Source organism: Helianthus annuus, chromosome 4 (assembly GCF_002127325.2).
Source record: "Helianthus annuus cultivar XRQ/B chromosome 4, HanXRQr2.0-SUNRISE, whole genome shotgun sequence".
NCBI classification, from domain to species: domain Eukaryota; kingdom Viridiplantae; phylum Streptophyta; class Magnoliopsida; order Asterales; family Asteraceae; genus Helianthus; species Helianthus annuus.
Window position 1 is genome coordinate 207,899,592 of NC_035436.2, and position 72,089 is coordinate 207,971,680.

At 39.0% G+C, this 72,089-nt stretch overlaps 2 long non-coding RNA genes across 3 annotated transcripts; both read left to right on the forward strand.

The window, feature by feature from the left end:
• The first annotated feature begins 31,360 nt into the window (after positions 1-31,360).
• Positions 31,361-32,613, forward strand: LOC110886775. Its single transcript, XR_002562999.2, has 2 exons — positions 31,361-32,070; positions 32,160-32,613. It is a non-coding gene; the product is annotated as an uncharacterized LOC110886775 (long non-coding RNA).
• A 3,879-nt stretch (positions 32,614-36,492) lies between these two features.
• Positions 36,493-41,589, forward strand: LOC110886776. 2 transcript variants are annotated; one of them, XR_002563000.2, is made up of 4 exons: positions 36,499-37,205; positions 37,295-37,599; positions 39,249-39,525; positions 41,146-41,589. It is a non-coding gene; the product is annotated as an uncharacterized LOC110886776 (long non-coding RNA). The 2 variants fall into 2 exon arrangements; XR_004890978.1 differs by having other exon boundaries at positions 36,493-37,599; positions 38,397-39,525.
• The last annotated feature ends 30,500 nt before the right edge of the window (positions 41,590-72,089 follow it).

Here is a 72,089-nt window from a genome sequence, read left to right on the forward strand (position 1 = left end):
GTGGGTGGCTATTTGGGAATAATTCGTCTAAGAAACTAATACATTATGCATATCACATACCATACCCTTTGTACGTGAGATTTTGGGCCGCTTTTACACATCATAGATAAATATATTTCTTTGTTTGAGTGGGCCATTAGTCGCGTATTGTAGAACTTGCAACTTTTGATGCATTTGAGACCATAGACCAAATACGAGCACAAAAATGATTAAGGAATTAGGTAAACGTTTTTCTTTTTACGCCATTTATCTTATCCTTACCCATATCAATCCCTTAGTCGCCAACTTTGAGCCTAAACCTTTCGTTTGACCAACCCATTTAGCCTATGACTGTTAAACCTTTTGTGTGATGAAATTTCGATTTTAGGATTAGTTTGTTTGTAAAGTTGTGGTTTATATTTTAAAAAAATCGAAAATTCTGAAAACATCATGAAAAAGAGAAGAAAATCGTTGAGAAAAAGCACAAAAATATGTGTTGATAGTTGTTGAATAAAAGGCGAAGAAATTTTGCCTTCTAGTTTGAGGTTTGTAGTTAGTCGTGTTTAGAGTAGTTGTTTTGTGATAAAATTCGAGTTTTCATCACCTTAGCCACTTCCAAAATATCCTATTCCATACCCTTAGCCTAGCCCCGTTACAACCCTTTAAAGACCTTTTGACTTGTGCTTAGTATTTGTGATCGGTGGTGGAGAATGATTGAGTTGCAAGCCTATGTGGGTACGTGTTCTAATCGGTTTGAGTGATTACTTAAAAAGTGCTAATATATCATCTATTAGCCAATTTTTAAACCGAGTGGAGCAAACATTGTGAGGGATGTGTATGATTTGTTAGTTTCAAGGGCGGGATAATCTTGTGTAGCCATTTTTACGTGATTATTCACCTTACCGCTAAATATTTTGAAAATTGTAAGAATCACAAACCGGGTATGACATTAGACCTTGGCTTATGTCTTGAGAACGGGAAGTGTGTTTTTCGGTCGACCCACGTGAAAGTGAAAAATAGATTTGTTTGAGGGCAAGCAAAAGACAAATGTGGGGATGTGATGCATGGTCGAATACCGGTGTTTTAATATGTTTAAGTTTATGTTTTTACGTAGCTTTTAGTTTCGAATAGCCTACTTTTGGTTGGAATTGTGTTTTGCAGGTCTGACGGAGTTTAAGGAGTTATTCAGAAGCTATACGGAGCACCGGGAGCGAACGGGATCAACTGGAAATGCGAGATATGAGAAAACTGGAAAACGCACCCTACAGGGGGCGTCGGCGACGCCCTATGGCCGTCGGCGACGCATTGCGTCGATCAGGATTTGCGTAGGCACTGAAACAAGGCGTTAGCAAAAAAACTGAAATTTCCACACCGCGTCGGCGATGCCTGCCCCTGGTGCCTGACGGGAATTTTTGGCTCTTTCACTTGTTTGACGAGTTATAACCTAAATTTTGACCATATTTTGGGGAGTTACAAAGTTTTTGAGTTTGAAACACCATCTTGAGCCAAGAACACCATCCCTTTCATTTCCAATCATTCCCATTCACCCATAATCATCTGAATCAATCATCTATCATCTTAACCCTAATCATCCTCAACATCAATCCCTCCATCCATTGTTTATCATCATCCATCCTAAACCCTAACCATCATCTCCATCACATTCGAAGCTTCAAGATGTTCAAAGTCAAGAATTCATCAATCATTGATCACGTTCCGTTCACCATGAGCGGTTAATTCTAGCGGGTTTCACCCTGGTGTAGACTTTTGTAAGGTTTAGGGTTTGCTTCATGTTTCTTGGTTGATTTGTGATAAATTGCTTTGTATTTTGAATTGATTGATAATTGTCTTACATTTGAACTAAATTTTTGAACTGTCGACTGATTATAAAATTTGACTTTGTGAAATAAGTTTGTGTATTTATGCTTTATCTTTCAAGAGGTTTTACTTGTTCGAGGTAACGAAGTGCATTGCGGTCCGTTATACGTGCTGATAGCAATTGGCACCTAAGCTTCGTGATACAAAATCGTTAATGACAAATTCAATTGTTGAACCGGGTGTGAACCTTGATTCTCACTTATTGTTTACATCATCAATCTAGTTTTCGTGCAATCATTAAAGTTTTTGAGTAGTAATCATTTTAGCATCAAACTCGTTGGTTTAATCCGACACCCTTTCAACCAAACAGACATTCAAATTAAATCATAGCAAGCTTCATAAGTGTAAAATCCTTTAAAATCAATCTCGTCCATACACAAACCACAAACTCTTCATGGTTCGACCCCATACTACTACTAACTCATAGTTAAGGGTAAATTGGGTATATAAATATTATCTTTGACCGAGGCGCGACACTCCGATCACTAACCTGTAGGTCATGTACTTGGAAGACACAACATTAGATATTCTTGGTCAGATGGTGACAACAACACTAAGTGACCCGTATGGTTTACACCACTAGGTTCGTCTCAATACTTCAACCTTTTTTACCAATTATAATCTACTCGTAATTCTTTATTTCGACCCATTTCATGGTCTATACCATGGGGTCTGAATTAGTACATCATTACTACTATTCTAAGTTGTTTATTTACCAATCTTCATTTTGACCCATATCATGGTTTATACCATGGGGTCCAATTTAGCACATCCTTACAACTATCCCAAGTTACCTATTTACAATTCCTTAATTTGACCCGTATCTTGGTTTATACCATGGAGTTTCGTTTAGTACATTGTTACAACTATCACAAGTTGTCTAATTACCAATCTTCTTTTTGCCCTGGTTCATGGTTTATACCATGCGATGTGTTTTTCGTTACATACCGGTTACCAACTAGTATCGGTAACCTTTCAATACTTGATAGGTCGCTACCTGTGCATTAACCATATTTCTATACTAAAGTGTAAGTATTACTTATCATTCATCAAAGTAAGTCTTCCTCGTGTCTTTGTTCCATTTGATCATCTCCTCCAAGCTTCACCTAGCTCGTCAAGAGTCAAACTATCATATTACCCATAATATGGTTTTTATGACTGGCATATGTTTAGTCATTTAATATTATGACTACCATTTCCTATTGCTTTTCTTGCATATAATTTACTTAACTAAATCATAGGTCAGTTTGACTTTCTTAAAAGTCAAACTACTCATATGTATTATATGCTTTAATCATTCTTTTCTCATTTTCACAATTTCTTTGACAAGCTTATTTGTAGGGATTTTAAATACTTGCAATAAGCCAAATAACATGCTTATTGTTCATGAAACCATTGTTTTATGAACAAGGCAAGTATAAACAAAATACAACTTTTCTTGGATTAAGTTTATCAATAAAATGTGCAACAGCTTTACAATGTAGATGCTGAAATTGACTCTTTTGACCACTCTACGGTTTTATTTAGCCTTTCATGATCAAAGATGAAATGTAGTATTCTCAAATATCTTTCCAGTCAAAAAAGAATCAGCTCAATCTGAGCTTCCTAGAATTAACTATGATTTTCGCAAGATCATCTCAGAAGTCAAAATGCTTCAAATCAGCTTGCTGTCAAAACAGTTATGCCGGCTTTGGACACTGTTTGATCCGTTTAACATCAGAATTCGACAAACATGTTCAAATATAAAATGTAATATGTTTAAATAGCTTTTTGAGCATATAAGGCTCAACTTCACAGGACGTTCCTGTGATTTTATATGATTTTTAAACTGCTACACAATAATTTTTAATCCCATTTGTCACACCCTGGCTTTTGCGGAAGCGTGGGTTAATTGGTGTGACTTCTTAATACCATAGCAACAATCATAACAATGCTATATGAAAATAAAACACAAGATGTTCATCCATTCATTAATACCTTAACATCATTGTTGGAAAATGTCGACACTTATGATAAATTACAAACCATACTTGTTTAAAACATGTTTACCAGACACAACAAAAGACTTGAAAAAAAAACATGGTTTAACGACATGTAACCCGTCCAGGCAAGGGATTACACCTCCTAAACCAACTACCCCGGATGACATCTTTATTCAACGCAGCTTAACATGCATGCAGACACTTGCCAGATCCTTTAGTTTCCTGAAATACATGTAGTTTGAAAAAAAATCAACAAAAGTTGAGCGAGTTCATGTGTATGTGAGTCTGTATAAACCTTTGAAATGCGCCTGTATGTATGAAAAACCCTGGTATGTATTAATTAAGGAAATATAAAAGAGATCATCAATGGGTTGCAAAGCCACTGGTAGGTGTGAAACGGTGCAGGAAGTACTCAAACCTAGCAAATTTGTACCGGGCCTCCGGCTGTAAGACACAGTCACCACTATGGGCCTCCCCGGTCTCATGGGTGTGGGCTCGCTACACCCAAATAGATCTATCACTCATGTCCCTCGGTCCTACGACGAGGATTAATGGCCTTAAGTGTTGTACCCACCTTTCACATGATCTAAGCGTCTAAACCCTCCTTAAGCTAACCATACCATTTATAAAAGCGTCTGTAAATTGTAACATGTATTTCACCCCCAAAGTATAAAACTGAAAACAGTTAAGAGAAAAGGGGGACATGAACTCACGGAAGTGCGTCTCGTGAAATAGTCGATCCCAACTCAACCTGCTGCGTGACGACCTACACGTACTAATGCCTATTAGACGAATGGGCCGTGCCTTGGCTTAGGGTTTAGTGTTTTGAGTTGCGTTACGTTGGTGTTATACTTGTTAAAATAATATTAATTATTTTAACTTAACCTTTGCATTTAGGAAAATAGTCAGGCAATTATTTTGTATCCACACTTCTTAATTATTTATATGTGTATTTCCTTCCCAAGGATGGGGGTATTTATACATGTATTTTGTGATTTAAAGTATTGACATTATATATTTTTAAGTCCCACTTTAGAAAAAAATATATAATATTTTATCTATCAAAAATAATATGTCCCAAAATATATATACTTTTCCAAAAATACAAATAATCACACAAGAGTTATAGTAATAAATATATATTCTAAATATATATTTATCAAATTTTATTTACGAAAACCATCCTCCGGCACTTTAATATTTTTGTAATAAAAATCATGGCGAAGTTTATCTCGAAAATAAAGTTAAAAATATATATGTAAATATTTGTTAGAAAAATATTTCTAAGTGTTGAAATTCTAGAAAAAATTCGCCAGAGTTTCCTTTGTAAACGGAGGCGTCCACGCTTATTAGCATATCATTTTCTTTTCAAATCAATCAACAAACAACCTTTAAACAACTTTACATCACTAAGAGCAAAAATATTCTTGTTACATAATATTCATGAACTTGATATTCCCGAAAATGCGTAGTAACTTAGTGAAGCTTTTAGTAGGCTTAGCTACCTTCCAAAGTGTATTTATTTCGTTAAAAATCTCTTTCTTAAACGAGTTACGTTTCCACAACTTGTAAATAATATTTCCAAAAATTAACTGTTTGAACTCTTCTTGTAAATAAATGTTTTTACATTTATTTTATTTATAAAAACAATGTAAGTTTTTGTAAGGTTATGATTTTTCCAAAAACCGATTCCTTTACTTGGTTTATTTAGAAAGTTCCTTGCAAGACTTGAATCAACATACTCATCAACTTACTAGTTGGTTTTTATTTTAGAAAAATCCATTTTTATTCAAGTTCATGACTAAACTAGGAGGTGGTTATTTTTGTAATACATAACCATTCTCTAATCTTGTTAACTCATATTACTAAATATTATTTAACAAGATTCATAAGGTGATTAACATCACACATCCAAGATTTATCATAAAAATAACAACGTACTCATAACAATATATTACTAGTCACATTATGTCATCTTCATGTTTCAGTCATAAGTAAACTTTATGTCTAACTTTTATGTTTATGTTTAGTGTTCTTGTATTTTAGTTGTAACATAAGTATCATACTACATATTTTGACTAAGATCAAGATGAAACAAGGTGTAAAGATACTTACTACTAGCACAAGGCTAGGGTAGAAATTCTAGTGATGAAGATGAAGGGAAAAGATGATGAAAAAGCTAGCACAAAAGCTCCTTTGAATGCCCTTCAACTTGTAACCTCCATGGATCACCTTCAAAGCTTTGAATGGAGCTTGATGTTGATGAAGATGATGATGTTAAGTGGTGGTGGGAGTGGCAGTTTTGTGGTGACCGAAAAAGAGAGAGGAGAGTTGAAGGTGTGGGTGTGATCTTGAGAAGTAAGGTGAGTGATTAGGGTGCCATGCTTAAATAGACATGCTCATATATTTTGGTTACTACCACAAGCTATCATCCATTAAACAATTAGAATTAAATCTTGTAGAAGATCATGAAGTATGGTGTGGGAATGGTGTGGGTCCATGAGGGACCAAAATCGGTTCTAGGGGGGTTGGGTGTAACTTTTCTAACTAAAGTGTAATTGTTAGTTAGAATGTAAGTAACTTGATCATATATATTGGTTTGTTGATTTTTAGTGGGTGTTATGGCAAACGGGAATCAAGACTAGCCGAGAATAATAATACCATGTAACTGGCAAAAATTTGGTGTCTCAGGTAATGTCCGGTTATCCGGTTAGATACTGTCCCGTTAAAGTACTTAACTAGCCCGAATAATGCCTTTTATATATATTTTTGTAACATAAATTATTTCCGGCACTTAGGAAAGTATACAAGATCATTCTGCCATATTTTTGCACTCTACTAGCATTTTACAATGCTGAATTTTAATAATAAATGCAGGATTCTGCATTTATAGTGTGTCTTAGGCACTTCTCGGTACTATAATTATCACTTAGTAACGCAGTTTTATGGTCATCACTTCCCTACACTCCCTACTAGTGTAGTATCCTATCTCTGGCTCATACTGGCCTCAATATAGTGTCTGTTTATTTGCTGGCATTGTCAGCATGTGTCTGAGTTATCCGCTCACTGTGCTAACTGTGCTTTGTGCATCAGGTTTGTCACTGAGAGTCTGTATGAATTAAATGGAGTGACTGTATGTAAAGTGATGGACATGTAGGTATGTAACATAAATCAGTAAGCGGTTTAATTTAACAGTTGTAATCAAGCACAGTCATTAAACACATAATTAAACTTAATTAATTGTACCGTACCTGTAATTGTGAGGGTTGTCACACCAATCAACTTTCTTATCTCTTCTTGTTCAAGCATATCATCAAGCATCTTGTGAGCATGAATTTTACACCAATTTCATCAAGTCCTTAATTCAACAATTAACCATGTTTTCATGCATTATCAAGTCAATATAACTAGTATGTTCAATTAACATCTAGAGCTTGTTACAGTAACATCAAATATTACAATTTCACTATCACAATTCACATGTTCAGCATATTTAATAAAACTCACTTAGCACAAGCAATGTCAATCATTCAAATACCTAAATTATAGCATTTGTTTTACTTCTACTCATCAAGGGTTTAACTCTAATCATGTAGGAACTACAAATTTAATCATAATTTCCACAATCCATCCATCAATTGCACATCTCAAGGTTCATCAAGGATCCTCTACTTCATCAAGCACTAGATTTTGACATACCTTAAGATGAGATGATGCAATAAACTCTAAATCATCAAGCATGCATCAAAATTACTTCGAATTTTCAGTTGGTTGGATGGATTTGAGTCAATTGATCAAGAGCTAGGGTTTTCCCTCTTTTTCCTTCTCCTGGTCATCGCGCACACACACACACACATGTGTGTGTTGTGTTTTAAATTTTCTTTTGTAATAAACTAGTTTTCTCTTGTTTCAATTTTAGTCCCTCATATTTGATTTTAGTTATAAAGGATTACTATCAGTGTTCCATTACCCTTTTCATGAAACTAACTTTGTTAATTATTCTATTTCATTGATTTTTTAATATATTTTTGACAAGTGTTTATGGGCAAATCATGATCAACATGGCCATGTCGTAAAGTGACAAGGTCGTGTCAGTTGCCGGCACACTCATTCTTGTGTTGACACGTGACATGCTGACTTAACACCAAAATGGTTATAACCTATAAATAGCCAACAATGGGCTCTCATTTTCTCTGCGCAGACATTTGGGTTTGCAGACTGTTTGTTTTTTCGAAGACATTTTATTAAAAAACCTCTGCGCATCCTCTTTTTGGTGCAGATGTGGGTTCTCCACTTCTAATCTCTTCTAACCTTTGACCTAATATCAAAACACGCCTCTTTCTCCTCAGCCCTAAACCCTATCATCTCTCCACCCCTTCTCCTCACCTGCCACCACCCTCCCACCTGCTGCCACCCTCTCACCTTTTCAAAATTAAAAGATATTGCTTTAGAGGAAAATCAGGTTCACATACGTAAACTCCTACCACGCACGACTCTTCAGTACGGCATCCCTCTTCAGGCGAATCCTGGCCGCCTCTCCCTCGGCATCTCTTTCAGCCACTCTCGCGACAACGTCTCTCAGATTCGAGGTGAGTTGTTTGCTTTAATCGTCTTGTTTGGTTTTAAGAGACATGGCATATTGTATTGTTTCAGATTTATTCATTCGGTTCGATAAATCGTTGATATGAAATCAGAGATATTAGTCATATTATATTTAATGGTGCGATAAGTCAAAGATGTGAAATTAGATGATTCATATTTAATGGAAGATAGTATAAATTAATGGAGATATTATTCATTGATACACATCTTGAAGCGATAAGTATTAAAACAATAGTAAGTTTGTTTAAATTCATAGTTAATGGAAGTTTAAAATATTGTTTTGGTTCATATTTATTTTATTGATCAATTAATTTACTAAAAACAGTAGGTTATTTTCTTTTTTTTGGTTGTTAATTTTCAGAAATTTGGTGTTAGTTTGCTGAATTTTTGGTGTTTATTTGCTGAATTTTGGTGTTAGTTTGCTGAAATTTGGTGTTAGTAGTCTGAATTTTTGGTGTTAGTTTGCTGAATTTTGTTGCTAGTTTGCTGTATTTTGGTGTTAATTTACTGAATTTTTGGTGTTACTTAGCTGAATTTTGGTGTTAATTTGCTGAATTTTGGTGTTAGTTTGCTGATTTTTTTATTGTTATTCATGCCTATTATTTCAGTAGCTTGCAGAAGTTAAAAAACAAATAGTCTTCTTCTTGCAGACTGCAGAGGTTTGGTCCACCTCTTGAGCTACAGATGTCCGCAGATGTGGTCCGCAGACTGTAGACGTTTTACCTTTGAAAAAACAAACAACACCTAAATCATCAAGCATGCATCAAAATTACTTCGAATTTTCAGTTGGATTAGATGGATTTGAGTCAATTGATCAAGAGCTAGGGTTTTCCCCCTTTTTCCTTCTCCTCATCTCGCGCACACACACATATGTGTGTGTTGTGTTTTAAATTTACCTTTTTTATAAACTAGTTTTCTCTTGTTCCAATTTTAGTCACTCATATTTGATTTTAGTTATAAAGGATTACCATCATTGTTCCATTACCCATTTCATGAAACTAACTTAGTTAATTATTCCATTTCATTGATTTTAGTTATAAAGGATTAATATATTTTTGACAAGTGTTTATGGGCAAATCATGATCAACACGGCCATGTCGTAAAGTGACAAGGTCGTGTTAGTTACCGGCACACTCATTCTTGTGTTGACACGTGACATGCTAACTTAACACCAAAATGGTTATAGCCTTTAAATAGCCAACAATGAGCTCTCATTTTCTCTGCTTTTCATGTGGTTTGAACTTTGATACGTGCCCGAATGCTTAGTCCATTTTGTTAGTTATTTTTGGTATACCTAGGGTATAGTGGGTATACTCGGTAATACGTGGTGCAGAATAATTACTCTTGGTTTTAGTATTGAACGAGAGTAGTAATCAATAAGTCTGAGATACCAATGTTGGAAGGAAGACTTTATAACCTAAGTGATGAAACAATGGTTAATCGGGCAGGGTTAACTCACTGGTCTCGTCAAGAAGGGTTAATCCCTTCCTCTCGAGGATCCCTGGCTAGGTCGTCCGTCGGTTGATCTCCTGCACAAGGAAACAAGCCGTGACTCGTAACAAGGAGGATGGGGTGGGGGGTGCTCCTTGTTACCACTCTCCGGCGTGAGAATCAGTAGTCTGCTTGGGAAGCAAAGTATGATAGTAGTAGTAGTGAGAGAGTTGTGAAGAGAGATACCTCAAACCTGGTTTGGGGTTGGTACTTATAGCCGAGGAGTGAAGGAGGAGTTGAAGGGACAGACTGACGACGTGCAGCCCTTATGCAGGTGTGTCAGGCTTGTCGGTTGTGGAGGTGAAGCCACGTCCTACTGCAGTGTCAGTCTGTTTCTTACGTGTGGTCTGACAGGCGACTGTCATTGGTGCCACTTGCTCTGTGATATCAGTCCCACTTGCCTCGTGGGTAGGATGCGGTGTTGCGCCGCATCGCTACCTGCGGTAACCGCTGTCGTTTCCGCGTTCTCACTATGGCGAAGATTGTGGGATGCGGTGCCGGGCCGCATTGCCACTTGTGGTGACTGTTGCTGTTATCCAGCTCCCTTGTATTGATAGAAGTGTTCACTGGATGCGGTGCTAGGCCGCATCGCTGTGAGTACTTCCGTTTTCATACACCAGATGCGGTGCCATGTCGCATTACTATACCGTTCTCATATTCCAGGTAAGTCCTCCTTCATCATTGAGCAGATTGGATTCGACTACTGTGTTCGCGCGTTCCCGCACGGACACAGGTAAGTTGTTAGCTAGTGGGGGCTTTGATAAGGGTAATGGTCACTCGCGGTCGTGCTGACGAGAGATCTGGGACCATACCCCTTCAAGTCCCCCCAGTCTAGTGTTGCTGCCATATGCATGTTGCATGTGGGAGGAGTACTGGACTATGGTGTTGAAGAAACACTAGATAAATGGTCGGAACCGAGATATCTAGGGGGTTTGAATCCGCATAAAAAGGTTAGCTCTCTCTCGATTGATTCAGTTGCTACCGATCTCCTTCTCCGGTGGATCTTCAAAAAAGAGCACCGTTAGCCTCGTCAAGGGGAGAAGAGGGTTCTCTGCTTGACCCGACTCCGGTGTGAGAATAAGTATTGGTAATGGAGAAGAGAAAGTATTTGAGAGGTAAATGTGATCTGAGTTTATACCTGAACAGTTCTTGTATTTATAACCGGGAGTTTGGGAGGGAAAACCTGTTATTGAAAAGATGACGGAAGATGCTAACGCCGTAGCGGTTATATTTCCTTCCGTTAAGTTCTTTAATCCCACGTTAAGTTGTCTCGATCCAATGTGATTGCACACGGATCGTGGTTAGATCTATGGCTGGGGGATTGCCACGTGGAAAGTGATTAAGTGGAGATCATTCTCCAATTTCATGCTTTTGTTGTGATTTCAGGGATGCTTGTGATAATGACACGTGTCCAGACGGTTATAACCGTCTGGGTGGTGCACGATCATATTCTTTCTAGAAGATTACTGCTGTAATCTAGTGTGACACCTTACTGTGTGTACACAGCTGAATAAATCCCAAGTCTGGGTAAAATGATATTCAAGTTTGGATATTTGGGCGGAAGTATTGATCTCAGGGTTTTAATGGAAGAAGGCGCAAGGATTTTATGCTTTCCTTTGAGCGCGCGACTATAATTTGATGATTACTTTCTCCCTTTTGTAAGACCGATGCGCAGCCGCGCAAGGTTAAAAGGTTGAAAGGCCAGTTTGTGGTATGGTCTCAAATCCTTTTTATGAGGTTTTTGGGACCTTACCCCTTCAAGTCCCCCCAGTCTAGTGTTGTACTTATGCAAATAAGTGGAGCACTGGACTTATGAGAGGGAAATGTTTTTGGGCGCGAAAAATGAGGAATCTTCTATGGGAAGATTTAATTTTGTTGGAAAAGGAAAAAATGTGACTTTGTAATCATGCTCTGACATGTAATGACGTCATCTGGCAGTAAGAGTGGGTATTTTTCTCTTTGGTCTTGAGATTTGTAGTGGCGCCTTGTCAGACTTCATTAATGAGGAAATGACCCTGGTTCCTGTAGCGCCGTTTGGATGTGATGTGATTTGACAGTTAATGATAGGTTTCTCCTTTCTCGAGGTTGAGTTCTCTTTATATATGTATCTTCGAGATACCTTGTCTTCCTAGTTGATTCTTATCAAAAAGGATGAAGCGTTCTTACCACACTCGTCTCTTGCTGGATGTTCTTAGGGTGTATGAAGCTGCTGAAGGTCTCGTACTTCTTTCTCGTTCACCACCACTCACTACTATTCCGGTGAAGAATCTGGTTAAACCTGCTTCTCCGGCGGTTGTTGATTCTGACTGCAAGGTTCTTCAGCATACTGATGTTACTGCTGGTGCTAATATTGTGTTGAATGTTGATGGGTTGATGGCTCGGTTCCCGATACTTCAAAAAAGAGAATGCCAGTTAGTGTATCGACGCCGGAAAATCCGTCGGAGTGGGCAGGTGTCTGTTGTTAATGCTGATTCTGGTGCTGGTTAGGTGTTTAACCTTAGGACCAGTTTCTGTCTTTTGTTAATGCTTTTTTGTAAGCTTTTCTTACTGGACAATTTTTTTGAAGATCATTGCTATGATCTTGTTAAGTGTTTATGTTACACTTTTTTGATGATGTATATTGTGATATACTTTTATTCCCGTAGGGTTTAATTCTTGTATGTGTGGATTACAATATGTTGCATGTGTATAATTACTTTTGGATAGGTAAGGCGAATGAGGGATGGTATTGTGCTCATGTGTGAACGTTTGTCTAAAAGGCACAACAGTTTGTCTGTTTTTAGACTGTTCATGAGGTGTACAATGTTTGACCATATCTTTTTCGCACGAACCAAAGAAATTATATGCAATTTGTAATCAAGCAGTGATGCAAGTAAAAATGATGTTTGTATTGATAAGAGCGCAAGGCTTTGTGATACAAGACATAATAGAGAAATACATTGCCTGTATGTTCTTTCCGCTTTTGTAGACTTGGTTCATATGTAACACCTGCGCAACTGTTGTGCGTTCCAGGTGCGGGGGACTAGGGTCCCATCGATCCTTTTTAGGGTATATGCCCCCTTGCCTAAGACCTCGTTAATGACGTACGGTCCTTCCCACCTTGGCGCTAATTTGCCGGGCTTTTCGGCGTTTGAAGCCTCGTTGTCGCGCAAGACAAAATCGCCAGGGACAAAGGTGCAAATACGCACGCGCGCATTGTAATATTTTTCGAGCTTGGATTTGTACCTTGCTTCCGTTATGGCAGCGTTCTCGCGCCTCTCTTCCAGAAGATCCAAATCCATTCTTCGCTCTTGTTCATTGTTCTGTTTTTTCCATGGCTAACATGCGCGGTGATGGTAAACCTATCTCAGCTGGAATGACCGCTTCAGACCCATAGACTAGACTGAACGGCGTTTCTCCGGTGCTAGTTTTTGGCATTGTTCGATGCGCCCAGAGGATGCTGGGAAGTTCGTCAACCCACCCTCTGCGCGCTGTCCCAAGTCGCGCTTTTATGCCGTCAACGATTTGTTTGTTTACACTTTCTACCTGACCGTTCGCTTGAGGATGCGCAACGGAGGCAAAGTTGTGCTCGATCTTCATTTCTTTGAACCATTTTTGAAGGTCTTCTGCGGCGAAGTTTATACCATTGTCGGAGATAATGCGCAATGGTAACCCAGATCTGCAAATGATATGTTCCAATATAAATTTGCGGATTACCATTGCTGTTGTTGAGGCCAAAGCTTTAGCTTCCACCCATTTTGTGAAGTAGTCCACCGCGACAATGATGAATTTTACTGCACCCGGCGCGTCAGGAAATGGGCCAACAAGATCGATGCCCCACTGTTGGAATGGCCAGGCGGAAGTAACGGGAATTAACGGATTTTTGGGTCGGAGTGTCTTTGGTGTGTGGCGTTGACACGCCTCGCATCTTCTTAATAGATCAGCTGCGTCCATGTGCATTCCTGGCCAGTAGTATCCGGCGCTCATTATTTTTGCCACGACCATGCGCGGTCCCGCGTGTATCTCGCATAATCCCTCGTGGATTTCTCTGACTAGGTATTGGGCGTCTGTTTTATCAACACAGCGTAGTAATGGGCCCATGAATGACTTTCGATAAAGGACGCCATCCGCCATCTCGTAATTTATTGCCTTGTGTTGTATTTTTCGAGCTTCTGCCTTTCCTTCCGGAAGTTTTCCATGTTGAAGGTACAAGATGATTGGAGACATCCAGGATGGATCTCTCATTTCTATGACGCTTACTTGCTTGAGATGGATAGAAGGGTTGGATAATACCTCTATGCGTACCTCCTTTGCTAAGTGCTTAAAGCTGGTAGCAGCTAACTTGCTTAGCGTGTCAGCGTGCTTGTTCTCGCTTCTGTTTATGTGATTAACTTTGAATGTTTGAAATTGGCTGATTAACATCCGCGCTTGTTCAAGGTACAACGCCATAGCTTCCCCTTTCGCATCATAACGACCATTAACTTGTTCGGCTACTAGCTTTGAGTCAACGTTGGCTTCAAGGTTTCTTGCCCCCATTTTGAGTGCTAGACGGAGACCTACTAAAAATGCTTCGTATTCTGCTTCATTGTTGGTACTTTGGAAATCCAAGCATATTGCATATGTAAGTTCGTGATTATCCGGACTGACTAATCGGAGGCCTGCTCCTGCTCCATCATTATTGGAAGCGCCATCTGTGTGTAAGGTCCAGACTCTGTCATCGAAAACAGGTGTTGGGTTCTGGATTGCCTCACATTCTTGTATTTTATCGATGGGGACTTCAGTGGCGAAGTCTGCTAGAACTTGCCCTTTGATTCCTGGTCTTGGTCTGTAAAAAATGTTGTAGCCTCCCAGCTCAATGGCCCATTTAGCTAATCTTCCCGCCACATCAGGTTTTGACAAGATTTGGCCTAAATGATAATTTGTGAGGACTGTGATGACATGGCCTGAGAAGTACCTGCGCAAGCGTCTGGATGCGTGTACTAGTGCTAGAACCAATTTTTCTATCATTGAGTAACGAGTTTCGGGGCCAGTGAGCATTAATACTGCGCCTACTGCTACTTCCGCGGCCGACAGATATAAGATTAATGGTTCTTTTTCTTTTGGCGCGGTCAGTGTTGGCAATTGAATTAAACATTCTTTCATTTGTTTGAATGCTGCTTCTGCTTCAGGCGTCCATTGAAAAGGAGTTTTCTTTCCGCAGTTTCGCAGCGTACTGATAAATGGATAAGATTTTGCCGCATGATTAGCCAAGAATCTGTTCAGAGCTGCTAATCGTCCGGCGAGCCTTTGCATTTCTTTGACTGTTGCAGGTGATGGCATTAGCTGGATGGCCTGCACTTTTTCTGGATTGACCTTAAAGCCGTCTCTTGTAACTATGAAACCCAAAAATTTTCCTTCTTCCATGCCGAATGAGCATTTTGTTGGATTAAGTTTTAAGTTCACGCTACGTAAGGAATCGAACGTGCGCTGGATATTGTTGAGCATTGTCTCTTCTTCATGACTCATGATGACGAGGTCATCCATGTATACTTCGACAGTTTTGCCAATATCCTCGCTAAAGACTGTGTCCATTAGGCGTTGATAAGTTGCGCCTGCGTTGCGCAAGCCAAACGACATTTTCGTGTAGCAGTAGATGCCTTTATCTGTGCGGAACGCGGTTTTGTCTTCGTCTTCTTTTTTCATCTGGACCTGGTGATAACCCTTATAACAGTCGAGAAAGCATTTCCATCTGAATGATGCCAGAGAGTCGACTTTTTTGTCTATCTCTGGAAGTGCATAGCAATCTTTGGGGCATGCTTTGTTTAGGTCCTTGAAGTCGACACACATTCTCCATCCGCCGCTATGTTTTTGTACCATCACTGGGTTGGCGACCCATGTATGGTATTTTACTTCGCGCAAGATTCCCACATTGAGTAACTCTGTCACTTGCTCGTCCATCGCTTTTGCTTTTTCTTCACTGAAACTGCGCCTCCCCTGAGCAACAGGTTCTACTGATGGTTTGATGTTTAGACAATGTTGCGCGATGTCGCGTGGAACTCCAGTCATGTCTGCTGGGCACCAGGCAAATATATCTTTGTTGTTAGACAACAACTCTTTTAGTTGTATGCGTGTTGCTGGTGAAATGGCTTGTCCTAGCAGAATGGTCTGCTCTGGGTATTCGTTGTTTAGAACCCATTTCTCTGGTTCGTTTGGTGCCGAAGATTTGACTACCTTTGCTGGTGGTTCGTCGTCCACGGACATGACTTCTTTGCTTGAATAGAGAATTGCAACTCCGATTTCTGTCGGAAATCCACAAGCAGCATGTGGAATGGAAGTGATCATGCTGAATTCTCTTTGTGACCTTCTCCCGAGCAAAACATCATGACGTGATGTTGCTGGCATGACCATGAAATTGACTGTAACTGTTCGTGAATGTTTGCCATCTGATAAAGTCACCGGGAAAGCGATTTGCCCTAATGGGAATACAGCTTCATTACAGAATCCGGTGAGGGGAAAATCGACCGGTTCCAAACGTGCTTTATCCTTTGAATCGAGCTGTTTAAAGCACTGTTCGTATATGATGTCCATCGAGCTACCTGGATCTATGAACATATAGTCCGTTCGGTAATGACCGAAAATACCAGTGATAATTACTGGTCGTTCTTCTTGAGGGCCCCCAGGAACAACAGGGAACACGACTTGCTGTTCTCTCCAATGCTGATCATAGTTTCGTTTATTTGGCCTTCGTGACGGGCCTCCTTGAACCATGTGTATTTGTTTTTGATAATTGTTATCTCTGTATTGGCTGGATTGGACGTCCCCCCAACGTGGTGTTGATGGGTCCAATTCTGTAGTATTGATTTCTTCTCCAGATCTGATGTTTGGGAAATCAGATCTGGCGATTTGCATAACGATTGTGTTTAAAGCAGCTTGGCATCTGCTAACCCAATGTTCTGGGGATCCTTCTATTTGGAAATTGTTTCCGACTTTTGGTCGAGAACCAGGTTGCCGGTGAGATGACGAATTTTCTGCCATGTGTAAAAACAGAAAAATGGAATGAACTGAATCGAAACGAGGTAGAAACTAGAAAAACTGAGAAAACGGTGGGCGCCAATGAAGAAACACTAGATAAATGGTCGGAACCGAGATATCTAGGGGGTTTGAATCCGCATAAAAAGGTTAGCTCTCTCTCGATTGATTCAGTTGCTACCGATCTCCTTCTCCGGTGGATCTGCAAAAAAGAGCACCGTTAGCCTCGTCAAGGGGAGAAGAGGGTTCTCTCCTTGACCCGACTCCGGTGTGAGAATAAGTATTGGTAATGGAGAAGAGAAAGTATTTGAGAGGTAAATGTGATCTGAGTTTATACCTGAACAGTTCTTGTATTTATAACCGGGAGTTTGGGAGGGAAAACCTGTTATTGAAAAGATGACGGAAGATGCTAACGTCGTAGCGGTTATATTTCCTTCCGTTAAGTTCTTTAATCCCACGTTAAGTTGTCTCGATCCGATGTGATTGCACACGGATCGTGGTTAGATCTATGGCTGGGGGATTGCCACGTGGAAAGTGATTAAGTGGAGACTGGAGATCATTCTCCAATTGCATGCTTTTGTTGTGATTTCAGGGATGCTTGTGATAATGACACGTGTCCAGACGGTTATAACCGTCTGGGTGGTGCACGATCATATTCTTTCTAGAAGATTACTGCTGTAATCTAGTATGACACCTTACTGTGTGTACACAGCTGAATAAATCCCAAGTCTGGGTAAAATGATATCCAAGTTTGGATATTTGGGCGGAAGTATTGATCTCAGGGTTTTAATGGAAGAAGGCGCAAGGATTTTATGCTTTCCTTTGAGCGCGCGACTATAATTTGATGATTACTTTCTCCCTTTTGTAAGACCGATGCGCGGCCGCGCAAGGTTAAAAGGTTGAAAGGCCAGTTTGTGGTATGGTCTCAAATCCTTTTTATGAGGTTTTTGGGACCTTACCCCTTTAGGTGTCTAGAAGGTAGTTTGGAGTCTGGAGAAGATTCTAGGCCATGTAGATGGTCTTTGTTCTTCGTAAATCAAGCTGGAGATCCGGTAGAGTCATGTGACGACTCTTCCGTACTGGTGAAAAAGTTTCGTCTGATGCGAAATTCTCAGCCTAGGGTTTTGATATGGTAGCATGGGCTACGTGCTTCTGATGTCATCAAGGTTGGGTGCCACCTGTTGGTGTGTCGAACCAACCTTTGAGATCTTGTTGGAGGTGTCCACAAACTTCGAACCAACCTCTGAGATCGTGGCTGAAGATGTCCACAAACTTCAAACCAACCTCTTAGATGGTGGTTGAAGATGTTCACAAACTTCGAACCAACCTCTGAGGTGGTGAATGAAGAAGAGAGTGGTCTTCAGAAGTAATTGGACATGTAATGATGATCCCTTTTGTGGGGTGTTCATGTTCTTCCAATTAGCTCTCAAGCAACAGCACGTCCTTTGCGGTTACCTCATTGCTTGGCATTGTTGGCCACGTTTGGCTGAACAATGTTGGATACTTGCGTCATTGTTGGCCGTGTTTGGTCGAACAATTTGAATCTGGATAATGGTCAAATAAACATGGTCATAGGCATGGTTATGCCCACCATTGTTTATTCTATCCGTCTTACAAGTGGGTCAACAAAGTCATAAGCAGACTTGTTACCGCTGTTCGGCCGCTTGTTGTTCAACGAGACCTCTTTAGGTGAGTGGGAATCTCGTTCGCATATGTTCTTTAGCCACTTTCCTTCACGCTCCAATGCCGAGGAGTTTTCCTTGAAGTAGCTTCGTTCATCAGTGTGATGACTTAGTCGTGGCTCTTCCGTAGCAACCATTTGCGGAGCTATAAGTGCGTCCGCAGCTACTCATAAGTGTCTACGGTTTTGCAACCCCAGACTTGCTTGAAAAGAGTGTGTTGCTTGGATGTGGCTCTTGAAGGATCAGGAGTCAGGGTTGCTGATGTGCGGTCGCGTACATTCCCATCCTTTTTCCTTAAGGATAAGTTGTTTGCGCACCCTCTGTGGTTGTGAACCAGACACGAGGGATTTGAAGCTTGAAGAGAATGAAGGCAATGCGGGTTACCTGTTTCTGAGATGCGGTTCAGTCCAAAGAACAACGCTGGTTCTGAGCATCTGACACACCTGTACGGGCTCATGTGTCACTTCCGCATATTCCACGTGTGCTCGTAGGTATATGCGGATATAATTTATACCCCCTTATATAATATAGAGATATAGTTTTGCCTTTTTTGAGGGGTATGTAAAAAAACGACATGCGGTATGGGTTATGGTGCGGTATACTAGAGAAACCGCATGCCGCTTGTGTTTGGATAATATTGTCGCTTTTTGTTGCATACGTGGCTAAGCGCATGTGTGAGTTGGTGGAAGTTGGTGAGATTTCCTGGCATGTGCTGAAATGAAAGGACATTTGCACTGCCCGAGGTCATAAATGCACTGTAGCAGGAGTGTAAACGTCTCTAATGTCAGGCGTGTGTGCGGCCACGCGCGCGTGGTAACCGTCAGCGGAACCGTCGCTGAACACGTGGCACCGCATAATTCGTTCTTTTTGGACGTGATGATTCAGTTTCCCTTCTGCATTTATTGCGATGAGTATATAAGGGGAAACCGTTCGTGGTTTCCCCTCACTTGTTTCAAAATTTCAAAATTTCCCGGCGAGAGAGAAAAGATTCCTTTGTCTTCTCCGATAAGTTTTCTGAAATTCCGGTGAGATTGTTTGAGTTTTCGTACTCATTTTCTTTTCTTCTATATCTTGATGGCTGAACCATCAAATCCACACAATGTGTGGGGTGAAAACCCTGAACAACAGTCGCCGGTGGCGGCTGAGGAAGATAAAGACGATGGTGGTGCACCCGGTGGTGGTCTACCGGTACTGAAGTGGTCACAGGGTCAATTTAATACTCTGATGAGCAGTATACAAATGGCCCAGGAGTTTGGGGCCACCTACCCATAAGAGGGTGACACCGGTGCCGATGCTCCAGCGGGATTTATCACCTTGTGGGCTGAGTTCTTTAACGATGGCAACCTCCGACTGCCTGTGACGATGTTTGTTGCCGAGGTGTTAGAATATTATCACCTTCATATTTCCCAATTGAGTCCGTTTGGGATGTTTCGGATTAGGAACTTCGAGTACACTTTCCGTGCTCTTGGTTTGGACGTTACTGTTGAGAATTTTCGGCGGTTCTACCAGTTAACGGTAAACACCGGATTTTTCTCTTTTAACCAATGGTATGGGAGTCCCAAGCTGATGACCCCTCCGAAAGGTCTTACCAAGTGGAAGAAGAGGTTTTTCTACGTTAAAGCCTGTGCGGTGCATGCCAACATGACCTTTCGGAACGTGAATGTGGGCGTTACCGCGGAAGATATTGCTCTCCCCACCGCAAAGACTGTGGATTGGTTCTCTAGGCTGAGACCTATTGAACTTAAGAAACTGGGCAACAATGAACTTTGGGTGTTGCGGATGATGCTAACCAGGCCTGATAGGAGGGCAAGGCCTGTTGTGCGGGAAAAGAGTGGTGGTAAGCATTATCACCCTTGTGCGGTTTCCTTGCTTCCTTTACTTGCTTTACTGACTTTGCATGTGTTTTATCAGAGGATGCTCCCCTATGGAGGATGTTTGAGCCGGATTTCGAGGGCAAGGTTGAGTTGCTTCCGTGTGGGGAACGTGAAGGTTTTAACTTGGAGATTGTTGGCAATTTCCGCGTTCCCACACATGATATGTTGAATGCACCCCTGCCGTAAGGCAAAGGTACATTCTAAAACTTCCTTTGTTGCTTAAAGTTCACCATTTGATTTGCTTGCTTGATTTTTCGAACGCATGTAATCTTGGGGACCTAGGGAAGTTTGAAGTGAAAACTGTCCCTAAGAAACATGTGGAGAGGAAGCAGGTGAAGAAACCCACGCAGGGTCGCGGTAAGGGAAAACCTGAGGGTTCTGTTGCCCCTCCTTTGGTGTCGCAGGCGGCAGGTATCTCTCGTTCTTGTTACCGCAGATATACCGATTACGTGGTAGTATCTGACACCCTTGAGGGTTTGGGTGTTCTAGGTGGTGGTGCGGCTGCAGGTGGAACCTCTGCCGTTTCGCAGCCTGCTGGTGAGAAGAAGAGAAAGCCAGAGGAGAAAGCTGCTGGTGCTGGTGAAGTAAAGCGTCGGAAGATACAGACCAAAAGGTCAACTGGTGCGACGCAAAAGAAACCTGCGGTTACTTCTGGTAAGTGATTTATAACTTTTGCAAGTGTTTGTATGTATAACTTGTTTTCTGATAGTTATTGCTTTTTTGTTTTGCAGAACCGCAAGATAAAGATTTTTCTATATTTGAGGCTCCTCCGTCTCCCCCGCGTGCGACGGGCGCGGATGCGGGGGTTACCAAGGATTTTTCAGTTCCTTTTGTCAAGGTGGTGCCTGATCCCTCCGTGCAGGCGGAGGAGACTGTGGAGAAGGCTGCGTCCCAGATTTTTGATACTGTTGATTCCTCCAACAACCTGATCACTCCAAATGATGCTGATGATTTGGAACTGAGATTTTCTGATGTTGGAAAACAAAACTCTAGTGCTGAACAGCCCAAGTCTCCTACTGCTGAGAAGGTTTCTGGTTCCGCTTCTGGTGGTGCGGGTTATGAAGGGCCTCCGATTCAGCCTGGAGAGTCTGAACTGGAGTATTACTACCGCACCTATACAGATGACCGGGCCGTGGCCTATCATCGTCCCCCTTGGAGTGTTTTGCAGGGGGATGATGTTTCAAATAATCCTTCTTTTTGCAAGGAGATTTTGGGCGGTGTAGGCACCCCTTTTGAAGTTAATCGAGCTCGCGCCTTGCCGCGTGAGCTCCGGGTCAATCAACTCTCTTCCATGCTTGTGGGGAGTTCCATAATGGCGAACGCCATTATGGAGGACTACCAAGCATTGGGCCGCAAGGAGGAGGAGGCTGCGCGCCTGCGAGCCGAGGCGGAAGAGTTGGTGAGAGCTGCTCGTGCGGGTGCGGAGCAGCTTGAAAAAGATAAGGCTGCTTTTGAGAAGCATATGCAGACCGCGGAGTGGGCTGCAACCGCTGAGCTGAAACAGGTTCGTACTCTTGCCAAGTTACTTTCTGATGAACGCAAGAGTTGGAACGAAAAACTTTCTGATGAGCGCAAGAGCTGGAAAGTATCTTGGGCATTATTTCGTGTGCATCAGGAGTTGATTAATGTCAAGGCAGCGAATGCTGCTTTGGTCAAGGAGAAAGCTGCGGCTGAAGCGGTTGCTGGTAAGGCCCAGGAGGCAGAGGCCCGGGTTGCAAAGGCGCTCGAAGAGGCCAAAGAGGCGGGGGCCCGTGCTGCAAAGGCTCTTGAAGAGGCCAATGAGAGGGAGGGTCGCGTTTCTAAGGCTCTTGAAGAAGCGAATGCTGATCGCACCCATTTGAACCAGATCGTTGGGAGCCTCCAGGTATGAGTTACCTTTTCTGTTGAACTTTTCGTTTGCTTTCTGAGTATGTTTAATGACTTTTGTACATACTGCGTTTCTTGTTTTCGAAAGGCTGAGGTGCAGACTAACGAGGCAAAGCTTGCGGAGGTTAATGCCCGTGTGACTGAAGCTGAAAAGCAGGCTAGTGAGGCTGCTGAGGCCAGAGATAGCCTTACGTCGTCATTCAATCAGCTCGAGGCCGACCGTGAGTGGATGCGGTGTCACGGTATTGCACATGTAAGCATCTGGTGCCTTTTCTTTTGTTTGGGTTTGCATGTGATAATCTGATTGCTTGTGTTGCAGATTGTTAGGGCAATCCTGGATGCGCCTGAGACTGCAACTGGTATAGACCTTATTAAGCAGCGTGCCTGGGATGTTGGCTTTAAAGTTGGTTACAACCGATGCATCAGCCATATGAACATCTTGTCTAAAGGCGGATATACCGATGAACGGTCTGGGTTCCATGGTGTGAATACTGAAGCGCTTCTTGACTCGGCTTTTACATCATTTTATGACATGTCTATTTCTGTGCTTGAAAAGCTTGACGAATGCCTGGATGCGCCTGACTATGTAGACCGTTTACGGATGTTGTATGCTGATGCCGATGAATCGGAAAAGGAAAAGGCTGCTGGTGTTGGCAAGGATGGCGCGGGTACCAGCGGTACAAAGTAGGGTTAGGTTGGCCTGCGTGCCCTTTTTTGTTTTCCTCTTATGTAAATGTTAGAACTTTACGTAAATCCTTTGTACACCGCATGGGTGTAAGAATTTTTTGAATATAAAGTTTAACTGTTGCTCAATTTGTACAAGTGTTTTTACTTCTTGCATGTTTGAACGTGTGTATGCAGAACTCTACCCGTTGTAAACGCGGTTGAGTATACTCTATACCTTTGTCGTATGAGTATTAGTCAATTCCAGTGTTTGTCCCGTTAGGGTTTAGGAATTGTGTAGGTTTTGTAAAAACCGTGTGTGTATCCAGCCGGATAGACACTTAATGTTTTGCCTTTGCTGGCCTATTACAATATTTGTGTGTGGTCACCGCTTTATGTGGGTATCGCGAATGAAGACTTTGCCAATCTGTTTTTGCAGATACCGCAAAGTGGAACACACATTTGTAATAGTAGTAATAAACAATATTGAATTGAATTGCTCATTTATTTATTTGCCAATGGCCCGCGGCCCGGTAGGTTACATGGAAAATGTAAAAACATGGCTTACATGTAACAGCGTCGAAGCTGTTGTGCATTCCATGTGCGTGCGATAGGTTCGCCTTCTAACGTTTGCAATTTATACGCGCCTTTGCCCAAGACCTCTTTGATGAGGTAGGGTCCTTCCCACTTGGGGGCAAGTTTTCCTGGGCGTTCAGCGTTAGATGCTTCGTTATCGCGAAGGACATAGTCTCCCGGGTTAAAGGTACAAACCCGCACGCGTGAATTGCAGTATTTTTCAAGCTTGGTTTTGTACTTGGCCTTGTTGATGGCAGCGTTTTCGTGCCTTTCTTCTAGGAGGTCCAAGTCAAGCCTGCGTGCTTCATTGTTTGCTATTTTGTTGATAGCCAACATTCGAGGTGAAGGAAGACCTACTTCCGTGGGGATTACCGTTTCTGAGCCATTGACCAGGCTGAAGGGTGTCTCCCCGTTGCTCGTTTTTGGGCTTGTTCGGTGAGCCCATAAGATGCTTGGAAGTTCATCGACCCAGCTACGCCTGGCTGTTCCCAACCTTGCTTTGATGCCTTCGACTAGACTTTTATTGATACTCTCAACTTGGCCATTCCCTTGCGGGTGTGCCACAGAGGAGAATATGTGTTCAATATGTAGTTCTTCTAGCCATTTTTGAAATTCGTCAGCAGCAAAGTTGGTGCCGTTATCGGTAACGATGCACATTGGTAGACCAAAACGGCAGATGATGTGTTCCCAAATGAATTTCCTCGTTATCATAGCAGTGGTTGAGGCGAGTGGTTTTGCCTCTACCCATTTTGTGAAGTAATCGACAGCTACTATGATAAATTTGACCGTACCTGTTGCGTCCGGGAAAGGTCCGACCACGTCAATTGCCCATTTTTGAAAGGGCCATGCGGTGGTGACCGGGATCAAGTTGTTCTTGGGCGCAAAGTCTTGGGAGCATGTCGCTGACAATTAATACACTTGCGCAATTCTTTGACGGCATCCAGGTGCATGCCGGGCCAGTAATACCCAGCATTCATAGTTTTAGCCACTACCATGCGTGGCCCTGCGTGTATGCCACACATTCCCTTGTGTATCTCTCTGATGAGGTATGTGGCATCTTGGGGGTCGACGCAGCGTAGGAGTGGGCCCAGGTATGATTTACGGTATAGGATGTCGTCTCCCATTTGATAATGGCACGCTTTGTATTGCAACTTACGTGCCTCTGACTTGCTTTCGGGAGTCACACCTGATTGCAAGTATGCAATGATTGGTGTCATCCAGGATGTTGTACCGTACTGGATGACATTGACTTGGAGCAGGGGTACTGAGGGATTCTGTAGAATTTCAATGCGTATCTCCTTTGCCAGGTGCTGGAAGCTGGTGGATGCAAGTTTTGACAGTGCATCCGCGGATTTGTTTTCACTTCTGTTGATATGACGGATATTGAAGGAAGTGAATTTTGTTTTTAGTTGCAGAGCTTGCTCGAGGTAGAGGATCATGATATCCCCTTTTGCGGCATAGTCATCGCGCATCTGCCCTGCGACTAACAAGGAGTCGACGTGTGCTTCCAGATGTTGTACGCCAAGCTTGACTGCCAGACGTAGCCCTGCCAATAGAGCCTCATACTCTGCCTCGTTATTTGTGCTTTTGAAATCGAGGCAGATTGCATAGGTAAGCTCTTGGCCATCGGGGCTGATGAGTCGCAGACCTGCGCCTGCACCTTCCTCGTTGGAGGCACCATCGGTAAAAAGTGCCCAAGTTTCTGAGGAGGATGGTGTTGGTGTAGGGTTTTGTTCTTCTTTGCATTCTTGGATGCGATTTGCCGGTACCTCGGCAACGAAATCAGCTAGGACTTGGCCTTTAATCGCGTGGCGCGGTTTATAGTTCAGTGTGTGCGCGCCCAGCTCGATTGCCCATTTTGCTAATCTCCCAGAGATGTCAGGTTTGGATAGGATCGGGCCGATCCTGTAGTTGGTTAACACCGTGATGACATGGTTTGCGAAGTAGCGTCGCAACCGTCTTGACGCGTGTACTAGTGCTAGTACCAACTTTTCCATTATTGAATATCTTGTCTCTGGGTCGTTGAGCATCTTGCTGATGTAGTAGATGGGTGTTTGAACTCCCTCTCGCTCCACTATTAGTACTGCACCTACCGCATTGTCTGCGGCGGATAGGTATGATATAAGTGGTTCACCTTTGCGTGGTGCGGTTAGAGTTGGGAGTTGTATCAAACACTCTTTCATTTCCCGGAAAGCGTTTTCAGCCTCTGCGGTCCATTGGAATTGTTCTTTCTTTAGACAGTTCTGCAGGGTCTTGACGAAAGGATAAGACTTAGCTGCATGGTTGGCTAAGAATCTGTTTAGTGCGGCTAGCCTGCCGGCTAGTCGTTGCATCTCTTTCATCGTTGAAGGCGATGGCATGCGCTCGATCGCCTGAACTTTTTCCGGGTTTACCTTGAATCCATCTTTGGTTACGATGAATCCAAGGAATTTGCCTTCTTCCATTCCAAACGAGCATTTCCCTGGATTGAGCTTCATATTAACGCTTTGTAGAGTTTGGAATGTTCTTTCAATATCGGTGAGCATGGTATCCTCTTCCATGCTCATGACGACTAGGTCGTCCATGTAGATTTCGACACTTTTGCTAATTTTCCCGCGGAAAGTGTCGTTCATCAGTTTTTGATAGGTTGCGCCCGCGTTGCGCAACCCAAACGGCATTTTTGTATAGCAGTAATTTCCGGTAGGGGTGCGGAATGCCGTTTTGTCTTCATCCTTGATTGCCATCTGTACCTGGTGGTAGCCTTTGTAACAATCGAGGAAGCACTTCCATCGAAATGGTGCGAGGTTATAGACCTTTTCGTCGATCTCTGGAAGTGCGTAACAATCCTTGGGACAGGCTTTGTTAAGGTCTTTATAATCGACGCACATGCGCCAGCCCCCGGATGGTTTCTCTACCATGACTGGGTTGGACAACCAAGTGTGGTACTTAACTTCCCACAGGATGCCTGCGGAGAGCAGCTCTTCGACCTTCTCATGTATCGCCTGGTTTTTTGCGGATCCAAGGTGGCGTTAGCCTTGGATCACCGGCTTGATACCTGGCAAGGTATTCAAGAAATGTTGCGCGATTTCGCGTGCGACCCCAGTCATGTCTGCGGGTGCCCATGCGAAAATATCTTGGTTCCCGAAGAGAAGCTGTTTCAGGTGCGCTCTGGTGTTGGGGGACAAGGCGTGGCCCAACGTGACCTTTTGCTCTGGGTATCTCGCGTTGAGAACCCATTTTTCTGGTTGGTTGTTGGGGGTAGGCCTTGCTATCTTGGTCGGACGTATTTCGTCCGACAACATGACGTCTCTGCGCGCGTAGATTATCGCGACGCCTGTTTCGGTTGGGAAACCGACAGCAGAGTGGGGTACGGACGTAATCATGTTGAAATCGCCCTGGGATTCTCTCCCGAGGAGCACGTCATATTTGGAGGTGTGAGGCAAAACCATGAAGTTCACCTCCTCTGTTCTTGTGTGCCTTCCGTTGGTGAGGCGCACAGGAAAAGTAATTTGGCCTAGGGGAAAAACAGTTTCCCCTGCAAACCCGGCCAACGGGTAGTCCACCGCTTGCAACCGATCTTTGTCCTCTTGGTCGAACTGGTTGAAGTACTGCTCGTATATGATATCAGAAGTACTGCCTGGGTCGATGAATAATCGTTCTGTGCAATAATGAGCTAGGTGGCCTGTAATAACGACAGTGCGCCTGTCACGCAGGCCGCCTCGGACTTTTGGAAAGATGACTTGCTCGTCTTTCCAGTCATTGTCCGGTCTTCTCGCCGCCTTGCGCGGCCTTCCCTTGCCTCCATTGATCATATGGATCGAGGCCATATACATGGTCCTCTTCCCGGAGGAGGTGCCCTCGCCATGGGGTGTGATGCGTTTGTTGGCTTTTTCCCCACCAGGCAACAGGTGTTGCAGCTTCCCCTCCTTTAGAGCTCGCTCAATCTCCAGTCGGAGACTGATGTAGTTGTTTGTTGTATGGCCCTGGTCCTTGTGATACTCACAATAGAGAGTAAGATCTTGATTTTTCTTGGACTTCATTGGTTGGGCCGGTCGCAGGAACTGCGCGTCCGTAAGAAGGACTTCGCTTGGCGACTTATTGATCTCGGTCCATTTGCGGTCCCGAGATTCTTTCTTTGACGCCCGGTTGTCCCGTTGGGCGTTAATTGTTGCCCTTGAGTCGAACTGGTTGGTACGCGGGAAATATGGTTTGGGATCGCTGCCGCGATTCCCTGTGTCCCGGTTGCGCTTATTGTTGCGCTTGGGCTCGTGGCGGGAGGTTTGACCTTCCGCTTGGGGTTGTGCCTTTGCGAGGTGCGGTTTAAGGGACCACTGAGTCTGGGCGTGTGTCTTGACCGCAGCCATGACATCTTCCCATTTCTTTGGCAAGCCATCCTTGCCGGAGATGGTCATAACCATCTGTTCGTCTCTGACGGCTTTGATGAAGTGGTTACGTGCCATTTGGTCTGCCACGTCACCTATCTCCAGGCATTCTTTGTTGTATCGGGCGACGAACGCTTCAAGAGATTCGTCGTCCCTGCGCCAGATATTCATGACGTCCATCGAATCACGTTCGTGACGTCGCTGCTGGCTGAAATGCGCGAGGAACTTTGCATGTAAGTCCTCAAATGAGGCCAGTGATCCTACTGGCAAAGAATCGAACCAAGCCCTGGCCAGACCCGTGAGGGTCTGGGGGAAAAAATGACACCAGGTGGGTTCGTCCCACCTGCCGTTGCACCCTGCACCCATGAAGATGTTCATGTGATCGTCCGGGTCGGACGAACCGTTGTATTTCCCAATGTTAAATGGGAACTTTGTGGTGGTGACATGGGCGTGGGCGATTTCTGGGGCGAATTTCAAGTTTTCGGCCGCAACTTTTGGCGTGTAGGGTCGGCTCTCGGGGCGCTTTGCAGCGCGGAGGTGTGTGTTTCGGGGGTGAGTGGGAGGAGAATAGTTGCGTCCTCCCGGTATGCTGCTAGTGGCATGAGATTCCCCGCAATATGTATGGTCGTCCGGGTCGGTACGGCCATATCCTTCGTGATGGGACTGCGGTCCCAGCAGGCTTTGAATGCCGGAGCCGCGATGGGCTATGGATTGCCGCCTATTATCGCCTTGAGGGCCTAGGCGGCTTTGTATTGGGCCTCTGGCACGAGACCCATATGAGGAATCGTCCTCATCAATTGTGCGGACCTCACAGTAAGAGGATCTGCGGTCTTCACGCCTGCTTCGGGAGGATGGGCGTGAAGGAGGCCTGCCGTCGTATTGTAAAATACGACCAGCAGGGGTATGTGGTGCCGGAGTAGGACCGGCAGGTACCTGCGCATCTGCGTAGGCTCTGTTGTATGTCGCGGCCAGCAGAGCTGCTTGCTGGTCGTACCAGGCATGAAGGTTCATGCCCGGAGGGATCACAGCTGCGTACTGTGACAGGTCGTGTCCAAACGTAAGGGATGCGCCCCCTTACGTTGATGTGCCATTGTGGCCAGTATTTGGGATTAGAGGGGTGGTCCTCGCAGGCCCTGAGTTGGTGGGGTTGAGGTTATCCCCAGCAGTGTTATTCAGACGTCAGACATGATCTTTTGAGAGGGAGAGGGATGGTAAAAAAGTGCTAAGAGTAGCGGTGGGCGTCAATGATGAAACAATGGTTAACCGGGCAGGGTTAACTCACTGGTCTCGTCAAGAAGAGTTAATCCCTTTCTCTCGAGGATCGCTGGCTAGGTCGTCCGCCGGTTGATCTCCTGCACAAGGAAACAAGCCGTGACTCGTAACAAGGAGGATGGCGTGGGGGGTGCTCCTTGTTACCACTCTCCGGCGTGAGAATCAGTAGTCTGCTTGGGAAGCAAAGTATGATAGTAGTAGTAGTGAGAGAGTTGTGAAGAGAGATACCTCAAACCTGGTTTGGGGTTGGTACTTATAGATGAGGAGTGAAGGAGGAGTTGAAGGGACAGACTGACGACGTGCAGCCCTTATGCAGGTGTGCCAGGCTTGTCGGTTGTGGAGGTGAAGCCACGACCTACTGCAGTGTCAGTCTGTTGCTTACGTGTGGTCTGACAGGCGACTGTCATTGGTGCCACTTGCTCTGTGATATCAGTCCCACTTGCCTCGTGGGCAGGATGCGGTGTTGCGCCGCATCGCTGCCTGCGGTAACCGCTGTCGTTTCCGCGTTCTCACTATGGCGAAGATTGTGGGATGCGGTGCCGGGCCGTATCACCACTTGTGGTAACTGTTGTTGTTATCCAGCTCCCTTGTATTGATAGAAGTGTTCACTGGATGCGGTGCTAGGCCGCATCGCTGTGAGTACTTCCGTTTTCATACACTAGATGCAGTGCCATGCCGCATTACTATACCGTTCTCATATTCCAGGTAAGTCCTCCTTCATCATTGGGCAGATTGGATTCGACTACTGTGTTCGCGCGTTCCCGCACGGACCTTATAGCCGAGGAGTGAAAGAGTTGAAGGGACAAACTGACGACGTGCAGCCCTTATACAGGTGTGCCAGGCTTGTCGGTTGTGGAGGTGAAGCCACGTCCTACTGCAGTGTCAGTCTGTTGCTTACGTGTGGTCTGACAGGCGACTGTCATTGGTGCCACTTGCTCTGTGATATCAGTCCCACTTGCCTCGTGGGCAGGATGCGTTGTTGCGCCGCATCGCTGCCTGCGGTAACCGCTGTCGTTTCCGCGTTCTCACTATAGCGAAGATTGTGGGATGCGGTGCCGGGCCGCATCACCACTTGTGGTAACTGTTGTTGTTATCCAGCTCCCTTGTATTGATAGAAGTGTTCACTGGATGCGGTGCTAGGCCGCATCGCTGTGAGTACTTCCGTTTTCATACACCAGATGCAGTGTCATGCCGCATTACTAAGTTCTCATATTCCAGGTAAGTCCTCCTTCATCATTGGGCAGATTGGATTCGACTACTGTGTTCGCGCGTTCCCGCACGGACCTTATAGCCGAGGAGTGAAAGAGTTGAAGGGACAAACTGACGACGTGCAGCCCTTATGCAGGTGTGCCAGGCTTGTCGGTTGTGGAGGTGAAGCCACGTCCTACTGCAGTGTCAGTCTGTTGCTTACGTGTGGTCTGACAGGCGACTGTCATTGGTGCCACTTGCTCTGTGATATCAGTCCCACTTGCCTCGTGGGCAGGATGCGGTGTTGCGCCGCATCCCTGCCTGCGGTAACCGCTGTCGTTTCCGCGTTCTCGCTATGGCGAAGATTGTGGGATGCGGTGCCGGGCCGCATCGCCACTTGTGGTGACTGTTGCTGTTATCCAGCTCCCTTGCTGTGACAACCGGTAATTTACGCGCTTAATTATGTGATTAACAGGTGATTACGCAATAATAAATAGTGTTTACGACGCTTATTAACTAAATTAGGCCCTTGGAGTGCCCAGGAACGTTTGTTCAGCTATACAGTGCGCGTGTGGTGATTTACGAAAAATCTGCTGAATATTACGCGACAACGGACCGATACCGTACAAAATACTGACGACACCGACAAATATGGATGTGACACGAATATTTTTATATGGAGTTGGGTCGCGATATCAGGTCTCGTATGAGTTACGGGCCACTTACACATGAGATGGGCTTGTGGGCCCTGGGCCCAAGCCCAAAACCCACAAACCTAAACCTACACGACATATTGGATCTTAACAAGATCTTACGAAATCCTATTAAGATCTATGCAATCTCTACAAAATATAGCAAATCTTACCAAAATCTTCATATGATCTCTTTAGATCTTTACTCATAGAACGAAACGGAGTCACATTAGTCAATACCCACCTAATTGAGTATAAGACCATGCCCCCCCCCCTCATTTCATTATACACACACAAATAAACCCCATATCACAAACACATCCGATCAGATCCTGTTCCTCTCATCTCCTTCATTTCTTTTTAAAACAACCCTAATACACACACATAAAACACCTTTCTACACACAAAACCTCAGACATAACACAAACAAACACCCCTGTCTTCTTATACCATGCCCTCTTCCTCTCTGTGTAAACATAAACGGCCGACCACCGGTGTGAAGCCGGTGCCGGTGCGGTGACAACGACAGAAAACCGGCGACTACCAGTGGTCTCCTCCGATAACACCCCCTACCCCTCTCGGTCTATCTCCCCTCTCGTTCTATACATTCAAACACACAGAAATCAGCTCCCAACCCACATGTTTTACCCCCTATTAATCGGACCAACCACCACCATCTTTTGGTGGTGGCAGACTACAACAGCAACACTACCACCACCACAGGCGGCGGCGCTGTGGTGGTTGGTGTCGGACGATACAGAAAGCAGAGAGAGAGAGACCGAGAGAGAGAGAACCGGTGTTGATAGTGATCGGTGGTACTCGTCTCGGACCGGTGGTCCTAGCTTCAGACCGTCGGGTTTCACGATGACACTGAAGACGATGACAGAGAATGGATGATAAGCATGCTGCTGAAGATGTCGGTGGTGGTTCGACGCGTTGACCGGAGCTGACTGAGGTCCGACAGCTGCTGATGCCCGGTAAGCACTCACCTCGGTTCCTAAATCCCTTTTACGTTTTCTTGATTAGTGACTGATGATGATGAGTGTTATTGCTGTTGTTACTGGAGCTGGTGGCCGAGGCCACTGCCAGCGACATCAGCTGAAGTAATGAAGCTATTCAGATGGTTTCAAGTCTAGATTGGGTTACGTTTCATTATTCGGGTCAACAGCTCGGGTCAACGGTCACAGGCTAGTCAACTCGGTCAACAGTCAAAGTTTGGTCATCGGCTCGGGTCAACAGTGGACAAGTTTGTTTCAGGTCAAGCATGGTCAACGGCTCCAACACGGGTTCAGATTCGGCTCGGTTCTGGTCAGATTTAACTCAGCGAGTCAACCCGGGTCAACTTAGTCCGTGTTTCGACATGAAGACTTGGTAAAAACTAATGACACGTTTAGTATTTTCGTGATTTTTACTTACGTGATAACGAGCTCGAACCAAACAAAATAACGAAAGTAATAGTTAAAGAATACTTTGATTTATTATTTCGTTTTTATAAATTGATGATACGTAATTATTGTTGAGTATTGATTTGATTTTGAAAATATAGAGACAACTTGTGTTGTCGGGGCGTCCAAAAACAGAGGAAACTCTGCCCGTTTTTTTTGAGAAAATCCGTACAAATAACGCGTTCTATTATATAACGAAAACCAACGATTCGGAAACTATTTACAACAACAAACATAGTTGTTTTGAACTTCGGAAATTCGACGAATCCTATTATAAAAATAAATATAGTTATGTATTTATTTTCGAGCAAACAAAACAAATCCTTTTATAAATAAATATAGTGTTATACATTTATTTCGGATATCGAACAACACGGATTCGCTTTCATAAAAAAAAATAATAAATATAGTATATATTTATTTTAAACATACAACGACTCGATGGAATTTTTATAAATATAACTTTTATATTTATTTCAAACGCCGAAACAGCATATACGTATATTTTGGCAAATATATACAAGACGCAACATATATAATACAAGTTTATTATACGAATATTCCTACATACTCAAACGACTTCTCGCGGCAATTTAACTTAGTCATTTTCATTAAGTTAACTATTTACCGTCAAATCGTTCGATCAACGATTCGGTAAAGCTCGGTAACACGTAGTTAGTTACTGCGTTTATTTAGAGACTTATTAGATATTCCGTGTTAGGAATATTGTAGAATGCACGCTAGCAAGTCAAGTCTTGGAAACGACATCAAGAAGTCGTTAATTAGCTAGCTTTGCACTGGAATATTCAGGTGAGTTCATAACCCCACCTTTTTACGATTTTACATTTTTCTAAATGTTTTCGGGGTGGAAAGACATGCACTTTTTACAAAGCATACAAGGATTACATATTTTTAAACCATTTTACAAGCAAGTTTTAACTGACACAAATGGTTTACGAAAAGCTTATGTTTTTATACCGGTTTTCAAACAAGCATATTTTTCGAAGAATGCATACACACGAGTTCTAGTTTTCTAAACTACGGAAAAATACAAATACAAGAGTTTACAAGATACAAATGTTACAATGTTTACAAATGGTGAGATGGAGTACAAAAACATTCAAGTGAAACATTCTAGATCATGTCTCGAATAGGGTACCATAAGCACCATTAATCAACGTATACATTCAGACCGCGGAACAAAAGGTTAGATCTAATGGGTTTCAGGCAACCCCACTCTTGGCCTACTTCTACCAATGAGTGCTTCTGTGTCTCAGTCAAAGTCGACAAAAATGCCTAGGTTTGGTGGCTTCCTATGTCGTGACACATGTTAGTGGCCTTGCAAACCACTAGCGATCACAAACATTCATAGTACTCAGTTACAGATACATTCTACAGGATACATTCAAACAGTCATAGTACTCCATTACAGATGCGTTTTACAAGTTACTTTCAAACATTCATACATTCTACAAGTTTCATATTATGTTTTCATTCAAGAAATTAAACATTCAAGTATTTAAACATTCAACAATACGACAAAAACCGGTCATTCAAAAAGATTTATTTCAAATCTTTTACAAACAAACTATGAACTCGCTCAACTTTATGTTGATTTTTCGCATGTCTCTTTCTCAGGTTGCATTTCTAAGACAAGGCACGGTTGGAATAGGGGAACCATGAAGAGTCGAGTACTTAGTGGCGTTCAATTACTAAAAGACTTAGATTGTTTGCTTCCGCTGTGCAATGAAGATACCAGTCCAGTCACGCCAATGCTCTGATATTCGGGGTGTGACAGATTGGTATCAGAGCTATAGGTTACAGCGAATAGGGTTCTCTGTAGAGATACCTAGGCTCTAACCTCACTTTCCTCTGGGAACTTAGAATATTAAAACCTAAATGTATACAGAATGCATAGTACTCGAATATGGTTTCCAACCGTTGCCGAAAAACAAACAGTCAAGATTCTGTTTACAAACACACACTAAAGTCGTGTCTTACATACGGTACACAAAAACGATTACATACAGTACATAAAACCCTGAGAGTTTAGGAAACATGCATTTAAGACCTTTGGAAACTCATGTTGAAGTTCATTAAAGGTCATCACGTAGGTACCACGTTTATTAACTCGGACAAACGCCATTATTATGTCGTCCATGCTATTTTAAATTAACCAAGCAGGTAACCTACGCAAAACAAAGCACGAGCGTGCAAGATTTCACGAAACTCGATCTACATGACGACAGAGGTTGAAGTACATTACGTACGACTTTCGAGGAAGCGGCAGTTTGGCACGCGGTCCTGCGAACTACATGAATCACTCCAAGGAGAAGACGTATGTCTCCGCATTCCCCCTATCGCAGTAACGACGAGTACGTATGTTTGACATTTCATGATGATGTCACTTAACAACCGGTTATCACATGCAACCCCAGGTAAAGTCCTTAAATTTCTTTTATTGAAATTTCGACTTTCACATTTACTGAGTAGATTTTCGCATCGCTACTCCTCTTAATGGTCATTGCATCACAATAACTTCTTCATTATAGCGAATGTTCATTTGCTTCATTTCTCAAAAATTCATATGCTATGCATGCATCGTTTGTTACGCATGTGGTTTCGTTTCGAATAAAGCGTTTCATTGAAGCTCAAGTATTGTTTCGCTAAACCTAATTGTTGATTTGTGATTCAAATGACCTGCATTATTGTAATTGTTGACTTCTTTGTTATCGAGTCAACACATTCTCTTGAAATTTCTTTTCTTTTCAAGTTACATACATGGTTTTCGTTGTGACCATGCCGAAAGTTTTTCTTGTCGAAACATGCAATTATTGTCGGCTTGCGCCAAAGTCAAATTCAATTGTTTGAACTTGTTCATTTCACATATTCAATTCAAGACACCATATGATGTATTGAAAACATCATATTCGAATTCGTTTTAACAAGCGTTTCATTGTTCTGAGTCGTAGTAGATTTGCTTGGTCTACGACTCCATTAAGTCGTTTGTTGATTTCGACACCTTGTGGTGTCAATACAGACTTGTAGCTTGGGCTAATCATGATTGAACGTTTTATGCAAAACACAGGTGATACTTGTTCGATCACCGCTATACTTGAATTGTTTCATTCACTGCGACGCCTTGTGGCGTCGGTAAAACTTGCAGCTTGGGCTGATCGTGATCGAGCGTTTCATGCAAACTAGTACATTTGAGCTTGTTGAAATCTAAATTCATTTATTGGATGCAATCATTTCTAGAATTCATTTTCATCTTGCGATACGTCCTTGAATTCACATCATTCGAATAAGTCTTGATTCGATTTCATGATCGTTCACTTTGGTACTATTCGTATTTTCTACGCATAACGTAACTCTAGGGAGTTAACGTAGTCTAAATTTCGAGGACGAAATTTTATTAACAGGGGGAGAATGTGACAACCGGTAATTTACGCGCTTAATTATGTGATTAACATGTGATTACGCAATAATAAATAGTGTTTACGATGCTTATTAACTAAATTAGGCCCTTGGAGTGCCCAGGAACGTTTGTTCAGCTATACAGTGCGCGTGTGGTGATTTACGAAAAATCTGCTGAATATTACGCGACAACGGACCGATACCGTACAAAATACTGACGACACCGACAAATATGGATGTGACACGAATATTTTTATATGGAGTTGGGTCGCGATATCAGGTCTCGTATGAGTTACGGGCCACTTACACATGAGATGGGCTTGTGGGCCCTGGGCCCAAGCCCAAAACCCACAAACCTAAACCTACACGACATATTGGATCTTAACAAGATCTTACGAAATCCTATTAAGATCTATGCAATCTCTACAAAATATAGCAAATCTTACCAAAATCTTCATATGATCTCTTTAGATCTTTACTCATAGAACGAAACGGAGTCACATTAGTCAATACCCACCTAATTGAGTATAAGACCATGCCCCCCCCCCTCATTTCATTATACACACACAAATAAACCCCATATCACAAACACATCCGATCAGATCCTGTTCCTCTCATCTCCTTCATTTCTTTTTAAAACAACCCTAATACACACACATAAAACACCTTTCTACACACAAAACCTCAGACATAACACAAACAAACACCCCTGTCTTCTTATACCATGCCCTCTTCCTCTCTGTGTAAACATAAACGGCCGACCACCGGTGTGAAGCCGGTGCCGGTGCGGTGACAACGACAGAAAACCGGCGACTACCAGTGGTCTCCTCCGATAACACCCCCTACCCCTCTCGGTCTATCTCTCCTCTCGTTCTATACATTCAAACACACAGAAATCAGCTCCCAACCCACATGTTTTACCCCCTATTAATCGGACCAACCACCACCATCTTTTGGTGGTGGCAGACTACAACAGCAACACTACCACCACCACAGGCGGCGGCGCTGTGGTGGTTGGTGTCGGACGATACAGAAAGCAGAGAGAGAGAGACCGAGAGAGAGAGAACCGGTGTTGATAGTGATCGGTGGTACTCGTCTCGGACCGGTGGTCCTAGCTTCAGACCGTCGGGTTTCACGATGACACTGAAGACGATGACAGAGAATGGATGATAAGCATGGTGCTGAAGATGTCGGTGGTGGTTCGACGCGTTGACCGGAGCTGACTGAGGTCCGACAGCTGCTGATGCCCGGTAAGCACTCACCTCGGTTCCTAAATCCCTTTTACGTTTTCTTGATTAGTGACTGATGATGATGAGTGTTATTGCTGTTGTTACTGGAGCTGGTGGCCGAGGCCACTGCCAGCGACATCAGCTGAAGTAATGAAGCTATTCAGATGGTTTCAAGTCTAGATTGGGTTACGTTTCATTATTCGGGTCAACAGCTCGGGTCAACGGTCACAGGCTAGTCAACTCGGTCAACAGTCAAAGTTTGGTCATCGGCTCGGGTCAACAGTGGACAAGTTTGTTTCAGGTCAAGCATGGTCAACGGCTCCAACACGGGTTCAGATTCGGCTCGGTTCTGGTCAGATTTAACTCAGCGAGTCAACCCGGGTCAACTTAGTCCGCGTTTCGACATGAAGACTTGGTAAAAACTAATGACACGTTTAGTATTTTCGTGATTTTTACTTACGTGATAACGAGCTCGAACCAAACAAAATAACGAAAGTAATAGTTAAAGAATACTTTGATTTATTATTTCGTTTTTATAAATTGATGATACGTAATTATTGTTGAGTATTGATTTGATTTTGAAAATATAGAGACAACTTGTGTTGTCGGGGCGTCCAAAAACAGAGGAAACTCTGCCCGTTTTTTTTGAGAAAATCCGTACAAATAACGCGTTCTATTATATAACGAAAACCAACGATTCGGAAACTATTTACAACAACAAACATAGTTGTTTTGAACTTCGGAAATTCGACGAATCCTATTATAAAAATAAATATAGTTATGTATTTATTTTCGAGCAAACAAAACAAATCCTTTTATAAATAAATATAGTGTTATACATTTATTTCGGATATCGAACAACACGGATTCGCTTTCATAAAAAAAAAATAAATAAATATAGTATATATTTATTTTAAACATACAACGACTCGATGGAATTTTTATAAATATAACTTTTATATTTATTTCAAACGCCGAAACAGCATATACGTATATTTTGGCAAATATATACAAGACGCAACATATATAATACAAGTTTATTATACGAATATTCCTACATACTCAAACGACTTCTCGCGGCAATTTAACTTAGTCATTTTCATTAAGTTAACTATTTACCGTCAAATCGTTCGATCAACGATTCGGTAAAGCTCGGTAACACGTAGTTAGTTACTGCGTTTATTTAGAGACTTATTAGATATTCCGTGTTAGGAATATTGTAGAATGCACGCTAGCAAGTCAAGTCTTGGAAACGACATCAAGAAGTCGTAAATTAGCTAGCTTTGCACTGGAATATTCAGGTGAGTTCATAACCCCACCTTTTTACGATTTTACATTTTTCTAAATGTTTTCGGGGTGGAAAGACATGCACTTTTTACAAAGCATACAAGGATTACATATTTTTAAACCATTTTACAAGCAAGTTTTAACTGACACAAATGGTTTACGAAAAGCTTATGTTTTTATACCGGTTTTCAAACAAGCATATTTTTCGAAGAATGCATACACACGAGTTCTAGTTTTCTAAACTACGGAAAAATACAAATACAAGAGTTTACAAGATACAAATGTTACAATGTTTACAAATGGTGAGATGGAGTACAAAAACATATTCAGACCGCGGAACAAAAGGTTAGATCTAATGGGTTTCAGGCAACCCCACTCTTGGCCTACTTCTACCAATGAGTGCTTCTGTGTCTCAGTCAAAGTCGACAAAAATGCCTAGGTTTGGTGGCTTCCTATGTCGTGACACATGTTAGTGGCCTTGCAAACCACTAGCGATCACAAACATTCATAGTACTCAGTTACAGATACATTCTACAGGATACATTCAACCAGTCATAGTACTCCATTACAGATGCGTTTTACAAGTTACTTTCAAACATTCATACATTCTACAAGTTTCATATTATGTTTTCATTCAAGAAATTAAACATTCAAGTATTTAAACATTCAACAATACGACAAAAACCGGTCATTCAAAAAGATTTATTTCAAATCTTTTACAAACAAACTATGAACTCGCTCAACTTTATGTTGATTTTTCGCATGTCTCTTTCTCAGGTTGCATTTCTAAGACAAGGCACGGTTGGAATAGGGGAACCATGAAGAGTCGAGTACTTAGTGGCGTTCAATTACTAAAAGACTTAGATTGTTTGCTTCCGCTGTGCAATGAAGATACCAGTCCAGTCACGCCAATGCTCTGATATTCGGGGTGTGACACTTGCATTGATAGAAGTGTTCACTGGATGCGGTGCTAGGCCGCATCGGTGTGAGTACTTCCGTTTTCATAACTAGATGCAGTGCCATGCCGCATTACTATACCGTTCTCATATTCCAGGTAAGTCCTCCTTCATCATTGGGCAGATTGGATTCGACTACTGTGTTCGCGCGTTCCCGCACGGACACAGGTAAGTTGTTAGCTAGTGGGGGTTTTGATAAGGGTAATGGTCACTCGCGGTCGTGCTGACGCAAGATTTGGGACCATACCCCTTCACTAAGCTAAGTGGGTTATGTTCTTATTTTAAAAAAACGAGAGTAGTAATCAATAAGTCTGAGATACCAACGTTGGAAGGAAGACTCAGGGGTGTTCATCGAATCGAATATCGAATTTTCGAATTATTCGAATCGAATTGTTCGAATAATTTTTATTTTTCCTTGAATTCGTATTCGATTCGAATTCGATTAAAACCTATCGAATTAGATTCGAATTCGTATTCGAATAAAAAATCCAATTCGTATTCGATTAAAAATTCGAATTCGAATCGAATTCGAATAAATTCGATTTAATTCAGATTCTTTAAAAACATGTAGAAAACTTTCAAAATGAAACATAAATTTTAAAGCAGCCATAAAGCACGATATCACATTTAAAAGTTTCAAATAAAGTACCACAAGTCTAAAATTCAAAACGAGAAGTCGTGAATAACCACTCCACATTACAAGTTAATATTTTTACGATTAGAAATCTATTGATAGATTTGTTATTTAGGTTTTAGTTATGGGCCATGTAGTGGGTTTGATAATAGGTAATTTTAATACTTGGAAAAAAAATGAAAATAATTTATAGCATAGCCTAATAAAAGTTATATATGTATTATATATAAAAATAATAATAAAAATGTATAATTTTTATTCGAATTTCGAATCGAATCGAATTTGAAATTATAAATTCGTATTCGATTCGTATTCGATTTACTTGACTCGAATTGAATCGAATTGAATCGAATTCGAATTCTTATAATCGAAACGAATTCTTGATAATCGAATCGAATTTAAACGAATTTCGAATTTTTCGAATTCGAAACGAATTCTGCACACCCCTAGAAAGACTTTATACTGTATGTGGTTGCATTATCCGAGAGATACGGATAATAAACCATGGGTGTAGGTTGGTTGATTACCCTTGGGTGGGGGTGTTAGATATTTTGCGATCTGAAATACATTGCGGGTGCTATTAGGCACAAAAAGAGGTTTCTGATCCAATATAGAATCGTATTATGAACATGGGGTGTAAACGAGACAAGTTAAACGAGCTTGTTTAGAAAACGAGCCTGAGCCCGAGCTTCATTTATCGAGTTTGAGTCAGCTTGCAAGCCTAAACTAGCCTATCATTTATATGGTTTTTATTTAATATATTTTTATATAAATATTATTGTTATTTATAAAACTATGATAACAAAACCAAATTTTACAAAAATTCTAATTATATATGTAATTATAATTAATGTAAAATAACTAATATATAATAAATGTGTTGAGCTGAGTTTGAAATGGTACCCACGAGCCGAGCTCAAGCTCTCGTAGGTTTTGAATCAGATGGAAGCTTTGTGTGAAGCATATTGGAGTTTTATGGTGCTAGTGTATTGTTTGTCGACATTAGGAGAATAAAGAAGTATCCTGACTTAGCGAAAACTAATTAATTGTTGTTTACATGTAACTTGCTTAAACAAACATGAAGGGTGAATATGATCATGGGGGGAAATAACGGCGTGACAGTTGCCGGAGAGCGGAGACGAAGGCTTGCTGGAGGGAGCAGTGGCGGAGCTACCTTATGCCGGGGGGCAACGCCCGCTACGGCTTGGTGTGGAAAAATTTGGAAAAATTAGTGTAAATTTTGGAAAAATTTGAGGTTTTTTCGATTTCGTTACGACTTATTTATAAAACGTTACGGTTTGACGAATTTTCTAGATCTGCTTCTAAGAGGGAGGTGGTTGGTTTGCCGGCTGGCTGGCTAGAATGGTTAGGTTGGGTTGGGGATATAGACAAATGTCGGGTCCCATGAAAATTGTTAGGTTTGAGAATATGACTTGTTTTAATTATGGCGGAGCCATAAAGGGTTTTAGGATTTCTTTTTATATATTAATTAAGGGGCGTTACTTAAAAGAAAAAAGTTAACCGAGAACGAAAAGCGTGATGATTTTGCATGCAAACAATCAAGACGAAAGATGAAATTTGAGAAATCTTATGGAATTAATTAATTTACACTTACATTTTTTCATGTTTTGAAATCGGTACGAGACAATTTTTTTACTTGCTAACTTTTCACAAGCTTGCATGAAAGTAGATACACAGGCGCACAAAATTATCTATTATAGTTGTTCATGGGAATGAGATTTTTAAGCCATTAATGAGTCATAAGACATAGAGGTGTAAAAAAAACTGGTTTTAGAACCGAAACTGGAAAAAAAAACCGAAACCGATTTTTTTTTAACCGGTTTTTTTATAACCGGTTTTTTTTTAACCACCGGTTTTTATACCGATTACTATTCTTGACTTCAAAAACCGGTTATTAACCGAACCAGTTATTAAAAAACCGGTCCCAACCGGTTATACCGGTTATTGTTTTGGACCTCAAAAATCGGTTAGTAACTGGAACCGGTTATAAAAAAACCGGTTTTTATTTTGGGTGAAAAAACCGAAACCGGTTTTTGAAAAAAACTGATTTGTACACCTCTAATAAGACATGCTCATGTTTCATTTTTAGAATAAACATATACTAGGTTTTTTCACAATCGCCGCGTTGCGGCGAACTTCTTTTGTTATTTAGTCTGTGTTTACATATGTTTTGAAATCACTACGAGGGCGTTGCGCACGAAACCACTGACAAGAATAAAAAGAAAATATAGAAAAAACACTAAAAGATAACCGAAAGAAGATCAACAAAAAAAGTTTTATGGTAATAATGTTGTTCGTATGAAACCCGTGGTCAGAGAAAAGCAAATGGTACTGGGTACCGGTACTGAATTTCCTGAAATGAAAGATCTTAAGTACAAATTCGGTACCGACTTTTGGCGCCAACCGGTTTTTACCTTCATATACCAGTACCGTAACCGGTATTTTCGGTATCGGTATCGGTTGGCACCGAGCTCATCCCTGTCGGTGAAACTGAAAAAAGAAATCATTAAAAGTTGAAGAAAATCAACAAAAAAAGTTGCACGATACCGTTGTTGTTCGTACGGTATCCATGATCAGAGATGAGCAAATGATACCGGGTAGAACTACCGAATTTCCTGAACTAAAAGATTTTCAAAATCATTTCGGTACCAACTTTTGGTGTTATCTGTACCAGGCTGGTGCCGGTTTTTACCTTCATGTACCGATAACGAACCAGAACGTACATGTATTATGGATACAAGTACCGGTTGATAGAAAGCTTATCCACCTTAAAAAGTAAAGAAATTATTATTATTATTATTATTATTATTATTATTATTATAATATTAAAATAATAAAAGTGTTAAAAACTATATATATACTATAATATTAAAAACACTTATTATTAACATAATATATATATATATATATATATATATATATATATATTTATATATAGGATCACGCTAAAATAAGAACCACCTCGAGTTGTAAGAACCGCGAGAACCTTTTGATCCGGGCCTTGATGGACCAATTTTTTTTTCAGAAACGTAGATGCATGTATAAAAACAACATTTGTAAAAAAAAATTAAAAAAAAATGTCGTGGGTGTAGTTTTGAGCAACACAAGTTTGTGTTTACGGGACCCATAAATTTTCCGACCAGATTTACGGGTCCCGTAAACACAAACTTGTGGCGCTCAAAACTACACACACGACATTTTTTTTTTTGATTTTTTTTTTTACAAATGGTGTTTATATACATGCATCTACGTCTATGAAAAAAAATTTGGTCCACCGCGCCCCCTACGATGTAGTTCTCACGGTTCTTACAACTCGAGGTGGTTCTCATTTTAGCATTCCCCTTTATATATATATATATATATAATATGTTGTTACTGTTCATTAGGTTATATTTTTAATATATAGATAACTTTAAAAAGTAAAGAAATAATTATTATTATTATTATAATATTAAAATAATAAAAGTATTAAAAACTATATATATTTACTATAATATTAAAAACACTTATTATTAACATAAAAAGTATATATATAAAATATATGTTGTTACTATTCTTTAGGTTATGTTTTTAATATATAGATAATATTAAAAACACTTATTATTAACATAAAAAATATATATATAAAATATATGTTATTACTGTTCATTAGGTTATATAGATAATATATAGATAATAATTATGTTTTTAATATATAGATAATTGTCATTTTAATGATATTCTAACATAAATTCTTATAACCATTTTTTACAAGTTTACCTTACATTTTATAGTTCAAATATTTTTGTATCATTTAATTATATAACATATAACAAGTATACAACATTTAATAAACAATTAGTGGATTTCTCTCGCGTGTTGCGGCGAGAAGTCGTCTCGTATTAGTTATGTTCAATAAGGTGATGGTACTGTTGTCGGCTCTTTGTATAGCGATCAAAAGATAAACCTCTAAAAATAAATTCATAATATGTCCAAAATGATAATTGACAAAGATTTAAAATATGTTAAAAATGAATATTGATAAAGATTTAAAATGTACAAATATCGAGGGCACTGATGTTCGTGGTATCGATGTTTTTCGAACAATAAAAGTTTTGTTCGTCACCGACACTCAATGCTTATGATATAAAAAAGTATTCTATATCGCCAATAAAGTTGTTCTAATAGTATTGGTTCGGTTTGTCACAATAAAGAACAAAAAAATCAATTATAATCGACTCGATATAGCAATTGAAAGAAACAACAAATATATGGGTGAATATAATTCCATCTTCGACTAAACTTATTTCGGTATAAAATAGTAGCAATTGGTAATGTTGTAATTCGGTCAGAATCAAATCGGTTCATCACGAAACTGATAGAAATATCAAGAAAAACATAAAAAGGAATACCGGTACCTATGTTGTTAGTATGGTATCGTTCCATTCATAACGGTAAGGATAAACTCAATTATATATATAACTTATTTATAAATTAAACAAATATATATATTTTTAAGAATTACTCAATTGAAACTTAAAATAAAAAATAAATAATAAGCCTTCATTACTTGTTATTTATGATTATTTAATTTAATATTGTGTAATAATTAATAATTTGTGGTTGGCACTATTCATCGACATTTGCAATTGATATGTATAATAATTCACTATTTCATAAATTATGTCTTGTACTATTTTTTTTTTCTTTTCTGATTTTTCATACCTATTCACCACTTTTGGCCTAATGGTAGGGTGACTTAGGGTTCTTCAATGGAGATTCAAATTCAATTTTTATTTGTGTCACTTTGGTGGATAAGACATGATAGATAGAGCCTAGCCTCCTTGCAGAGGTATCATGCTCTATCCTGAGCCCACTCGGGTTTTCGTCTCATCGTGTGTTACGTCAAAGAGTTATGCTCTTGTGAGGTGTCAGGCTATCCTGAGCCCACCTGGGTTTTCGCCCCACCATGTGTTACGGCAAAGAGTTCTGCTCTTGTGAGGTGTCAGGCTCTATCTTGAGCCCACCCCGGTTTTCGTCCCACCGTGTGTTACGCCAAAGAGTTCTGCTCTTATGGTGCCACAACGACTGTCAAGTGGCAACCGGTGATGTGGTTTCCCGGGGGAACGCCCAAAGCCAAGCTCTTAAGCTAGCGTGAGCCCAGTTAACAGTGGTGGATCTAGGATTCGCGCCAAGCGGTAACGTTTTATAAATAAGTGGTAACGAAATCGAAAAAACCTCAAATTTTTCCAAAATTTACACTAATTTTAGACTACCGCCGGAACTCCAAGCCGTAGTGGACGCCACCCCTTAATATATAGTACATCCGCCCCTGCCAGTTAAGACTATGAAGACATCATAGTCTGATCGGAGTGGTACAACGGGGCTCTCCAATTTAAGGAGTACGATAGCCTAATACAAAAAAGTCACTGTTAAAAAAAAATAAAAATTAATCTGCCCTTCTATTCCTTTGTATTTGTTCTCGTGGTGTTCTTGAAGATTGATGCCCAATCCTCCGCTGTCTCCTACACCCACCACCAAAACATATAAAGCATACACTTTCTTACACGAAAAGATAAAATCAAAACCCATATTTTAACTTTTAAACACATAAAAACTGAAGTGATCAGAATATATAAACTCAAGAAGAAAAAAAAAAGGAAAATCTAGCTTCAAAGAAACGCACAAGGAAAGCACATCGACTACTTGTTATCCAATACAAGAAGTACAAACTGCAAACCCTGAATTATTAAATTAAAAAAAAATGAGTATGATACATGTTAAGAAAATACATACTTATACAATCAAATCTTTGCATGCATGTATGGGCTGGTGGAAATCTAACTTTTTATTCTTCGCATGTGTTTGGGAATTATTTCATCCGGGTTTAAGGTTTCGTAATATAATTGTATTGGAATTGGATTGGATGTTACGTGCACATGGGTGATGACCACGCACAATCATTTTCAACCAATAATTGCATCAGAATTAAATGTCTGCTGGTTTAATGGTCTGTCAGAAGTTTTGTGTGAACCATTGAATCTGCTATTCGAGAAAAACAAAATGTAAAACATTATTAGTTATTATACATTATATAAACGAGTTGAGGTTGGTAGGACACCTAACACTTTTTATCAAGCCTTATTTTATTCTACAAATATAATAATTACGTTGTTCCCATTGGCGAAGCCACGCCCCCCCGAATTTTCGCAAAACCGGGGGGCGGCAACGTATATAGCTATACGAAAGTACTATTTATAACACTACGCATCGAAAAGTTCGGGGGGTCGGGCGCCCCCCCCGGACATAGCTTATCCTGCGCCAATGGTTGTTCCCACATATGTCTACGTGGTAGCAAAATGGGTGGGTTGGGTAGGTTTGGGTAATGGGTTAGAATGAATATGGGTTATGATGAGTTTAGGCAAAGATAAGTTTTTTAAGAAAAATGTCTAGATGAGTTTAGGTTACAATGGGTTTTAGACATTATAGGCTAAAATTTAAATATAAAATAAAAAAAATCAGAAAAATTTAAAAAAATTCAAAAAAAATCTGAAAAATTCAAAAATTCAAAAAAAAAATTAAAAAATCAGAAAAATTCAAAAATTCAAAAAAATAAAAAAAAAATCAGAAAAATTAAGAAAATCAAAAAAATTCAAAAAAAATAAATAAAAAAATCAGAAAAATTAAAAAAATCAGAAAAATTAAAAAAATTAAAAAAATCAGAAAAATTTAAAGATCAAAAAAATTCAAAAAAATAAAAAAAAAATCTGGTTCGTGGTAAGTGGGTTTAGTATTTATGTTCTTGTGTGTTTAGTAGTCAATGGTCCACTTAAAGACTAAATTTACATTAGTAGATATTAACATGACTAAGATAATTTTTTAGGACTCGGATTTGGTTTGTATTCATCTTATATTTGGGCAAGAACAACAAACCATTTTCAGGAATCCTTTGTGTGAATAGTGTGCCAGGGGATCATGCTATGTTGAGCACATTGAGGCTCAGCACTTTGTTTTAAATTAGAATTTTTTTTTTTTTTTGTGTGTGTAAACATTACATCAACAAGTTCGTATGCATCTACTGAATTTAGTTGTAAGCAAAAAAGAGTCAAAGTCAGCAACAATTTCCAACATCTATTTAGAGCATCATCAATAGGGCATTTTTACCCATTTTTTGAGGGTGATGTGACACTGAATGTGTTTTTAGCTATTGGGAGGCTCGTATTTAGCTTCCATTTTTTAGATTCATTTTTGTAGACAAACTACAAAAAATGAATAAAAGGTGGGGGATGGTGTCAGTTGGTGGGTCCGGGTGGGAGGGTTGGGTATAATATTAAAAAAATATTTAAAAATGGTGATGATATGGCATTATGTTGAGGTGTTTTTAAGGTTTTGTTATTGGGTGAATTTTGATGTTTTTTTAAAAATATATGTTTTTATGATGTGGCGCTGACTAGACATGTTTTTAGGTGTTTTTTATGTTTCTTGTTTGGGATGCTCTTATGCAAACAAAATAAAGTCAAAATCAACAACAATTTTTAACATCTATTGATGCATAACAAAAGTAAGAATTTGAAAACCGTACCCCTCTCTGTATCCTCCTAAGTTCTAAGCCTGCTGCTATATCCAAATAATCGTCTTTATCAAACAAACGCAACATTCCATCTTCCTAAGCGATTTCAGCGAAAACATCCCCACAAACATTCACGGTTCAACCAATTTCATTAAATTAATCATAGGATTCGAAAACACAAACATAAAATAAAATCATAAGAAACCCCAACTTAGATCTAGATGCTTACTGCATATCTATTGAAGAACGCGTGAATGTAGAAGATAGACAAGCAGGGACCGGTTAGTTTGCTCCATCCTTTGTTCAATATCTGGTCGAAATTAGTGATGGCAATTCTTGTAAACAACAATGAATCCACAAAATTAAGGGGTTTGGTGGCTGTAATCACTGGTGGGTTTTTTTCCAAGATTCTTTGTGATGGCAATTCTTGTAAACAACGAATTCACGTGATGATGAGGTTTGAAATCAACGATGATGGTGTGTTAAAATAAATTGCACATGTTAATTCATGTTGCAACATATATTGATACATGTTATAAAGTTGTTACATGATATAAAAAAAGTTGTTACGTTTCTAACTGATATTGTGAGTTATGTGCAGATTTATGATTCTTGAAGGGTTAAGTTGTAACATCTGAGGGGATTAAATGTTAAAGTAAAGACTTGAAGGTTGATATTGAAAATTAAGATATTTTCGATATAAGAGGGTTTTCAACAGTGGAACTCGGTCACAATCTCGAAGTCTCTTTCTCTTTCTTCCATCAGGCGATTAGAGTTCTGTTCAGATCATTTGTGATCTGTAGTGTTTTGTAGTTGTTTGATCTCTTGTGAGATCTATTTTGTATTGTTTGATTTGTATAGATCAACTGATTTACATCAGTTGATCATCTTCTTTGTTGTATTGTTCCAGATCTCATCATTTGTGAGATCTGGGATTTCTGGGGGGTGTTTTCTGGTTTGGGAAATAATAAAAGTTTTGGTCACCTTTTGTCGCTATTTCTTTGTTGTTCTTGGTTTGTTGTGATCATCATACCATTTTACATGGTATCAGAGCTTAAAGAAGCTCTTGATCTTGTTGGTTTTTCCGCTGTTTTTTGATTATCTCTGATTATTGATTGATCTTCGGTTATTGTTTGTTTGAAAGTTTCTTATCTCAGAAACTGTTATCGTGTGAGTCGTCTAGATCTGAAGATTTGGAAACCCTAAACAAGGGTTGTGGTGGTTTGAAGTTTTTTGCTGGTTTATTGAAGATCCGTGTTGGTCTCTGTAACCCTAGAAGGATACAGAGCAAACTGACCGGTTATATTTGTTCTCTTGTCTTCTGATCTGTAACTATAGCCCTAAGTGAAGGCTGTAGTTCAGATCTGCTTGGAGTTTATTGCACCCTCTGTAAGATTGTTTCAAATCTGTCTTTAATTTTTTGTTGATTGGTTGAATAGTTGAAGTCGGGGTAGTAAGGACCGGCACTGTTGATTGATTGTTATTGTATTGTCTGTTTGTTAGTGGCTTCTGAGTTAAGACATGTCCAGGCACATGTGAGTGATGAACCTGGAATCTTGACACTGACTCAGTTTCGCCTGTGTGTTAGTGTATTGTTCTCTGTTATTGTTTCTTGATTGTTACTAGTTGGTAACTGTTCTGTGTCCTGCTTGTATTTGTTGATTGATTGTATAATCTTTGTTTAAAAATGCCTGGTGATACTAATACTAGTAGTACTTCTCAGACTTTAATTGGAAAGTTAGATATAGGTGACCCATTATATCTACATCCAAGTGATTCAAGTGCCTTGACAATTGTTAGTATTAAGCTAAAAGGAACAGAAAATTATTCTGTATGGTCTAGTGCCATGAAATTGGCTTTAGAAGCAAAAAACAAATATGGTTTTATTGATGGAAAATGTATTAGGTCTGAGAGTGATCCTGTGTTAGCAAGTCAGTGGGACAGATGTAATTCTGTGGTTCTTACTTGGTTATTAAACTCTATATCTGAAGAATTGTTTTTAGGACAAGTATTTTCTAAACTAGCTTCAGAAGTCTTGACTAATCTTAAAGAGTCATTCTATAGGGTGGATGGTTCGATTGTATATGATTTGTATAAAAAAATTAATAGTGTTTCACAAAATGGTACTTCAGTTGCTGAATATTATAATAAACTTACAACTATGTGGAAACAATTTGATGCTATGTTGCATCTTCCTACATGTTCTTGTCAGGCTGCAAAAGATTTTAATGATTTTTCAACTTTAATAAAATTAATGCAGTTTTTAATGGGACTGGATGATGTTTATCAGTCAGTTAGAACAAATCTATTAACAAGAGAACCATTACCCTCTGTTAAAGTGGCTTTCTCTATAGTGTCTAGAGAAGAGTCACATAGACTGTCTAGTACTGGGTCAAAAACTCAGAATGTTGCCTTTGTGTCTAAAACAAACCAATCTTTTGATCAAAAGAAAAGGTTTAATAAAGGGTCTAATTCAACTCTAAAATGCACACATTGTAATATGTTAGGGCATACAGTGGATAGATGTTTTGAGATAATAGGTTATCCACCTGGTTTTAGAAAAAGAAGTAATAATAGTAATCAGTCTGGAAGATCTAATGTGACTAGTGGTAATAAAAGTAACTCTGTTAATAATGTTACTTCATCTGTGGGAAGTTCTGGTTTTCCTTTCACCTCTGAACAGATTGCAAAACTGTTGAGTTTAGTTGGAGAAAAAAGTGTTTCAGATTCTCAGAATCAGAGTGTAGGAGGTGAGTGTGTTAATGTTTCAAACTTTGTTAGTTGTTCTAGCTCAGTTGGTTTTAATATGAATGGGTGGATTATTGATTCAGGGGCTAGTCAACATATGGTTAAAACAGACAAAGATTTAATAAATAGTGTTGATGTTTCAGAGTTTAACATAACTGTTAGTCATCCAAATGGCACTAATGTTAAGGTCTTAAAAATTGGGGATTTAAAATTAACCAGTGAGTTAGTATTAAAAGATGTATTCTATGTTCCAGGGTATAGTGTAAATCTGTTATCTGTGCATAGGTTGTCAAAAGATAATAATGTGACTGTTGTGTTTAATGAAACAAATTGTTTGCTACAGGATTCCAGTTCAAAGAAAGTCCTGATGAGTGGTAGTCAAAATTGTGGTCTGTATTTTGTAGGCAATTCTGGTAATCTGTTTAATGCTTGTTTTAATAGTTCTGTTCAGTCTTTTACTTGGCATAGTAGGTTAGGACATCCTTCTGATCAGGTGTTAGCAGTATTAAAACAAAGTCTTAAAATTAATTCAAGTGAACATGGTCCATGTGATATTTGTCATAGGGCTAAACAAGTTAGGGTTCCTTTTCCTTTAAGTGAACACAAGTCAAAGGTTGTAGGAGATCTTATACACTTAGATGTATGGGGTCCTTATAGAGTAACAAGTTATGATGGTTATAAGTATTTTTTAACTATTGTTGATGATTTTTCTAGAGCAGTCTGGTGTTATTTTCTAACTAATAAAACTGAGGTTTTTGAAAACTTAAAGGTGTTTTATGAACTTGTGTTAACCCAGTTTAAAAAGAAAGTTAAAATCATTCGAAGTGATAATGGAACAGAGTTTGTAAACAGTCAAATGAATAGTTTTTTTTTTTAAACTAAAGGTATTTTTCATCAAACAACATGTTCCTATACACCACAACAGAATGGAGTGGTGGAAAGGAAACATAGACATTTGTTAAATACTGCTAGAGCCTTGATGTTTCAGGGTGGACTACCTTTAAGGTTTTGGTCTGATTGTGTTTTAACTGCTGTGTATCTGATTAACAGGTTGCCATCGTCTGTGTTAAATGGTAGAAGTCCTTTTGAAATGATGTTTAGTTTTAAACCCTCATTATCTCATCTTAGAAACTTTGGATGCTTGTGTTTTAGTACTATATTGCATGATTCAGACAAATTTTACTTTAATGCTGAAAAATGTGTTTTTCTTGGTTATTCAAGTTTTAAAAAAGGATATAAGTTGTGGAGTTTGGATAATAAGAAAATATTTTTTTCAAGAGATGTTAAATTCTATGAAAGTGTTTATCCTTTTAAAATTAACAATCTATATAACCAAGAACTTACTGTAAATAATCAGCTGAATCATGTTAATTTTTTTGACAATGTTGTATCTGAGGTTTCTAACATACCCGATGATGAAGAGGGTACAAATGGTGCTCAAGATTCTATTAGTGATGATCAGCAACCATTATATCCCTCTACATCAGCCCCTGTATCAGGTGCTGAGATGACTCTGCAAACTGAACAGGAGGGCAGTAGTGGACAGGATACAAATGAGAGGGCAGAGGACACTATAGGGTCAAATGTTGAGACTAACCAATCTGAGGGTAATACTAGTGTTGGAAAATCTTCTAGAAATACTGTTTTACCTAGAAAATTTGGTGATTTTGTTGTTGAGGGTAAAGTTAAATATGGAGTTGAAAAAGTTGTTAATTATGCAAACTTATCTTATGAAAATATGTGTTTTGTTGCTTCATTGGATAAAATTGTTGAACCTACTTGTTATAATGAAGCTGCTAAAAGTGATAAATGGGTTGATGCTATGAATAGTGAAATGGAAGCCTTATATAGAAATAATACTTGGGTATTAGTTGATCTTCCTAAAGATAGAAAACCAATAGGCTGTAAATGGGTCTATAAGGTAAAATATAAGGCTAATGGGGAAGTTGAAAGGTATAAAGCTAGATTGGTTGCCAAAGGGTTTAACCAAAGAGAGGGGCTTGATTTTGGTGAAACTTTTTCACCAGTTGTCAAAATGACTACTGTTAGAATTGTGTTAAAATTGGCTGTTAATAACAACTGGCCATTGTATCAAATGGATGTTAACAATGCTTTTTTATATGGTACATTGTCTGAAGATGTTTTTATGACACAGCCACAAGGCTATTGTTCAAAAGATGATAAAAAGTATGTAAACTAGTAAAATCGTTATATGGGCTTAAGCAAGCTACAAGGCAATGGAATGAAAAATTAACTTCTGTGTTAACTGCTATGGGTTTTGTACAAAGCATTTGTGACTATTCATTGTTTGTGTTGTCAAAGCAAAATGTGTTTGTTGTTCTACTTGTATATGTTGATGACATTGTCATCACTGGAAATAACAAGTCTGAAATAGAAAATGTTAAACAAAGGTTAAGAGAAAGTTTTCATATTAAAGATCTTGGTTTGCTTAGGTATTTTTTAGGAATTGAAGTGTTATATGCTGATGGTTGTATATGTTTGTCTCAACGAAAGTACTGTCTTGAATTACTAAATGAGTTTGGTTATTTGGGTTGCAAACCTGTTGCAACTCCGATTGAGCAAAGTTTTTTGGTTACAAGTAAATGTAAGTGATCAAAAAACTTTACAAAATGTTAATGGTTTTCAAAGATTAGTAGGGAAACTGATATACTTGTCTTTAACTAGGCCTGATATCAGTTATGCTGTTCAGTTTTTAAGTCATTATATGCATAGTCCTACTCAAATTCATCTTGATATAGCTTTAAGATTATTGAGATATTTGAAATTATCTCCTGGAAAAGGAGTTAATTTTAAAAAATCTGAAAATATGGTTATAACCGGATTTGTGGACTCTGATTGGGCTAAATGCCTTAAGACCAGGAAATCGGTTACTGGGTATGGCATTTTTCTGAGAGGAACACTTGTTTCTTGGAAAAGCAAGAAACAAAATGTTGTCTCAAGGTCTACTGCGGAAGCTGAGTACCGAGCTATGTGCTCAGTTACCTGTGAAGTTATGTGGATTATCAATGTTCTAACTGAATTAAAGATTTCATATAAGTTGCCTGTTAAACTGTACTGTGATAGTAAATCTGCTATTTCAATCTCTCAAAATCCTGTATTTCATGAGAGAACTAAGCATTTTGAATTGGATCTACATTTTCTAAGAGAAAAAATTACTGCAGGTATTGTTGAGCCTGAAAAGGTCAGTACAGAAGTGCAGGTGGCTGATATATTCACAAAGGGTTTGAATGCAAACCAACATCAAACTCTTTGTGAAAGTTTGGGTCTTTACGACATGTTTGCCACATGAATTATGGGGGCATGTTAAAATAAATTGCACATGTTAATTCATGTTGCAACATATATTGATACATGTTATAAAGTTGTTACATGATATAAAAAAAGTTGTTACGTTTCTAACTGATATTGTAAGTTATGTGCAGATTTATGATTCTTGAAGGGTTAAGTTGTAACATCTGAGGGGATTAAATGTTAAAGTAAAGACTTGAAGGTTGATATTGAAAATTAAGATATTTTCGATATAAGAGGGTTTTCAACAGTGGAACTCGATCACAATCTCGAAGTCTCTTTCTCTTTCTTCCATCAGGCGATTAGAGTTCTGTTCAGATCATTTGTGATCTGTAGTGTTTTGTAGTTGTTTGATCTCTTGTGAGATCTATTTTGTATTGTTTGATTTGTATAGATCAACTGATTTACATCAGTTGATCATCTTCTTTGTTGTATTGTTCCAGATCTCATCATTTGTGAGATCTAGGATTTCTGGGGGGTGTTTTCTGGTTTGGGAAATAATAAAAGTTTTGGTCACCTTTTGTCGCTATTTCTTTGTTGTTCTTGGTTTGTTGTGATCATCATACCATTTTACATGGTGATTTAGGGTTGAGTCCACGAAGGGGATTCAAAAGCGACACAAATCACACAACTGATTTCCCATTCCCATGAAGTCTGATGCATTTTAGGGTTAGATAGTTAAAAACCCATCCTGACCCATGTTAAAATTTAGATGGGTATTTTAAAACTCATCCTAACCTATCCTCACTAAATCCCCAACTCATTCTGACTTATTTCCTTTTTTAAAGAGGTCCAAAATAACCCAAAATATCATGGTTAGGTTTTTGTTGTCACCCCTAATTCTCTCTTTATTGCTTGCACGCATACCGACAACTTGAGGTCTCCGTTCCCTTATTTGGGCCTAGCCCAGCAGCTTTGACCCAATGGTCTATAAAAGAGGGCTAAACCAGCACATGGGCCTCCCTAATCCCTTCATAACGTTGCTAGCACACCCATCCATCTTCTAGTATTTTCATCTTCCTACCTATTATATTTGATATATACCATGTTGTTATATAACAATTAAACATTATAAAGAAGCAACAACTTTATGCATATAGGAGTTGTAACTTTGGCTTAGGGTGTTTTTCAAAAAAAAAATGGAAATTTTCTTTTTTAACCCTAAAGTTTTATTCTTTGACAATTTAAGTTTAAAGTTTTAATTTTAATTTCCTTTTTAACCCTAGAGTTTTAATCTTTGACAATTTAAGTTTAAAGTTTTAATCTTTGATAATTTAACCCCTTTGATTAATTTGATTTTTCACTTCTAATTCAAAATTTTCCATCTTATACAATTTAACCCCTTGATTAATTTGATTTTTCACTTCTAATTCAAAAGTTTCCATCTTTTGTGATTTAACCACTATGATTTTTAACTTATGTGTTGTAATCTTGGCTTTGGGGGTTTTTCAAAGGAAAAATGGTTATGCATATGGTTGTTGTAACCTTGGCTTTAAGGGTTTTTTAAAAAAAAAAAATGATTTTTTTACTTTTCACCAAAAAGTGTTTCTAAAATTACTTTTAACTAAAACTATTTGTTTTTTTTACTTTAAACACAAAACTTTTAATCCGTCCTCTTAAGTTTTTTTACTTTCAACTTTGGTCCTTTATAGTTTTCATTTTCCGTAAATTTTTCGCTTTATGCTTCGTTCTAAATTTTGTGACTTAACACATCGTAACATGCGTCTTTGGTTTAACGTTTTTACGTTTCGTTCTAAATTTTGCAAGTTAATATAACGCAACGTGCGTGTGTGGGTGAACGTTTTTACATCGTCTATTTTTTTCATGTTCGACAAGTTCAACATAACGTGCGCGTCCTAAATCAACTTAGTTATAACTAAAGAATACCCGCCGCAACGCGGCGGGTCGTAAATCTAGTTCTAATAAAATACCTTGTTTTTAGTTGATTATCTAATGTTATTTGCTTATAGCATACATCAATCAACAACACCATTTGATAAAATATAAATAAAAAAAACACATACAAGGTTGACCTGACCGCCTCTAAGACCATGTGTAGTCATAAAGCCCTCAAAGGGGCGTTATGCGCCATGTGGCATGCCACGTCAGCAAAGGGGCTTTATGGGGCTTTATGCAATTTGGGGCCGTAGTCATAAAGCCCCTGTGTAATCATTACTCAATTAATTTAATTTTCTATTTTTTAAATAATTTTTAAGTTTTATAAAATAAAAAACATTTCATTAAATAAAAAACACTACATTAAAAATAAAAAAAAAGTTACACTAAAAAAAAATTACACCTAAAAAAAAATTACACCTAAAAAATAAATTTATTCTTCGGTGTCATCTTCGTTCTCTCCTTCTTCCTCTTCGTTTTCTCCAGCATCTAAACCTACGTCTTCAAAGTTCCCGTCTTCGAATTCCTCCCCCACTTCTTCCTCGGAATCTTCGTTGTCATCATTGTTTGATCGAATTGGGCGAATCGCCCAAGCATGCTCAACCAAATCCGCCTTCAACGTGTTATGTATTTCTCTTGATCGGAGTAGTTGAGCATTTGCGAGTCTCTCTTCCGTTGTCGCTTGGGGTAGTTCGACCAAATCTTCGGGAATATAGTTTTGGCATATCGCTTTTCCATCATCCTCAATGATCATATTATGCAAAATGATGCAAGCATACATGGCCATTCGTATTTTATCCTTATGCCACATGCGACAAGGATTCCTGATAAAATGCCATCGTTGCTGTAGAACCCCAAAACACCTCTCGATGTCCTTTCTCGAAGACTCTTGTAATTTTTTTAAATACTTTCTTTTTTCATCGAAAGTTTCAGAAAACGTTTTAACAATAATCGAATACTCGGGGTAGATACCATCGCCCAAGTAGTAGCCATGCTCGTAATCGTTCCCGTTTGCATGGAAACCGGCCTTTGGTATAGTTCCAGAAATGTAGCCCTCGATTAATGGTGAAGCCTCTAACGTATTAATATCGTTAAAACACCCGGCTACACCAAAGAAGGCCGACCAAACCCAAAGGTCGTATGACGCAACACCTTGTAATACCAAAGTTGGCCCTTTTTGATCACCCCGCGTATGTTGACCTCGCCATGCGGTTGGACAATTATACCAACGCCATTGGCGACAATCCAAGCTACCAATCATGCCGGGTATTCCATGCTTTTCTAGATGCACCTCATATATTTTTTGAAGGTCGTTCCAAGTGGGGTTTCTCAAATAACGTTTTCCATATAACTGGCATATTCCTAAAATATAATTTAAAAGTTACGAAAAAATAAATGTATAAAAGTAAATAAATAAAAGACAATTAAAAAATTACCATAGCAAAAATGTTCCAAGGTATCTCGGGTTGTTTTCTCCGCCATCTTCAAATACTCGTCGTTGATGTCGTACGTGTTTCCGTATGCTAATACGCGTAAGGCGGATGTGACCTTTTGAATTGAGGTGAAGCCTAGATATCCTCGTGCGTCCATTCTTTGCTTAAAGAAATCGTACGTATTTTCCAAGTCATTGTTAATGCGCAAAAATAACCTTTGGCTCATACGAAAACGTCGTCTAAAAACATTCGGTCCGTGAACCGGTGCCGCGTCAAAATAGTCTTTCATCAAACGCTCGTTCGCGGCTTCACGATCTCGCAAGATATAGGTGCGTCGCAAGATGGGTCGTGGAGGGGGAGGTGGCCGAATGTGCGCAAATGTTTGTAGCACAAAAGTACATGCACTCGTAACCGCTTCTTCCTCGGCCGCGTCTTCGTCGGGCGAAAAATATCTTCGGTAAATTTCGGTGAAAGACTCTTCCGACGGGGAACCCATTTTTTATAAAGTGAGACTAGCTTTTTAAAAAATATATGAAGAATGAGAATGAGAATGGTATGAGTTGTAAAAAAAAGTGGAAGAATATGAGGTTTTATAGTGTGAAAAATTAGAAAAATTGAATTTTTTTTTTTTTTTAAAATATGACCGTTTGGTAACGGTAAAAAATTGAATTTTTCTTCTTCCTCGCGCCGCTATATTTTTCACGCCTTTCTTTTTTTTTTGGTCATAACGCCGGGGGGGGCGGTGTGGGCGGCGCCATAGCGGCGCTATGGCCCTTGGTCGCGCCCCACTACATATTGCCTAATTTCCGAATGATACTTGATTCTCTGGTTAGATTATGATAAGTTGTCAAGAGTTGACCGTGTATTGAATCTAAACTAAATTCGGCGACTATTGCATATAAGAATTCTCCTATATATTATTATTATTATTATTTTATTTTATTATTATTATTATTATTATTATTATTATTATTTTATTATTATTATTATTATTATTATTATTATTATTATTATTATTATTATTATTATTAAATTAAATTTCCAAAGATTTGAACAGTAGAAATAAGAAAACGTTATAATAATATATATGATTTTTTTAATAGTTTTATTATCTTCTTTACTTTTTAAGTTAGATAAGCTTTTGTCAACTGGTAATGGTTTCGAAACTACCAGTACGGTTATCAGTACATAAAGGTAAAAACCGACACCAGCCTGGTACAGAAAACACCAAAAGTCGGTATCGAATTAATTTTGAAAATCTTTTAGTTCGGGAAATTCGTTACTGCTACCCGGTACCATTTGCTCATCCCTGATCACGACTGTCGTACGAACAACAACAGTATCGTGTAACTTTTTTTGTTGATTTTCTTCAACTTTTAATGATATCTTTTTATAGTTTCAGGTGTAGGGATGAGCTCGGTGCCAACCAATACCAAATCGGTATTGGTACCAAAAATACCAATTACGGTACCTGTATATAAAGGTAAAAAACGGTAGCGAACTGGTACCAGGAACGCCAAAAGTCGTACCGAATTGGTACTTAAGATCTTTCGGTTCGGGAAATTCGGTACCGGTACCCAGTATCATTTGCTCATCTCTGACCACATGTTTCATACGAACAACATTATTACAATACAACTTTTTTGGTTGATTTTCTTTTGGTTATCTTTTATTGTTTTTTTATATATTTTCTTTTTATTCTTATCAGCGGTTTCCGTGCGCAACGCGCTCGTAGTGATTTCAAAACACATGTAAATACAGACTAAACAACAAAAGACGTTCGCCGCAACGCAGCGATAGTAAAAAACTAGTTTAATTTAATATACATTCTATTCTATTCTTTTTTTTTTATTTTTGAATAGCAAGTTGTGTTTCATTCAACACCAAAAGGAACACAGCTTACCAGCAAGCTGCTGGAACCAGATTACATCACCCAAACATATACAAACTGCAAACTATTATAGGAAATGGGTCACAATTTTATTAATAAAACTAATGAAAAAAATAAAGATACTCTCTTTAAACATTTGAAAAATTGTAGTACATGAACCGTGTACAAATTCAAACGAAATTAAATATGAACTACAACATATTTAATAAAATAATCGATTCAAACCAATATCTTCAAAAGATAAAGTCTTTAACTTGATCTTTAATCGCGTCTACTTGTATGGTTCTTTGTGTTTTCAGTCTGTTGTGTAGACTTCAACGAGGTCTTGAACCACGTCTTCTTTTTCAATAATTTACTACAATAGGAACAAACAAATGTTGACGGTTGTGGCTGAGGCACGTGTTCAACACGCTTCCCTTAAACAGATTTCGCGCCTCTACTAAAGACGACGCGTCTGTCTCCCAGGGTACAACAGCCGAAGCAGTTTGTACTGCCGGAGAAGGCCACGCGCCCGAGGTTACACCGGATGAAAACATAGTGTTAGACCTTTTGGAAATTAAGAATAGAATTGTAGTTGAATCATATAGAGAAACTTATCTCTATATGTTCCCAACATATGGGTCATCAAGTACTTCTTCTTCAAGGACTCTGCATGCATGACTTTATGTCACCTACTTGTATTCTTACTCTTATAGTTTTATATATGAAAACCCATCAAGTTAGGCACATAGCCTACTTTTAATACAAAAGACATGGGGTAAAGAAAAATCTCACTTAATTAGAGATTTATTAAAGACATAAACTCTAATAAAAAACTAATAAATTGACATAAAAACTCTACTTAAGAGTTTATATTCCATATGAAGAGTCTAGTATTTAATTAGAGATTTATTAGAGACATAAACTCTAATAAAAACTATTAAATTGACATAAAAACTTTACTTTTTTTTTTTGAAAGGTGAATTTCATTACCAAACGCGAACACCTACGACTCTCCAAGGCGGAGAGAAGAAGGCCGCAAAACACATTACAAAAACATCACATTAGGCCAACCTTTCCAATCCTTTACAAAATCTTTATGCCTATTCGAAAACCAAAGGAAACCGAAGACTTTTATATCCGCTACCATCTCCGCAGCATTGCAGCGCTTCCGCTGGAAAATACAATCATTCCTAGCTGTCCAAATCCGCCAACAACAGATCATAACCATACCTTTCACAATATCCTTGCGCGAAGCCGAAAGACAGTCCATCTTGTGAATGTCCAAAATATCACTCACACTGAAAGCGAAAAAATTCGGCAGTCCAAGCCAATTTAAGACACCATTCCAAACACTCATAGAAAATGCACAACCTGTGAAAATGTGCTCGATCTCGTCATCACCATCCCCGCAAAAAACGCAAGAAGTATTATCAACATTAATATTCCTTCTCAATAAAGCTAACTTGGTGGGAATCCGTTTCAACATAAGGCGCCACATAAACACATTACACTTAAGTGGGGCCCACTTACACCAATCAAGGTTCGGCGTGCTCACAGCTGGACGCGCAGCAGCGACCCACTTGCGAACTGCCGCAGTTGAAAAAACCCCATTCGAATCACCATCCCACCTCCAAAAATCCACCCCAGACTTCGGCCTAACCTGTTGTACAATCAGCAGAAGATCCTGGAGCTGATCTGTCTCTGCAGCCGATAACATCTTCTTCCAAGACCAAAAATACCGAATCCCCTGATCATCCTTCTTCACCCTATAGGCTACTACACAGTTTTTTACTTCCTCTAGCTTAAAGAGCGCTGGAAATCTGTCCCTTAAAACCCCACAAGGCGTCCAATTGTCAAGCCAAAATCTAACATTTTCCCCGTTGCCCACTTCACATTTCAAAAGACAAATAAAAGAGGACCCATTAACTTTAATCTTGTGACCTTCCTTTACAATACTTGCCCAACCACTAGAGAAGGCTCTGTTAACCGGAAACATATCCCACTTTCTCTTCGAATAATGAATTGCGTCAATCATTTTCTTCCACATCGAATTCTTTTCAGAAATATATCTCCAAAGCCATTTAGATATAAACGCCCGGTTGCAATCAAATAACCGAGATAGACCCAGTCCGCCTCTATCTCTACTACGCGCGACAGTGTCCCACGCCACCCAATGAAGCTTTTTAACATCCCTACTACCTCCCCACAGAAAAGTCTTCATAAGCGCTTCTAACTCTTCGATAACTTTCAAAGGGGCTCTATAGATAGAAAAATAATATGTAGGCAACGCTTCAAGAACCGACTTGATGAGAACAAGACGACCTCCTATAGAAAGAGTATCCGCCTTCCACTTACTCAACCGGCCTCTAACCGTATCAACCATTGGTTGCCAGTTGGCCACCCTATTCATATTAGCTCCAACTTTGACACCAAGGTACACAAATGGAATCTCCCCCGCCTTAAAACCTATAATCTCTGAAATTCTTTTTACTTCCCGCCGTTCCACACCAACTCCCATCACGATCGACTTATTGAGATTAATTTTGAGGCCCGAACAAAGATAAAATATTCTTAGCATCCTTTTTCAAATTAACAAAGTTAAACATAGACCACTCTCCAAGAATCATAACGTCATCCACAAATAAAAGATGAGATAATCTCGATTCACCATTGGGAAGACGAATACTATCGAACGACCCTATGGATTCTGCCTTTCTGAACATAGCTGACAGCGCCTCCATAACAATAAGAAACAGAAAAGGCGATAGCGGGTCACCTTGTCTAATGCCTTTAGAACATCCAAATTCGAAAGTAGGAGAGCCATTAACAAGGATAGACGTTCTAGAGGAGGCCAACACTCCACTAATCCACTTACACCAAATCGGGGGAAAATTCATTTGTTTCATCACATCAATAAGAAATGCCCAACTCACATTATCATAAGCCTTCGCAAAATCAATCTTGAATAAAAACAATTCCTTACCCTTTTTCTTAGCCCAGGAAATAATTTCATTTAGAATAATCGGACCATCTAAGATAAATCGACCTCCCAAAAAAGCAAATTGAGCCTCAGAGATAATATTGCCCAGCACCGTCTTCAACCTATTTGCCAACACCTTTGAAATAACCTTGCTAATCACCCCAATTAAAGTAATCGGCCGATAGTCGCCAAGAGATGTTGGGTCTTTGATCTTAGGGATCAGAGTAATAAAAGAAGACCCCACGCCTTTGTTAATGCGACCGTGATCAAAAAACTCTTGCATCACATCCGTAAAATCACCTGCAAAACAACTCCAAAAATTCTTTATAAAGTGAAAATTAAAGCCATCAGGCCCCAGGGCCTTATCATCGCCACACTCAAAAACCACATTTTTGATTTCTTCAGGAGGGAATCTACTAGAGAGGAAAACCACTTCGTCTTCTGATAATGTCTTCAACCCATAACAATCCAGCCTCGGTCTTGTAGGCATATCTTCCACAAACTTAGATCGAAAAAAATCGAAAACTGCTTTTTTCACTTCCTTTGGTTTCGACTTCCACCTCCCATCACTAAAAATACCCGGGATGAAATTGGATGCGCGTCTCTTGTTAATCAAACTATGGAAGAATTTGCTATTGGCATCCCCGTCTTTAGCCCATTTATTGCGTGCGCGTTGCTTGAGATCTTTACTACGAAAAAAATCCAATTGTGACAACCGTTTCTTCCCTTCCTCCCATGTCCATACCTCCTCCTCCTCTAAGTCCCTAACCTCCAAAGTTTTCTCTATAGAAAGCATCTCCTGAACCAGGACCGATTCCTCCTGTTTTTCCATCGCATTAACTTCATTTCTCCATGTAGTAATAGCCTGACGCATAGATCTGAACTTATGCATTAAGCGAACATCTGACGGACCTACAAAAGAGAACTCCCCATTCGCCTTCAGAACAACCGACTTAAAATCCTTTCGATCCAACCAAGAGTTAAAGAAACGGAAAGGTTTTGGGCCAAAGTTACACGAGAACGTATGCAGGAGGACCGGATTGTGGTCAGATTTTCCCCTAGGCAAAATCTTATAAACTGTAGTAGGCCATTTGTTTACGAAATCCTCGCACACAAAAAACCTATCAATCCTACTAAGTTTGTTACCCACCGCATAAGTGAACTTTCCACTCTTCAACCCAAACTCTACAAGACCCGCCTCAGAAATAAAACGATTAAAATCATTCGCGGTAGCAGCGTTAAATCTGGAATTTCTCCTTTCATCAATACACCGAACCGAATTAAAGTCTCCACCCAATATCCATAACCCCTCATTCGAAGATATAACCCCTATTAAAGTATCCCATAAGCGCCTTTTCTCAGTAGATTTTTGCGGTGCATAAATATTTAAGACATTAACAATCTCCCCACTACCCTTCAAAGTACCGGAAATCAACAAAAAGAATCTATCTTTAATCACCGAAGAGAAGTCAAAAAAATTACAGTCCCACATAGTGAAGAGACCACCCGATCTCCCTGTAGGATCCACTACTTCAAATCCAAAATCACCCCTTCCCCAAAACGATTCCAGAACCTTGTCCTCAATACCTATACAAAGTTATTCTTGAATGAGCATAAAATTAATCTCATGCTCTTTCCGAAGATTCCTACACCACCCTGCCTTACCTTCCACCCCCGTTCCTCGCACATTTAAAGATAGTAAATTCATAAATTCACCCCTTGAAATCCTTCATCCTCCACCAAATTACATACCTGTCGTTTAAAGTGCTGCAAATTCTGAGCTCCTAAAACATTTCCCAACTGAATCGTCTCGGTCGCTTCCTTCTGAACAGCTTCGGTGCGAGTATCAAACTCAACATTAGAATCGGGAGAGCCTGTAAGGTCCCTAACAGTCACGGCAATGTCACTATTCCCAGAGTTCTCTTGAGTACACCGTTTATTCAGATCAGGGGTTAAGAAAGTGTTTGGGCTTCCTTCCACCTCTTCTCTATTACTAACATTAGTAGGCCCCACAGATAAAATCCCAATAAATCTATCAATGTCAAAAGGATCCGTCTCACTTCTGGCCCTTTTTTTCGGTCTTTCCTGGTCTGCAGATGAGTGTACAGACTGTCTACCCCCTTTTCTTCTAATACCTTTCCTCCTATTCCTCCTCTTACCAATGTCAGTTGATTGATTATCATGCAAAGTGTAATTAAAATTAGGCACTTCATTCACGGGAACTTCCTGATGATTAATAAAATTCTCATTATTTTCCAACACTTCATCGCCAGGCATATTACCTTCACCATCAGACTGATCATGACTGTTCCGACCATTTTCCGACGACTGAACCTCATCAACCGACTGGACCGTTTGGACTTTTAATTCCGCAATACAATCCGGTATCCATTCACAAACATCCTCCTCAACCCACACCTTATAAATAGAGTTATTCCATTGAAGATTTACCTTAGCATTTGTTCTACCAGGGTTATTACACAAAACTGCCATGAACGCAAACGATAAATCGCCCAGTTCATCACTAATCTGAGCATCCTGAATGACTTTACCAAACCTGTTAGCAATGACATTAACAACAGGATCCATAGCCAAATGTAATGGAACACCATGCACCTTGATCCAAGCAATCCACTGAAACTCCACTTCCTGACCGTTCCACCTATCCAAACTTCTGAACCACGCCTTCCAATTCTCATCCGTATCACGGAAATTACTCATAGTCTCGTTATCCTCAAACAACAATAAGACACAAAAACCACCTAAATACTTGATACTGACCCGGTTATAACCAAGATCATTCAATAATCTCCGAAGGGACGTGAGGGTCTTGAAATCGATAACTCGTCCTATCAGCGCCTTATCATACCAATGGACAAAACTACGAGCATTACCATCAATCCTCACTGTCACCACATCTGAGCCAAGCCTTTTATTAGTAACCGTATCACGGAACGACTTATTACCTAATCCTTCAGCCCCCAACGGATGTGTATACTGCATCTCTTCCACCGGCTTCTTTGTTTCTTCCTTACGAGTTGTATCAGTATATTCATATTGAAGTGTTTCCCCATCAACAAACCTCGCTAAAGCAATATATAGTTTATAAGACCCAATCCACACATCCTTTAGATCCCCTTCTAATCTTTTCGGATCAGAAACATTGATAAAAGTAGCAAATCCAAATCGTTTACCGAGCCTATCCAACTTCCTCGCTATATACGTGTTTTCAATCTCCCCATGCCCTTTTAATAAGTCAAACAGACCCTTTGAAGAGCACTTACCAGGAAGATTGGATATAAAGAACTTCGTGAGCCTATCCTTCTGCTTAGATGGATATCCAGATTGCCTATTCCTACCTTTCTTGAACGGAACATCCTGCCATTCGTTTGTGTTCTTGTGCCGCATTCCTAAATTTTCGGAGGAAACCCTATTCGCCCTTTGCTTTTTTAAATCGTATAAAAACTCTACTTAAGAGTTTATGTTTCATATGAATAGTCTAGTAAATAATTATATTTAATAAATTATAATCTCACTAAATTAATATCCATCCATAATACCTAAATTTCCAACAATCCCCCACATGAATGGAGATTGACCAAAACACACAAATTTTCCAATGGAACCTCGACAGTTGAGTATTGTCGGATAAGTAGGTGTCCCTTTGAATTTTCCGTTGTGAAGCATACTTAGCCTTCTAGCGATTTGTAGACGCGATGTCCTTGAACAAACCCCCATTTGTGTAGATGACAATACACTTCACACAATACTCTCCTTAGCCGGGTCATCCCCTCATAGTCGTGTCCAATAATGGTCGTGGAACACTTTCCTGGTTCTGTGAGAGCTCTAGGAATTGTGCCCCCAATTCCATTCGAAGCGACCCCACTTCTCTCTAACATAGGTGATTCTCCTTAAATTATTAAAAGCATCGTGGTTATCATGATTACGCAAAATCATTTACCACATAAGGGTAAGGTTATTGTAAAAAAGACGTTTTTTGTGAGAAGGATAAGAAAGAATCTAAACCATTAGATCTTTAATCTAACGGTTGAGATTTTGATGGCAATCTTGTAGTGTAACAATTAGAATAATTAATTTTCTAGATTAAGGATATAAAGGTAAAATTAACATTTTTAAATTTAAAAAGTCACATGCAATCCACATGCAAGTTCCCCCTTCTTTTTTAAACGTCAATAACTTTTTCTACGTAACTCTTTTTTTTTTAAATTACACCGTAATATCGAGTGTTTTTTATCTTTAATATGAGTACCGTATTGTTATACTTATGTAGAGAAAAAAATTATGTTTCGACTGAATGTTTTAGTACATGGTGTTTTTTCTATGTTCATACAATGGTGTTTTCATTGTATTGTGATTGAAGGCGTTGTGTTTTACAGTAAAACACCATATGGAGAAAACACCATTCAAAACTAACGATGTGCAAAAAAAGACACTGCAACATAATATCTACAACATAACACCATACGCAACTAATTAAATTGTAGAAAAGAAACATCTGGTATAAAAACACCCTTCAACTTCAATAGTATACATCAAAACACCATGTACAGATAAAAACACCATGGAAGGATTACACATGGTGTCATTAAATAAACTCGTATAATAAACGAAAATCAGCCATGCAAAAAAAAAACACCATACACTGTAACATCAAAGGGGCAACATAACACCATACGCAACTAATCAATCTGTATAAAAGAAACAACTGGAATAAAAACACCCTTCTACTTCAATAGTATACATCAAAACACCATGTACATATAAAAACACCATGGAAGGATTACACATGGTGTCATTAAATAAACTCGTATACTAAACGAAAATCACCCATGCAAAAAACACCATATTCATCAGAAAACTAATCAGATTTAAATTCAAAATTCGAATTGCTAAAATAACTATCTAAATTCGGTTACATTTATTTAATCCTAAAATAACTACCTAAATTTGGTTACATTAATTAATCCTTAATTAGAATTATTAGTACAATTACCATTATATCCTTGATCTAATAAAATGGATAAGGAAAGATCTAATGGCTGATATTCTTTCTTACCCTTCTCATACTTTTGGTCTTTTTACAGGATCCTCTACCTACCACATAATATGCTTAGCCTCACAATTTGTCACTAAATTTCATAGGAATGAACTAGGTCGTACTTAAACACCCTTTTATCGTTTAGGGAATATATATAACCATATATACTAGCTTATGCATATCAGCTATGCCCCCATAGTGACCACCCTTAGGTATATGGATTCTTTGTCCTATTGAACTTAGATCTTGTGATCTCCAGTCAGCTAAGGTAGGTTTCCTTCACACACCCTTTTTCCATGGGCTTTAGATCTAATAAACCCTTAGGTTGTTGGATCCATAACATTATCTTTGTCTTTGACAAGTCACTAAAGATAACTTTGCAATTGAGATCAATAGTCATGACGTGTTTCGTAACTTGAAAGTTAACATTGTCTATTGTCAACTTCTAAGACTATAACCTCAGCGACCACCTAAATCTGGTTATAATATTTGTCTTAGAATGATACATTTATCATTTAATGCAAACACATCTCCACTATGCACTACGACATTTGTGTCCTCCACTTAGTTGTCTATTTGCAATGTTAGATTGGATTACAAAATCTTTATTGCCAAAAACGAATGCAAGACACCCCAACATTGAAGTGTTATTGGATAACATCTAGATGGGTTAATGAGAACTGTTTCTACATACCCTTATAGGGTTGTTTCTTAAATGGATCCTCCCCCACATATCTTGCCATTTGATCAACATTTCCGTAACACCACTTATGGCGACATTTATACACATATGATTGAACAAGATCAACCTCATTATATCAGTGAATTCAACTCATATTGCATTAGCTTACATAAGCTTCCGAGCTAACCAAAGCAACACATGCCATTGTCATAAGTTTTTCACCAACTTAGAATAATTCTAATTTAACATCTAGAATAAGCTTAGACAATGAGTTCTCCTCATTAACTTTTCGAACAAACTCTTAAAAAGTTACATGTCTTTTCCTTATAATGAATGAAAATTCTCCCTCAACTTTGTCTATACACAAATTCTTTTTGTGTTCATACACATTTGAATGTTTAGAGTTAATTAGTCTTCGTCAAGACCCATAATTAACCAAGTACAAGTCTAGCATGCTTTAGACTACAATACTTTAGCATGTGAACAGAAGATGCATCATTCTGATTCTTCACAGCCCTAAGGATATCATAATATCACTTTGCAACATTCATCCCTTGTTAAGACAAAATAATGAGACTTATTCATAATCCTAAAACATCAATATTTATGAAGGTCTCACAAATTATTGATTATAGCACATAGCTAAATTTTATCTTTCATTTAAGGAACATAACTTGTTTACCTTTGATCTCCAACGCTTTACCTTTGACTCATAAGGACTTAAACATAAGTTTTAATCCAAGTCACTTGGTGAACACATTCATCACTAACAAGATGAATGTTCCTCGTCTACAATCACTATTACATGTGACATAGAGTCAACTAGATTGACACTCAACAACATGGCATTCATAATTTTGCCATAAGTGATTTGCACACAATTATTGTTTTTCATTAGGAGACATGTATATTTAGGATGCTTTCCCAAACGAAGGTAAAATCTCCATATAGTTCTAAAAATAATCAAGTGGTAGACACATCTACGTGTAGATCACTTGGATCAAATCTCGCAAGATTTATTATTCACACTTGTGAATTTTCCAATGACTTCTAACGAAGTATGTCGACATGAATCTCGTTTGTGTATTTCATCTCAATACACTCAGTACGTTCTTTCATTATTCTCTCATGATGTGGTTACACATTTGATGTCTCGTCTTTGACATTTAGTCAATGCAATAACTCTTAAGTTGTTTATGTCCAAGAATATTCATGTACTATCCGTTTAAAACCATATTCTGTTAAACAAAGTATAATTGGCGTTATAATTATTTTCACAAAAATAACTTATACGTCACAAACATTAGTGATTTATTTCTTTGAAAAAAATTGCATGTGTTATCCAAAGATATTGAACACAAAACAATAAAATACATTGGAAATTAAATCGTAAGTGCCGAGCACTTTTGAAATTTAAACGGAAGTATAGACGATATGTAGACATCAAATATCAAAGTTATTTGATTCTCAACACTTTATAATCTGACCGAAAACTTCTCAACGATATCGTCCTATGGCATATCTTGAGGCACTCCCTCAATAAGACTCCATGCACTTGTAAGTACAAGTTCCCCATTTCATCTTGAAACTTTAAACTTGGACAATTATGCTCAAAACAACACCAAGTTGTTACAGAGACTATATTTAAGTAGCAAACTTGAACAACTAAATTTGTTCACAACAACACCAAGTTGTTTTTTTCACCAAATAAATGACTAATTAAGTGTCATCAATAAGCTCTACTCAAGAGTTTATCTTTTATTCACCACATGCTACTTCTCGTAAGAGTAGCGAACCATTTGAATTATCAATGTTATGCAAAACTTTGTTTTAAAAATTATTCAAAACAATTTTGCAATATACAATATTAATAATATCAATTAGGGTTATGAAAACATAGATCAAAACCCAAATATCAAATGGTTTTATATTGTTTAGTCTTACTACACATGTACTAAACATTTTCTAACACACATGTTAGAAAAAAAATGTTATAACGAGCACATTATAGAATCAAACATTTACATAAAACGTTTTCCAAAGATATAGTTTATAAAATAAACCATTTCTCATCATTTTTAATGCACACATAGGCAATTAAATGTTTACATAAAACATTTCTGTTCATTATGAACAATCTCTAACCTTGTATTCGTGATACACATTTTCTAACACACGTGTTAGAAAATTTAAGTCATTTTATGTATACCAAACTAAAGAATTAAATGTCATCATTAAAACTCATCAAATGTCATCAATAAAACTCTACTCAAGAGTTTCACCATATGAAAAGTTAAGAGTCTCAATAATTATAGACTTAAAGTCTAATAAAACTCATCAAATGTCATCAATATAACTCTACTTAAGAGTTTTACCATACGAAGAGTTAAGAGTCTCAATAATTATAGACTTAATAAAACTAATCAAATGTCATCATTAATACTCTACTCAAGAGTTTCACCATATGAAAAGTTTAATTAGTAATTATAATTTCACTCAAATGAATTTAAAAATCAGAAATTAAAGTCGGTGATAAATCCCACACAACTACACCATCATTTTATAGTGATTTAATTCTTGAAGCCAATCAAACATCAACTTCAATGTATGATCTTTTATTTCTAAATCATACAAAGCATTAAAAACAATGCTACAATAAATTACTTACATAAAATGTTTACATAAAACATTTCAAAGCATTTGTATTTTAACCATTTTTAACAATCATGTTAAAATGAAAGAATTTCTAACCCGCACGTTAGAAATCTTAACATTTTCACAAAATATTAATTCGACTTGCTAAAAACACATATATGGTTCAAATAAATAAGTCATTTCTAATACATACGTTTGAAACTAAACAATTAAAAAATTGCTTCCAAACAAACGCTTTTCACGAACGTTTCTAACACACATGTTAGAAGACAAATGATCACAAAAATCATCAAAGACTTATTTGTTCATATCAATCCATGGGTGGATGAAAAGACTACTTTAAATAGATACTTAATTAGAGACATAAAACTCTAATCAAGTAAAATAAAACTCTTATTTAAAGACATAAAAACTCTACTTAAGATAATTTAGCATTTACAAAAAACGTATGGTTTACACCAATAATTTCGGTCTAACACACATGTTAGAGAATTTAATGTTTACAAAAAATGTATGGTTTACACTAATAAACCCGATCTAACAGAAAAGTTAAGAAAATTAACGATTCCCAAAATCGTTTCAAAACCAAACGTTTGAACCAAAACTATTCGTTTTGTACCACGGTATAGGATTTAAGATTGTATCTCAATCTCAAGAAATCCAAACACAACAAGTTGTACTACATACATATTTCCCAAAAAAAATATTTATAAGACCATAATCTCTAAAAATATATTTTTTTGTTATAAATCTTTTCGTGAACCCAAAATCCTTATAAATAAGGTTTTAAGATTGTAGCAACAATCTCACAAAATCTGTTTTAAGCTTGTAGGAAATGGGTCACAATTTTATTAATAAAACTAATAAAAAAAATAAAGATACTCTCTTTAAACATTTGCGAAATTGTAGTACATGAACCGTGTACAAATTCAAATGAAATTAAATATGAACTACACCATATTTAATAAAATAATCGATTCAAACTAATATCTTCAAAAGATAAAGTCTTCAACTTGATCTTTAATCGTGTCTACTTGTATGGTTCGTTGTGTTTTCAGTCTGTTGTGTAGGCTTCAGCGAGGTCTTGAACCACGTCTTCTTCTACAATAATTTCCTACAACAAGAACAAACAAATGTTGACGGTTGTGGCTGAGGGATGTGTTCAACACGCTTCACTTAAAACAGATTTCGCGCCTCTACTAAAGACGACGCGTCTGTCTCCCAGGGTACAACAGCCGAAGCAGTTTATACTGCAGGAGAAGGCCACGCGCTCGAGGTTACACAGGACGAAAACATAGTGTTAGACCTTTTGGAAATTAAGAATAGAATTGTAGTTGAATCATGTAGAGAAATTTATCTCTATATGTTCCCAATATATAGGTCATTAAGTACTTCTTCTTCAAGAACTCTTCATGCATAACTTTATGTCACCTACTTGTATTCTTACTCTTGTAATTTTATATATGAAAACCTATCAAGTTAGGCATCTAAAATATTTTAAAATGTTTTTTTATTTTGGAATGACTTGAAGGGGGTATCTGATGTGTGGTCGAAAACCGATGATTATTCCTAATTAAGTTTATGCTTTCACGTGACTTTTGGTTTTGAATGACCTACTTTTGATTACAAAAAAAATCCACATATATTTTTGAAGTCAACCAGTTTGATATATTTTTTAAATGAAGAAGAGAAAAATATTTGTGAATCAACCCTATCCATTTGTTTTACTTTAGAAAAGTGTTCACTTCGATTCAAGTCTTAAACTGGTTTTAACTTGTTTATAACATATTCTTTACACTAATTAAATTTGAATTTATATAGAT